Source organism: Medicago sativa, chromosome 4 (genome assembly GCF_051527215.1).
Source record: "Medicago sativa cultivar Bolivia chromosome 4, Bolivia_mono, whole genome shotgun sequence".
In the NCBI taxonomy this organism is placed as follows: Eukaryota; Viridiplantae; Streptophyta; class Magnoliopsida; order Fabales; family Fabaceae; genus Medicago; species Medicago sativa.
Window position 1 is genome coordinate 91299115 of NC_140752.1, and position 72089 is coordinate 91371203.

At 30.5% G+C, this 72089-nt stretch overlaps 1 protein-coding gene and 6 long non-coding RNA genes across 19 annotated transcripts; 3 read left to right on the plus strand and 4 right to left on the minus strand.

Annotated features, from left to right (window-relative positions):
* Positions 1 to 2228: 2228 nt before the first annotated feature.
* LOC146933702 (uncharacterized) lies at positions 2229 to 2699 on the minus strand. The gene is made up of 2 exons (XR_015008434.1): positions 2646 to 2699; positions 2229 to 2568 (listed from the first exon to the last, which is right to left on the minus strand). It is a non-coding gene; the product is annotated as an uncharacterized LOC146933702 (long non-coding RNA).
* An 11018-nt stretch (positions 2700 to 13717) lies between these two features.
* Positions 13718 to 16163, minus strand: LOC146933703 (uncharacterized). The gene is made up of 3 exons (XR_015008433.1): positions 16099 to 16163; positions 14097 to 14171; positions 13718 to 14016 (listed from the first exon to the last, which is right to left on the minus strand). It is a non-coding gene; the product is annotated as an uncharacterized LOC146933703 (long non-coding RNA).
* Positions 16164 to 32383: 16220 nt separating this feature from the next.
* LOC146933704 (uncharacterized) lies at positions 32384 to 38134 on the plus strand. Of its 13 annotated transcripts, none has more exons than XR_015007541.1 (17): positions 32384 to 32587; positions 32716 to 32770; positions 32975 to 33030; positions 33135 to 33165; positions 33247 to 33334; positions 33417 to 33562; positions 33695 to 33779; positions 33921 to 34043; positions 34473 to 34553; positions 34772 to 34920; positions 35239 to 35431; positions 35709 to 35776; positions 35875 to 35942; positions 36154 to 36670; positions 36796 to 36857; positions 37184 to 37307; positions 37849 to 38134. It is a non-coding gene; the product is annotated as an uncharacterized LOC146933704 (long non-coding RNA). The 13 variants fall into 13 exon arrangements; XR_015007542.1 differs by having other exon boundaries at positions 37187 to 37307; XR_015007538.1 differs by having other exon boundaries at positions 32386 to 32587; positions 35239 to 35300; positions 35371 to 35431; positions 36154 to 36857.
* LOC146933705 (floral homeotic protein APETALA 2-like) lies at positions 32767 to 34877 on the plus strand. Its single transcript, XM_085707851.1, has 6 exons — positions 32767 to 32770; positions 33135 to 33165; positions 33247 to 33334; positions 33417 to 33562; positions 34473 to 34553; positions 34772 to 34877. The coding sequence occupies exons 1-6, from the start codon at positions 32767 to 32769 to the stop codon at positions 34875 to 34877; spliced, it is 456 nt and encodes a 151-aa protein (XP_085563977.1).
* Positions 38135 to 46153: 8019 nt separating the features above from the next.
* LOC146933706 (uncharacterized) lies at positions 46154 to 46845 on the minus strand. Its single transcript, XR_015008435.1, has 2 exons — positions 46571 to 46845; positions 46154 to 46493 (listed from the first exon to the last, which is right to left on the minus strand). It is a non-coding gene; the product is annotated as an uncharacterized LOC146933706 (long non-coding RNA).
* A 3657-nt stretch (positions 46846 to 50502) lies between these two features.
* On the plus strand, positions 50503 to 53368 carry LOC146933707 (uncharacterized). The gene is made up of 3 exons (XR_015007543.1): positions 50503 to 51387; positions 51488 to 51597; positions 52916 to 53368. It is a non-coding gene; the product is annotated as an uncharacterized LOC146933707 (long non-coding RNA).
* An 8660-nt stretch (positions 53369 to 62028) lies between these two features.
* LOC146933708 (uncharacterized) lies at positions 62029 to 64484 on the minus strand. The gene is made up of 3 exons (XR_015008436.1): positions 64420 to 64484; positions 62408 to 62482; positions 62029 to 62327 (listed from the first exon to the last, which is right to left on the minus strand). It is a non-coding gene; the product is annotated as an uncharacterized LOC146933708 (long non-coding RNA).
* Between the last annotated feature and the right edge of the window lie 7605 nt (positions 64485 to 72089).

The following is a 72089-nucleotide window of genomic DNA, read 5'->3' on the forward strand; positions in this document are numbered from 1 at the left end:
AAGTGTTGAATTAAACTCAACAACTAATATATGTATTATACTTAAAAAAAAACTAATATATGTATTAATTTGATATACTGATAGCATTAGAATTAGAAAGCAATTGGGGTGTAGAAAGGTTAAATTGTTTTTGTTGAACTAGGTGTTAATGGGCTGGACTTATGCAGGACTTATTAGAATTAAGCTTTCACTTGGGGTGTAGAAATCAATTATGTTGGGTGTAGAAAGCAATTATGCACGGTGCATAAGGATCTCCTTATGCACCATAACCACACCCCACAAGAGGTGGTTTTAGTCACTCTTTTTCTTCTTTTCTTTTCTTTTTTGGATTCGGTCTTTATATATTCAAAATCTATCAAATGGTTAAATAATCAACTCTATCAAAAGACGGATTGTTTAGATATGTTAAAATTTATTTAACTCTCAATCGAACTCTGTATTATTAGACATCCCTTCCCCTAGAAATTGGAATGTTAACACAAAAAAAAAACTTTATATATCAAATAATTGATGGTATAATATTATTTCAGGTTCTAAATGATCTGGAAAAAAGACAACATTCAAAGCAACTTTTAATTTTTGAATTATTTCCTAAACGACATAAATTTTCACACCAACACAGCAACATAATAATTAGGGATGGCAATGGGTACCCAATGGGTAGGGTACTATAGTACCCATCACCATACCCGCGTTTGTAAAAAATACCCATACCCGAGCCCATACCCTCGTGGGCAACAACGTTAGTGCCCTTCCCCATACCCTATGGGTACTTAAGTCCCCATACCCGCACCCGTTACCCGCACTTTAACCATGAAAAGACAATAGAAAACACCACAATTGAAATAAAATTATGATCCAAAAAATTTCAAATCAAATAATAAAATACTATGAATCGTAGAATTTAGCCAAATAAAAAAAACATCCAAAATATCCTTAGAAAGAAAGAGAAAATAGATACCTCACATCAGTTATACGTTAAAAAGTTGCAGTTGCATGTTAAAGTCATAATAAATTGTTACTAAAGTTTTTATTAAGTTGCATTAAGCTGTTTTAGGGTTAGGCTTAAATAGTTAAATAAATTAATTACTTGTACACGAAAATTAAATAAATTATTTTTCATATTATATAAATACATATATGCGGGTTGCGGGGCTGGGTAGTACATTGCCCATACCCGTGCCCATACCCATGCAAATTTGCGGGTAATTACCCATACCCAAGCCCAGACCCATGAAAGCGGGGTTTTACCCTACCCATAGCGGGTATTTTTTGCGGGTGCCCATGGGGTCTGGGTCTAATTGCCATCCCTAATAATAATCCTTTACTAGATTTCAACTAACCCATCTAATTCAACATCTATAATTAAAGAATTTAGTATAATTATGCAACAAATAAAATTACTAGAGTAAAACTTTATATGCAGTATTCTAGTCCAATTCAAGTGGTTCCCTAAATTGTTTCGTCCATTTCTAAAAATACAGTCCTCTTATTTTAACCGCAAATTCATCTCGTCAAGGTAAGAAAATGGAGAGTCTTAAAAAGTTAAAATCACAAAGATGAAACAAATGTAAACATCCAAGGATATTAAACAATGGTATTAGTAATGATCAATGATGTTGTGTAAAAATTCAAGCCTGTCCAAGGTCAAGTAGGATAACCTTAAGCATTTTTAGTTCTATATAGGACCAATTAGTTTCTAACATAATTCTGGAGTTTTGATTCACATCTCAATGTCATTAATTTCTAACATCATGTTTAATCATACAAAACTAGAATAGTCTCCACATATGCTTAATCCAACTGATTCTTAATGCTAATTATATCCTAATCCTAATAATCATAAAAACATGAGTGGAGACTATTTATGCAACTACACAAGGAAATCTACCTATCTTAAGTCTGCCAAAGATGCCAAAACTAAACAAAATAGCTTTAAAACCAAAACAGCCCAATACAAACTATAATTACTACAAAGCACCAAAGCTGCAGATCAGAAACACACAACTATGCATCTGGACATCAAACAGGACAACACCTAAACATAAAACTATCCTTGAAAACCAGGGGAGAATTATCCTAATCTCCCTTTAAACCACGACTCTTTAAACCAGCTCTATGCTAGAATTATCCTAATCTCCCTTTTAAGAACAAGTTCAAACAAATTACAAGCAATAATCTCTCTTCAACATAAAAAAACTTCCAAGTAGGATTATAGATCACACAAATTAACACAACTTATATAGCATATATAGAATTGAACATACACAAGACATATAAAGTACTTTTTAGTGGTAACATAAAAGATAATAAGTATGTATGAGTATGAGTATCACATCACTCATGTAACTCATCCTCTTAATGCAAGCAATATATAAATTGTCAATGCTAGAATAAAAGAGAAAATGCAAATAAAGCATACAATTATCTCAAATTCAAAAGCAGAATTTCACAGACAGCACATCACCAACAAAGCACTTCTTCCTACTACTGGTGTCCGCAGGTACAATTGTTCTCGACACCGCCACCGGCACCGCCACTGCCTCCACCTTTGAAGAAGAACTTCATCTAATAAACAAAATAAAACGATATAATAGTTAGTAACTGAAGAAGAGAGAAAGGAAGAGAGAAAGTGAGTGACAAACCATTAACCCATTGATGAGAATTTCAAGACCATCCTCTTGCAACCTACGCAACAAAGAACGGTGTTGAACTGGTTGTGGCTCATTAAAGTGAAGATGCATTGCGTGATGATGATGATGATGGTGATGATAGAGCACCTGAACATTGCCATTTTCATTGTTGTTGTTACCGTTTTCATTTTCTTCATTCATCATTTTTGCAACTTTGCTAGTGTGAAAGGGTTGTAGTGATGCTAGCGTATAAATAGAAGGGTTGGTATACCCTAACCCGGCCCAATAGACATCTCACTTTTCATATATAAGATAAGATTTAGAACTATGAATTAAATAACGTTCATTTATTTGCAAATTTAATATAATAATAATAATAAAGTGCCTAGCGAAATAAATGTGTACTTTGAATTAAATAATATTAACTTATTATATTCAATTTTGTACTTTTAATTGAATAATAAATTTGTTAACCTTTTAAATAATTTAAGTTTATAAGTCTACATTATTATTTTTTGTATATTTAAATGTATTATTATAAGTTAGAATTGACATATGATATCATATATAGTCAAATTCTATAAAAAGTCGTGTTATATATCGAAAGAGAGTTATTAGTTCTCTTGTCTGATTAAAAGTAGACCAAGATATTTATTTAAATAGGTTCATACGAAATAAGTTTTTAAATAGGCTAACAAGTCAAAGTGCGCTTTCAAAAGTCCGAGTTCAAACCTTAAAAATAAGCCTACGACGGGTCATAGACCAGACTTAGGCCTTAAAAAATTTGATTGATCAGACTTAGATTTTATAAAGTTTAGCTCGACCTAATCTATTCTCAGGGGGCGGAGATACGTTCCAGTCAGGGGCGGCAAGCGCATCCCCCTTAAGTCTTGAAATGCATACCAACTATAATAAGACAAGCAGACTCGTCTTGAAGAATTACCGAGTAAGAATTACCAATTATTATTATTATTATTATTATTATTATTATTATTATTATTATTATTATTATTATTATTATTATTATTATTAAAAGAAGTAAAACAAAATAAGACATGAACAAAATAAAATGATTCGACCCCAAATATTTTGGACAAGAACTACGTGTTTTTTTATTTCCCTTTTGCATCCAGGGATAAGATAAGTAGGAGCAAGGTCTTCCCCTTATCAAACCAAATAACAATAATAGAAACTCTTTTATCTTCGTTATTTAGTATAAAGTACTTTTTTGTTTGTTTCTACTATATATTTTGTGTAAAATAAGGTATTGTAGAAATATCATCATAATTTATATACAATTAACTAATGGGTTATGCTAATAAAGTGTCAACTTGTTAAAGGTTTTAAAAAATAAAACAGTTGATATTTTTTTTTTTTGGTAATAAACAGTTGATAAATTTGATATAGAAATGATTGTTTTTTAATATTTCAACGTGCTGAATACACAAAGTTCAAGTTAATATGTCTACTTCGAACTTCTTAACAAGTGTCCCTCCGCCATTTCTTGATTGGAAGGAAATCATTTCTAGTGAAATTGTATGTTGCTAACACCTTTCCCATTCGTAACCAAGTAATGATTAAATAATCAAGTTAACATTTCCCTTTTAATAAATGATGAGTTGACTTTACCTACACACAAATATAAAATAATTGACTAATTACGGTAGATTAATTAAGGATGTAAAAATAAAAACCAAATAATTACATTTAAATGGTTAATGAGCTCTATCAAAAAGCAAATCGTTTGAGAGAACTCGTGTTCGACAATATTTTTTAATCTGGTTTTACTTACTTCATGGCGAAACTCTGAATTACTATGACACTTTCCTCTAAAAACGGAGGATTAACACACAAAAAAAAATTAAAGAAAAAAAATAATAGACTTAAAAACTAGAGATATTTATGATAAATAAAAAAAATCAAGATAATCTTTATATTTAAAAACGCAACTTAGTGATAGTAATATTTAATGAAAAATAATGATAGACTAACTATCCTTTTTATAGTTCCTTAAAAAAACACTATCCTTTTTATAGTTTATGGGGGACTTTCGTTTATGATGATGTTACTCTTCTAGAATAAACATGTAATTTAATGTACATTCTAGAATAAACATATCTTTCTATGAAGAAGTCAAATTGGTACAGGGAGAAATACCTACTTTTTTTTTTTTTTTTACAGAAATAAACTTAATTCATTTCATTATTAATAACATTTGTAATATAAGATGACATATAATCATGAACTTGAGAATTAGCATAAGATAATGACGCCCTAGCTAACAAGAGAGCAACAATATTTGCTTTGCTCCTAATAAAACTTATCTTAAAGTTTTGATGATTCATAAGTGAAGTTTTGCAAGTGTTCAGAATAACGCCGAACGTGGAATCGGTGTTACTCACTTAATATTATTACTTTTTTTTTCGGTACCTCACTTAATATTATTTTTTTGACAGATTGTTGTTCATTAATATTATTCTTAATTGCTATTATTATTATTATTATTATTATTATTATTATTATTATTATTATTATTATTATTATTATTGTTATTATTAATATTATTATTGTTATTAAAAGAAGTAAAACAAAATAAGACAAGAACAAAATAAAATGATTCGACCCCAAATATTTTGGACAAGAACTACGTGTTTTCTTATTTCCCTTTTGCATCTAGGGACAAGTAGGAGAAAGGTCTTCCCCTTATCAAACCAAATAATATTAATAAAAACTCTTTTATCTTCGTTATTTAATATAAAGTACTTTTTTGTTTGTTTCTACTATAAATATTTTGTGTAAAATAAAATATTGTAGAAATATCATCATAATTTATATACAATTAATTAATGGGTTATGCTAATAAAGTGTCAACTTGTTAAAGATTTTAAAAAATAAAAGATTTGATAAATTCGATAGAGAAATGGTTGTTTTTTTAATGTTTCAACGTCCTGAATACACAAATTTTAAGTTAATATGTCTACTTTGAGCTTCTTAACAAGTGTCCTTCCGCCACTTCTTAATTAGAAGGCAATCGTTTCTAGTGAAATTGTATGTTGCTAACACCTTTCCCATTCGTAACCGAGTAAATGAATTTAATTTATGGTTAAATATCAATATTTTTATTGGATCTTTTCAAAAAACCGAGGGACAAGACACAAAAAATAATAAAGAAAAACATTAATAGACTTAAAAACTAATGATCGTTATAAAAAGAGATAAATATAACTTAGTCATAATTTTTAATGAAAATTAATGATAGACTAGCTATCCTTTTTTTAGTTCCCTTAAAAAAACACTATCCTTTTTATGGTAGTTTATGTTGGACATGTTACTATTCTAGAATAAACATTACATGTAAGTGTACATTCTTTTTACCGACTTCATTTATGATGGATTACGTGTTCTAATTAATACGAAGCCTTGTTTCGGTTAATTATTTATCCGTAAGATTACACAAAGAATGAATACTTTTTTAAAATAAGTATTTTTGCGTATTTGTCATTGTTCATTAGCCCTCTTGTGTTGTGTAATAATTGGATTTAGACTACTCTTTTACAAATCATACTTAATATGTCTCACAAGAGGTGGTTTTAGTCACTCTTTTTCTTCTTTTCTTTTCTTTTTTGGATTTGGTCTTTATATATACAAAATATATCAAATGGTTAAATAATCAACTCTATCAAAAGACGGACTGTTTAGATATGTTAAAATTTATTTACCTCTCAATCGAACTCTATATTATTAGACATCCCTTCCCCTAGAAATTGGAATGTTAACACACAAAAAAAATTTTTTGTTGTAATATTAATTTTTTTTTCAAAAGTTCAAGTTTAGGCTTGTTAATTAGATGTTGGTCTGTTATTTTTTTTTTTTTTTGTTTTGAAGAAAGATGTTGGTCTGTTATTGTTTCATACCACGTCGATATTGGTTATCACTTCATTTTACTCCATACATCTAAATTTATTGGTATGAAATTTGAGTTCGAATTCACGACAAAAATAATCTTTAACAATTTGGTTAATATTTCTAAGTTGTACAAAACTTAACGACCACAAACCTAGATTTTATTACAATAATTATTACCTACGAAAATATATTATATAAATGGAATCCTTGGTCGAAATTTGCATTCAAGATGTTTTCATTTGTTTTGTGATTGGTCAAAACCATTAAATAAAGAAGGTTTGTTAATATCGATCTGTTTAAGATCAATCAAAGCTAACAAATGCTAAAACCTGATACATACATATTCAATATATTTCAATTGATTTACATGAAAAGGAAAAAAGAGTAAGGGAAACACATAATGAAAACCTGCTAAATTAATCCTATTCATTTTTTTTGGTAGTGTAAATTTATCTTATTCGAATCACTTGGTCAAAATATGAGGAAAACATAAAATAAATTGTTTTTAAAATGCTTAGGTGATAAAGAGGATTTGCCTATCCTCGCATAGGGGCGAGTATGCCGATTTTTATAAAAAAATAACATCAAATTCACAAGGACCGCTTTATAGTTTTACAACAACAACAAAACTTTATCCCACTAGGTAGGGTTGGCTATACGGATAAAATTAACTGCATTTAGTAAAAATATTAACATATCTAAAATGAAATTAACTTTTTTATAGATTTTCAGACTCCATAAATCCATATTCGTTATTAAATTAATAAAATTATACAATTGTTGTGTCCTCGTGAGCTTAACTCAGTTGGTTAGGACAATGCATAAATAAAATATGCAAGGTCCAGAGTTCAAACCCCGGCCACTACCAAAAAAAAAAAATACAATTGTTGCGTTAGTGTTACATGAAATAATATATAACTGGATCTCCTAATTAATGATTTTTGTTTGATTAGTAATTTGTGAATACCTGGTTTGGAGTTATTGATCTCCTAATTAATGAGATGATTCCATTTTTGTTTGATTAGTAATTTGTGAATACCTGATTTGAAGTTATTGATCTCCTAATACAATTGTTGTGTTAGTGTTACATGAAATAATATATAACTGGATCTCCTAATTAATGATTTTTGTTTAATTAGTAATTTGTGAATACCTGGTTTGGAGTTATTGATCTCCTAATTAATGAGATGATTCCATTTTTGTTTGATTAGTAATTTGTGAATACCTGATTTGAAGTTATTGATCTCCTAATTAATGAGATGATTCCTACATGGATGGATACATACATACACATATTATTTTATAGCCTATATATAGACATCATTCAAAACAAAAATACCAAGTCCAAGACCTAGAGACGATAACACATTTACAAAGTAACCGTTTTTTATGATTTTAGTCGAGAAGTTTACTAGTCCTATTTGCCAAATATTCCCCCTGAAACAAAGCCACATTTTACATTAAACTTGAAATACTTTTGACTTATTGGAATAATGATTGAGTATTATCCAAGTTGCGAATGCAAATCACGATATATCGATATCACAGTTAATCAATAAAGATTACGTTTCTTTTGTGATCAGTTGTGTGGAAAATAAAAAGTATTCGAAGACACATACATTTTGTGTGGAGGATTTTACATGAAAAACTACCACTCAAAAATGATCTTTTTAAAAAAGAAATCAGTTGTGATCCATTGTGTGTTTTTTGTGGGCAGCATAATGAAACAATTTCACATCTATTTATGGATTGTCATTGGTCAAAGCATATATGGTTTGCTTCCGCCTTGGGTGTGGTGTTCAATTCACATGCTTCTAGGTACGTGCCCTTTCAAGAGTGGTTGAAAATAATTATTATTGATGAAAATGAGGATGTTATAGTTAATGTGTTGGCCTTGTGTTTATGAAATTTGGTGCACTAGAAATAAAAAATGTTTTGAGGGGACTGAAATTGATGTGGCTACCACTGTACATAAGGCACGAAGATCTATTGCTAATTTTAATAGTGCTAATACGATGTTGTTGGAGACGTTAAGTGGAGGTCCAAACTTACCTATATCTGATGTTCACTGGACACCCCCCGATAATGGTTGTTATAAGCTAAATGTTGATGCAGTCGGTCCAATAGAGGGAGGTAAGTGGGGTATGGGTGTTGTTGTGAGAGATTATGAAGGTATTGTGGTTGCTGCTAGTCGTTGTCAAGTCTTTTCATTACCAGATTCAGAGGTAGCAGAAGCTTTGGCTATGCGAAAGGGGTTGGAAATTTGCAAAAGACGTGTTTTTTCTGAATCTTATAGCAGAATCAGATGCTTCTAATGTGGTTCAGGCGCTGAACACTCACCAACAACATCCCAACTATGTTGGATCTATTATCGGAGATTGCATTAATTTTAATGTCTTTTTTCGTAGTTTAAAATTCTTGCATGTTAGACGTGAGGCTAATCAAGCTGCTCATTATCTAGCTCAATACTCTCTTCATAATCTCGATTGTATATGGATTGAAGAGATCCCACCTTGTATTTCTACAGTCTTAGCTTTTGATTTATTGCCAGACTTTTGTTAATGAAATTTTATTTATCGTCAAAAAAAATAAAGATTACGTTTCTTACTCTAAAAAAAAAAAATTACGTTTCTTCTTCAATATGAACAAGGTGTTCTTTATTAAATAAGAAATTTAATATTTAACATCAAGATTAAGATTCTTTCTTCAAAAAAAAAAAATCAAGATTAAGATTCTAGACGATATACACATTCCCCCGTTATAAATCATTTAGTACTAGTCATATTAACCAACAACTACATATATGTTGTCAAACTTTCTTTGATGGAGCATAATCCCTAACATAATGAATCACATATTCATCATAAGATTGAAATCTCTATAAAATAGGAGAAGCTGTCAAGTTGCAGTGATGTCAAAGATTGTTGGAATTGCGTTGTGCATGAAAAGCCAAAGGAAATGTTGAATCTTACCTGGAATCGACATTTTCCAAATTCAATCTCAACTTTCATTATCGTTTCAATCTCTACAATGCGATAGAAGCCAACTATTTGTTGTAGAGCAAGAATACATGTATCACAAATATTATCATCAAAGGTCAAAGGGAGAGGGGACAATAGCTCAAACTCTAGTATTGACTCGTAAACTCGCATGAGTATACATTTTTAGGTCTAATTTAATGTTAACTTGATGGTAAACTCATTTTTATTGAAATTGGAGCTTGAACCTAATTTGAGCAATTTAACTTGCAGTAAAATCGATATATGAAAATAGATAAACCTTTCCGAGTTTAACCTAGTTGTCTATTTTACTTTAAAAAAAAACCTTTTTTTCTGTCCCAAATTTCTTTTTCTTTCCGCCCATAAATCCATTTTTTTTCCGTCTTCCACTTTTTACACTTAAATAACTAAACCAAACATAGTATTATGAGATGTGACTGTTTGGTCTATCAAGAAAACTCAGAATGATTTCTTTTGGTGAATTTCTTATATAAAAAGATTACAATTTTTTAAGTAGAGGGAGCCATTGGCATCTATGGGCTCCTTAAGAGATCCGTCACTGACAATAAAATATGATAAGTTAATCCTGAAACATATTATATCATGTCTATGTGTTATACTCTTTTATCCCCCATATATTAGTCCCCTTTGCCTTAGTTGTTAGCGCAATTAATGTGTTTATTTTGTGTGCTAATATTATCAAATTGACTTTGTTTTTGTATGTGTATTAGATCTGACTTTTCATATTCCAAGACAAGTTAGTAATATTAATTAGGTATATATTTAAGAAAATAATAATAATTATTGCATTGAAAAAAAAAGCTTATATTTAGGGACAACTTTTTAATCAAATGGGTGCTTATATATAAGGACGGAGTGAGTATATAATTGTATGATTAGGGTAATCTTGTCATTTGAATATGATTTATTTTATCATGTCCTAGTTAAAAAAAATGTAACATATTTAAACTTAGAGCAAATTGCACTTACCTCCTCTGAGGTTTTATTAAAACACACTCACCTCCCCTCTAGTTTAAAAAAAACATTAACCTCCCTTAATTATTTCATGATTGGAGCACTTTGCCTCTTGGACACTAACATCTGTTAATTTTAACGGTGTGCACCAAAAAAATTCCCCTTCATCTTCATTCACAGTCCTTCATCTTAATTGGATTTTTGTGATTCTCCTGCACACTGGTTCAATAGACGTTGTCGTTTAAATGTTTTCTCCAATTTTCACCATATTTTCATCACTTTCAACCCTCTTCATTTTTTATACGCTTTCTCCAATTTTCATTATTTCTTCACCTCTTCATTCGTTTGAATAAGATTTTACCTATTATATAGCATGCCTTTTCAATTTGTTTTGCACATGTGTTAATGGAAGCAAATTTGGTTAAAAACTCACTGGTCTGCATGTTTGGTGCAGACAGATTTGGCACAAATTCAATAAATAATAATGAGTTCCTTACAAAGCAATAATATAACAGGAATATCATAGCAAAGACAATGTTACTATCTGCAGAGCAAAAAATTGTAGTCCATATTCAAACATATCCAAAAGGCTGGTTGTTGATGAGGAAGATTAAACGTTGTTTGATGGTATGCGATTAAGCAAGATGCAAGAGACAAGTAATCGTGTGAAGCTAGTTGTGTTTTGGTGGAAAAGTGATGAAAGGTCGGTGACAACGTTCCATGTTCCTAGTTTTTGGGAGAAAAAGCAAATTAGGGTTTAACTTTTGATGTTAGAGATAAATAGTGGATGTAGAAAGTGTTAGTTAACGGTGTTAACATAAGAAAGGTTAATGTTTTTTATAAACTAGAGAGGAGGTGAGTGTCTTTTAATAAAACCTCAGGGGAGGTGAGTGCAATTTGCTCTTAAACTTAAAAAAGTAATAGATAATGTCATCCAATTTCTTATCATGTATACATCAAACGGACACCACTTGTGTACCATTGAAATACCAATGTTATATAACATTGACTAATAAAGATGTGCCACATAGCACTTCACATGAATATATTTTTTCTCTGGACACATGACAAAATAAATGTTTATCTTATCGCTAACCAATCTTATCCTGCTTCTATTCTATTATGTCTCTATCCTATCATATCCATCAAACAAACCCTAAAGATGTAATATTTGAATCCTAACAAGAGAGAAAATAATAAAAAAAACAAATATACAAGAGAGAAAATACAAATATACATGAAAATAAAGAGTATATTGCGCAGAATAATGAAGGGCAACAACAAATTAGCTTTCAAGCTTAAACATATTAAAAGTTCTTTTAGTCAACATGTAACACAAAATTAGATAATAAGTGTGTATCACATACCTTACTCCATATTCAATATATCAATCATTACCATAAAAGAAAAAATTTGCAAATAAAGCATAGAATTAAAGTGGAGTATTTAAATTTAAAAGAATAATTTTGCAAATCACAAACAGTTTAAACATATTGTCCTACTACCTCCTTTAAAAAAAAAAAAAAAAGACATAATGTCCTACTTAACACCAGAAACTAACTCTAGGTCCATTTCATCGTAGAGCAAAAATAAGACACGGTTGTTGAGCAAGTCTAAAAAACATAACAGATAATGCTTATAACAGATAACGCTTTCAATTTGCTCAGGGGAGGTGAGCGTCTTTTAATAAAACCTCAGGGGAGGTGAGTGCAATTTGCTCTTAAACTTAAAAAAGTAATAGATTATGTCATCCAATTTCTTATCATGTATACATCAAACGGACACCATTTGTGTACCATTGAAATACCAATGTTATATAACATTGACTAATAAAGATGTGCCACATAGCACTTCACATGCATATTTTTTCTCTTTCCTCTTTAGACCTTCCTATATGACACACCTTCATTGGCCAATGTTATATAACATTGGTATTACACAAGTGGTGTCCACATCAAACGGACACATGACAAAATAAATGTTTATCTTATCTCTAACCAATCTTATCCTGCTTCTATTCTATTATGTCTCTATCCTATCATGTCCATCAAACAAACCCTAAAGATGTAATATTTGAATCCTAACAAGAGAGAAAATAATTAAAAAAAAACAAATATACAAGAGAGAAAATACAAATATACATGAAAATAAAGAGTATATTGCGCAGAATAATGAAGGGCAACAACAAATTTGCTTTCAAGCTTAAACATATTAAAAGTTCTTTTAGTCAACATGTAACACAAAATTAGATAATAAGTGTGTATCACATACCTTACTCCATATTCAATATATCAATCATTACCATAAAAGAAAAAAATTGCAAATAAAGCATAGAATTAAAGTGGAGTATTTAAATTTAAAAGAATAATTTTGCGCATCACACACAGTTTAAACATATTGTCCTACTACCTCCTTTAAAAAAAAAAAAGACATAATGTCCTACCTTAACACCAGAAAACTAACTCTAGGTCCATTTCATCGTAGAGCAAAAATATGACACGGTTGTTGAGCAATTGTCTAAAAAACATAACAGACAATGCTTATAACAGATAACGCTTTCAATGAACAAAAGATTCACAATAGTACTATATTTATTCCTAAACAATGACCAACATTCAAATTTGTAACTACTAGTAATTAGGAATAAATATTATGACACGGTAAAGAACACAAGTTTACCCGTTCCAGCACCCCCACCTAGCCTCATATTATGTGTCAAGAGGGATGCATACCACTTAACTATCCTAACATAAGTGAAGGAATTAAATTAACTTCATAGGCTGCTAATGGAAGACAAGTTCAAACTGAGGTAAGGTATATTGGCCTTTTGAGTGTGTTATACAATGCGCTATACTATAAAACTGAGAGTGGGAAGATGCTTATAAACAACACAGAAATGATGACAGGGTTAAACAACGTGCTATACTATAAAATTGAGTGGGAAGATGCTTATAAACAATATGGATATGATTTATGAACATTTAAAGCTACAACGGACAACATATACGGTGTAAGTATGTTGTACAAATATGGTTGTTCAAATATCATGTCTCTAAACAATAATACACTACACAAATAACAAAACAATTGTGCGTGAAAACAAAAGAAAAAAAGAAAATCAAAAGTGGCAGATTGTAACAAGAACTGAAGAAATTGAAAGAAAAAAAATCTCAGCAAAACATGCATAAAAGTGGCGTGTGCGGGAAGCGGAAAACGGATTTTGATTTTCAACTATGAGAATCATCAACAAAATCGACCAATTAAGATGAGTTGATCACAATAATATCAAAGTAACCAAAATAGTAACAGAATCCAATAGTTTGATTTCTATAAATAGACAAATCCAATAGTTCTTCTAAGAACTTCTCCATGAAGTCCGATTCTTTGGGAAGAGACAGCGCACCAACTCCGCTGCAAACAGCGGAGTCCAGTCATAGTTTCTTCCATAGTACAACAAGATTGCTAAGGCAGGCACTACAATGACCTTTCTAGGCTTCAGCTCCCTAAGCAAAAGCAAATACAATCTATGAGATTAATCGGTTTCTGATTTTTAAAGAACACATAAAAATAAATAAAAACTCACCCCAATATTATGCGAATAGCAAAAATGATTGGAAACATTAAAAGAAAATTTACAAAGGTAACATCCATTTTCCTTCTGCAAGCAAGAGATAATAGATAGTAAGAGAGACAAAATAAACACATACAGAAACAAGAACTTAGTATGAACAGGGACTACATGATATTTGTTTACTACACCTTAGAGACAGCGGCAAAGCTAACAATAATTTCATAAGGTGACCACATCAAGAAAAATAAAATATTTTATTAAAACTAAAAGGAAATTTAGCCAATAAGCAAAAAAAATTCACAATAATTATTACTCATAAAATGTACTTCAAAAGATACACATAAACAACCGGAACGGATTATAAAGGGTTATACTTTACTAATTAGTTATTTTTTAGCTATTAAAAAAGCTACATGTTAATAAAGGGGAATAATAAAAAGGTTAATAGAGTGTCGTGAAATCTGTTTGGGTCGATGGTGATATATATTTATTTTTTCGAGAGGAAGAGATTGTTGTTGTCGTCGTCAAATTTTAAATCAAAGAATATAGTTTTGTTCTGTATATTCATCATCTGATTCCTAGAAGACGGGATCAGGTAACCCATTGTTGATTGAAAGCAAGTAAAGTCACACAAAAAAAATGATTCCATCCAAAGTCAAACATGGGGTAGCCATGTATATATTTTTAAAGGTCGTTTAATATAAAAATATACATATATTTTTAAAGGTAGCTTAATATAACGTCCAATTTTTTTTAAACATAGCCTAGAATCTTATTTAAATTCTATTTCTCTAAAGCAACCTAGAACATACCCTCCGAAGTTATTCAGTAATTTAATCTTCATAAATTTTTATTTCTATTCTAGTTAAATCCTCTTGACATATTCACTAATGTATCAGGAGTAATAGTAGAAATCCATTACTTCTCTACTCCATTTACAATAATGTATATAATTTTTTCATAGAAATCGGATATCGGCAAATTTACCATTACCATATATAACATAAAACTTCGCCGCCGATTCTTTCTAATCGAGCCTCTCGATCTGTCATTATACCCCTAGAAGTAGAAAGAATTACAATCCTCATTCCTCCTAAAACTCTCGGAATTTGTTGATAGTTAGAATAGATTCGTAGACCAGGTGTACTGATCCTTTTTAAATTTAAAAAAGTTTTATACGATTCTTTCCTATTTCTTCTATACCGTAGAGTTAAAACTAAAAAGTATTTGTTGCTTTCTCGATGTTTTCTAACGTTTTCAACAAAACCCTCTCGTAAAAGTATTTTCACAATGTTTTCGGTGATATTAGTAAGTGGTATTTGAACCGTTCTTTTTCTATTCATGTCACCATTGCGTATCAAAGTTAGCTTATCAGCGATAGTATCTTTACCCACGATAGATTATTACTCCTTACTTTCGACATAATAAACGTGCTCCTGTTTTTTTATATTGAATTCAGAATTCTATTTGTATTTTTTTATATACTTTATACAAAATACAAAAATATACCCACTCATTCAATAATTTGTTTTTCTTTGGGGTAGCTAACATGATAGGAAGAAGAAAGAAACCCTAAATTTTACTCTATAATGATCACGTGCCGTAAAGCCGTGGATTACGAACAACGGAAAGATCGCCAGACAAAATGCACATTCCAAAAGAAAAAAAACATTGATTTGAATTTCCGTAAAGATTCTGATTCTAATGTGCAGTAAAAAAAGATGGCGCAGCTAGTATACAAATAGGAGGGAAGAAGTAGCGATTAGCAATGAATTTCTGAGAGCATACGCAAGAAGCGATTGAGATTTGGGAAGGAAGAGCATGCAATCAGAGTAGTTCGATTGTATATTGCAGTGGCGGAAGGGAAGGACACAGAAAGATATTGACTCGTGAGTGGGTGAGACCTAGTCTAGAATTGAATTGATTTTCCTCACTGTGACACGATATATAATGGCAAAGATAGAGATCATACCAGTTATATAGAGAGAGAGGATGGCAAAGATGGAGACCATACCTGCGAGAGAGAGTGAGGTCACCTGCGGTGATCAACAGTGTGGTTCGTTTGACAGAGAATGAGGCTGTAAATATTAGGGTTTAGTTGAATAAGAAGATTTTTATTTAAAGGGCAATGAAGAGGGTGGTTATGTAATTACAACCACTTTATTATCACTTTTTACAACTTTCTTTCATACTCATTTTTACTTTCTCTCTTCCTTTTTCTCTCTCTTACATCAAGTGGATTTGTCGGCGTGGGTGCCCAACATAAAATATTGGTGAATTTGAATTTTTGGTTTGCTATCGACATGAATATCACCTCATAAGAGATGGTGTTAAAGACCGTTGGAAAGTAAGTGTTCATAATATTTTTATTTGTTTTAATGTATTAATTTGATAGATGAATGATTAGAATAAAAAAAGCCGACCCTAGTTATTTTAGTGAGAGAAACTCCATCTTCTTTCTCCTACACTCATTGAGGATGTATGATTTTAGATCATTTTTGACCTAGAATCACCCATCTGCATCTTTTTCCACTTTTTTTTTAATCTAAATAAGTGATTTCCACATGTATCAAATTTTTCCTTTGTGTTTTTTTTCCCTAGTGATTTCGTTGTCTAAGTACGACGTTGTGTTGTTCGTCGTCTTGTGAGGTGTTGTTTGATTTTGTGCCTTATTGGAGTGTTCATTTTGGTTTCTATTATATTTGATAAACTACCTAATGGTATAACTTATATTAACATTTTGGGTATAATTAATTACATTTTGTATTATTATTATTTATATACTTACCTATTTTTATTTTATTTTGTAGAATATGAAAAAAATATTTAATAGAAGTGAAAAATCATCAAAGACATACTCTCTTATATCTAGTATTACAATCACAAGAAAAGTTGGATTAATTAAAATCAATACTACAGACCCAAGAGAAATTCAAGAAAGCCAAACAAAATCAACAGTGTTGTACCCAAGAGATTAGGGGCGGTGATTTCAATTAAATGGAAAATCTAGATTTAGAGCCCGTTTGTTATAGCTTTTTTAAGAAAAAATTCACTTTTTTTAAACAAATAATCACTTTTAAGAGTTTTGCATCCGTTTGTTACAGACTTTTAAAAAAATTAGAATCTAAAAATAATCTAAAAACAGCTTCAAATGAGAAGCTGTTAGGAGCAGCTTAAAATAAAATAGATTTTTTTTAGAGGAAAGAGAAAATATAATTTAAAAGATTGAACTAATTTTGTGACAAAAAATCCCTTTTATATAGTTGTATCCAAACAAACTAGATTATTTGTTTAAAAAAAGTGATTTTTATTACACTAAACAATCGCAAAATAGATTCTGGTTTTTCATATAATCTCTAAAATATAATCTCTAAATTATTTTAGATCAAAATCACTTTTATTTTAATCCGTAACAAACGGTTGTCTTCCTCCAAACAAATACAAGTGGCTAGCTGCTGCATAATACAAGAATGAGTTAGGTGAGAACAAAGAAAGAAATAGAGGGCAGCACAATAGACAAAACCAAGAGGAGGTGCACAAAAGACTTAGAGGTGAAGGAAATTGGCTGTGGCGGTGATGATTCTTAGTGATTAAGGGAATGTTTGCCTTTTTGAAACAAACAAGTGGCTGCATAGTAAAAAGAGGGGGCGGTGTACAGAGGAAGAAAAATGTTTTTCTTAGGCTGGATGCATGGCAACTTAAAAGGCGGCACACCAAGTATAATTGAGGTATTCTTCCATGGTCACAGGACCAAATGAAAAGTGTTTAATCACACACACATAAAATGATTCTCATTAAAATATTCAATCACTCTTTTTTATCAATTTCCACCTTATTATTAAAAAATATTTTTTTATGTGTGTGTGACCAAACACTTTTTATTTGATCATGTGACCATATTAGAATTTCTCAGTATAAATATGCATTACAATTCAATTTGGGACAAGAAGTGACATAATACACACGCTGCGCATGAGAGAAGAGAACACGAGAGAGAGAGTTTGAAGATCTTAGAGTAGAGATTGAAGTTGGAGCAAAAATCTGCACTCTTCTTTGCGTTATTCCTTACTCTAGTTTCATGAATCCTATTTCAGTTTTGTTGTTTATTCAAGTATAGCTATATCATTTTCGGGTTTAGGTGGATCTTACAAGTTAAGAGACTCTGTAATGTTCTAGTTTATTAATTTGAATTTCAGTTTTTACTCCAATCAAATTTGTTCTATTGATTTTATCACATATCTAGGAATGATCAAACCTTTGCATGTTAACGATCAGTTAATTGATCAGCGATCGTACTACAATTAGTTGGTGGACCTACAGGACAATTAAGACTAAAGTTATTGCATGATCAAACCTTAATTTTAGTCTTTCAACCATTCAACCTTTTTGTGCTTTATGCTTTTCTTGGTTTCAACTCTTTGAATGACCAAACAAAGTGTTAATTTAGGAGAAAGAATATTAATCACGAATGACCAAACGGATTAATAATTTTAGTAAAGGGATTGGTGATTGAATAAAAATAAAGGAATTTAATTAGAACTAGACATAAGGGAATCGAAACTTGCAAGTGAAACCGCGACCCTAGACCTCTCTCTATTGTTTTACAACTTCGTGTTTTTATCATTCTTTGTCATTGCTTTTTACTTGGTTACCGAAACATTCTACTATTTGTTCGTCTAAATAATAAATATCTTAATTAGTTTGGTACTTGTTAATTAATCCCTGTGGATACGATAATCTTTTATACTACTTATGCGATAGAGTACACTTGCTCTAAGTGTGATTTTAATGCAACAATATTGAAATACCAACTTCAATAAATTACATATTCAATCAATGATTTGGGTGTCAACGTTGCAGATCCAGAAATATGAGTATTTCGGCCACTTAGATTTTATTATATCGTTTGCAGACATTTTACCGTTGTATGCTATTAACATTGTGAGTTTGTTTGTAAATTCACTCTTTAGGTTTTTAGCGATGTTGAACATGTGGTTATATCTCATGTATTATATCGTTTTGAATAAAAGAATATCGTTTTCTTTTTGTCAAAAAAAAATTCTAGACAACAAAAATAATTTTAGTAGTACAATATAAAATAGAGCAGCATAGATACCGAATATATACACAATACAATCACAACTCCAAACTATCCTATATAAATTTTGAAGAAAATTTTCATTTCATTTTAAAGATTCTCATCAAATCAATATTGCCTATGTTTGTATAAAAAGCAAAGCAAACAATTGCACACAATCTGCAGAACCTTATTCTAGAAGCTACTGCAAGCAAGGACAAGAGGTCATGTAATATTCCTCACTCTACATCAATTACATGAATTCAACTTCACAAAGACTACACCAATTTCCTTGCCAGCAGCATGTTGCTTAGTTATTTATCCATAATAAAAAAGGGTAGTGTTAACTTGTGCCCTTAGGGCACATGTTAAGAAACTCAAAAGAAGAAATATTTTTTGAAATTGCGTGCATTCAACTCATTAAAAAGTTAAAAATTAAATATAATGCACATCTTCCAATAAACCATTTCCATATTTGATTCATTAACTTGTGCCTTGAGGGCACAAGTTAACATTTCCCAATAAAAACTATATAATGATATATATATATATATATATATATATATATATATATATATATATATATATGGCATATCAAGGGAGAGGGTTTTTTATTGTGAGAGGTGAGAGGGTTGAATCCTAGCCCTTAGATTAATCTTTACCATAATATTGAATTTTAGTAACCGTATCCAAACTTTTCGTCACCCTCATTTGCCTGTGCGACCTTTCCTTTCTTCTTTGAAAAAAACAAAAATCATTCTGCATTTTCTCTCGTATGTTGCTGGTACAGTCTTCTCTTTCAATTTAAACTTTCCCAATTCTTGGGCGATGCTTGTTTGCTGAATCAACTGTAACTGTTTTGGTTAAAACGAATTTAAAGGTTATTATTTACACACCTAAACTTTCTTCATCTCTGTCACATGTAGCCATTATATTGACCTCACAATCATAGTATCCTTTTCAATATAAAATATAACAATTATTGGATATAAATTCAGAAGCTGGATCAATTTGAATCTTGATCAAAAATAATAATTTAACTTAATTAGGGGCTCATCCTTATTAAACCCCAAAAATTGCAGTTCCTTTTGTCATTTGAAAGAAAACTTACGAGAGTTGTTAATTAATTATCTATGGGATTGAAAAAGCTGTGAAAAAAATGGGAGTTTCATGAAATAAAATTGGAGTGAGTTAGAAATAAAAATTGGAGTTTCATGAGATAGAAACAGAAGCGACCGAGAAAAGGCGTTGGGAAGCTAAAGAAGGAAGAAGATGGTATTGTGCTAGAAATTAAATACGTGCAAAGTTTATTAAACATACTAAATCTGAACCGTTGATGTGAATCCAAGGGTTAGGATTTAATCCTCTCATCTCTCACAATAAGACTCCTCTCACTTGAAATGCCATATATATATATATATATATATATATATATATATATATATATATATATATATATATATATATATAAATGAACAAAAAATGCCAGAAAAGTGTAAATACGTGATGAAATATTTTAAAAATTCACTCACAGTGCAAAATAAAAAAGTTCCAATTTTTTAAGAAGTTATAGGACTAACTAATTAGAGATAGATTGTATAAATAACAAAACTGCATTTGTAAGAAAATTAAATTTGTTTTATAAAAAATAATTTAATATTCATTTTTTATAATTTTGATGATTTTTATTTTATAATGTTCTAATTTCAATATATATATGAGTAAATTACACTCCTCTCCCCTCAAAGATGCTTGAATTACACTCCCCTCCCCTCTTATGTTAAAATATACACTCCCCTCCCCTCTTATTCAAAACATATTAGAAATTTTTTCACTCCCCTCCCCTAAGAGAAGCTTGAATTACATTTCCCTCCACTCTTATGTTAAAATCTACACTTTACTCCCTCAATATTTTTTTTTTAATTTCTAATAATCTTGCTAAATAATAATAATCTAACACATTTCCAAAAAAAATAGTATTGCGGGTCTATTTCAATATAATAAAAAATTGAATACATATTTTTCGTTATTTTTCATTCACAATTCCATTAACACGTAGTTTTAAACTCTATTATAAAATATGAAACAACAAAAAATAAAATTAAAATATGTGAAAAATTACCAAAGACAATAAAGCATGGTTATTTAAATGTTAATTTTATACTCTAAATTATAAAATCAATAGCAAAATATTTAAATTTAATTATCATTGACATTTAAATTATAAAGAAATGAATTAATTTTTCTTAAATGGTGGTTTAAAATTAATATATACATCATAAAAATATTTATTTATGTTAAAATAGATTAAAGTGTAGTGCATATTTAATTATTCAGGGAGGGGGTTGTAATTCAAGCATCTTATAAGGGAAGGAAGTATAAATTTTATTTTTCAAGGGAGGGAAGTGTATATTTTAACATAAGAGGGGAGGGGAGTGTAATTCAAGCATCTTTGAGGGGAGGGGAGTGTAATTTACTCTATATTTTTTTTGACAAGATAATTTACTCTATATATATATATATATATATATATATATATATATATATATAATATAATATAAAATAACAAAAACCGCTGTGATAAAACCATACATATTTTTTGTGGGGAAAACCATACATATTTATTTAAGTTAATTATTATATTTATAAGTTTAACTTGATATCAATTGATATGGAAAATCATATATCTCCAATATGTTTACATTGATTTTGTCATATTATTTGAAAGTATTTTGCCGTTTTATAATATTACTTTGGATGTTATGAGTTTATTCGCAGATTCATCATATATTGATTAACATGTGTCAAAGTTAATATGTGTATATACCCTATTGCCACAGTTGATTTTATACGGTTGGTATATGACACCTTATATCTATACCTATGAAGCCCGGATACTCCAAAATTAATTTTTATTTAAAAATATATTGGATACCTTAAGGATACGTTAAGGATACTCCCGGATACGTATCCCAGAAGTATCCGAATGATTTAATTTAATTTTTATTTAAAATTTTTATTTGTATTTTGATCACAAGTATTAATTTTTGTAAATTGGGATCATTATATTGGCCATTACTTGAAAAGGGTGACTATCTTCATACTACCTTGGTATCATCATAGTGCAGGTTGTTTATATGGTATGTTTTGGTTTAAAGGATATCTTAGTTGGTGAATGGTCCATTGTATTTTGACTTGGTGTAATTAGTTTTAAGATTTCACGCTATTTATTTTTTGTGCGTTTATGTCTAATATATATATATATATATATATATATATATTATAAAAAATTGTAAACGTATCCAAGCCGTATCGTATCCTAAATTTGAAATTTTTGACGTATTCGCGTACCCGTATCGTATCGTACCCGTATCCGTATCCGTATCCGTATCGGGGCTTCATATATCTATACCTATGGTTTTATAATTTCTGTGACTAAAAATTATAATTTGAATGAATGAATATATTTTACTTGTATATGTTCCATTCCCTTCTTACAAGCTTATTGACACCTTGATATGTTATCAAGAATAGAAAAAAAATCAAAAAAGAACCGGTAACAGCACGCAACAAGAAATGTGTCAAACATGTCAAAAAATACATATTGTCATACCATATAATCATATATTCCAATCCAATGCAACTATAACAAAAAATATATCAAAAGAACTTTCAAGAGTTAAAGTTTGACACGAAGTAGTCACTCTTAAGTTAAAGATGCTCACACACACTACATTGTTTTTCTTCTTCATGTGAATAGTTTTTATATATAGTGTATGTTTGTTTATTCGGTGGATATAATTGATTTTAACAATGTGAATTGGACTTTCTTCCTCTCTTTCTTCTCTTCTTCTCAAATAAACCCTAGCCGTCACTCCTTTTTTCTTCTTCATCTCTTCAGAGGGGTGATTTAGGGTCAATTTTGACCCAAAAATCACCCCTCCGAATTGTTTTTCTTTCTATCCTAATTGAATAAGTGATTTCACATATTTTCTGTTTTCTTTTGTTTGTTTTTGTGATTTCGTCGTCTTTAGACGACTCTGCTTGTTTTGATTTCCCATCTTTGTGCGGTGTGTTTTTGATTTCTCATCTTAGTGCGGTGTTTATTTGATTCAGGTTGAAAGATTAGCTTTGAGCAAGTGCAGATCCGATCAATGACAATGACTTTGGCGTCGTCAACGTTGCAGATCTGGGGACATGAGTATTCCGGAGACATGAATATAGTCATATTAGTCATATTTGTAGGCATATGTACTTTGCCGTTTTATGTTATTAACATGGATGATGTGAGTTTGTTCACATATTTATCCTTTTTGTTTTTAGTGAATTTGTATTGTATCGATGTACTTTATCAATTTGAATGAATGAATATCGCTTATTTTTGTCAAAAAACATAATTGATTTTAATTGAATTGATTTTAGGTAAAAGTGTTGATGGAAAAATATATTAATTCATTTCATATTACAACTTACTTTATAAGAAAACTACCAGATCAAGTCCAAATGCATATAAGTCTACCCATTGTCGAAAACACAGAAGTCATCTAAATTCCATTGACAATGTTCAAAACCTTAAATTAAATATCATGGAAAAAGAGAAAGAAAATACCCAACTAAATAATCAAACAAAATGAAAACAATATTACTACTTATAACAAAACATCAATTAAAAAACCAAATTATAAAATGACATAACAATTACCATTAAAAACAGAAGTGTAGAAAGCAATAAGGAAAGACCCATATAATGGGAATTTGAGAGAGAAATAGGGGAAACGTTTATCACAAAAAGAATCAGCATAAACTTAAACAAACAACAACCAATAAACTTGGATAATACGAGTGGAAATTCCAATATTTATTCTTAAACTAAAACACATGATAAAGGACACCATCATAAAACTTCCATAAGTCAATTAACTTATTCTCTTTGACCAAAAGTAGGGGTGGCCCTGAGCATAGGGTGAGGAGGCAACAACCTAGGACACCATATTTTTAGGGGTACCAAAATTTTATATTTTACATACATACATATATATATATATATATATATATATATATATATATATATATATTAAAGGAAAATTTTATATTATTTAAAGGGCCTTGTTAATGAGTGTCCCATGACACTCTTTAAGCAACCCAAATTTAGCAATTATTCTTGTAAATAGTCAACTATTACAATTTCCAATGCATTCAAAACATAACTTTTCATTAAAAACTTCCTGTTTAAATTGTTTAAAGAGTGTCCTGGGAGCACTTGTTAACATTTCCCTTATGTAAAATAGTACTTGCTAACAAAATTATAAGGGTATTGCAAAGTCAAAATTAATAAATACATTTGACTAAATAAAAAATTGATTAAAATTAAGTTATTACCTTTACAATTGGGGCACTAAAAATCTAACTCTTATCCATAAAAAAAAAAAAATCCAACTCTTAAATTTTTCATACTCCATATTATTATCCTAAATATTAGTGCCCCAATTGTAGATGTAATTAATTGATTTTATTCAATATTTTATGAATATAAATATTTATTTTTTATCCATGTGTCCTATTAGTGCCCCAATTGTAGATGTAAAACATGCTCTTTTTAGTTACTAAATTCTCGAGTGTGAGTGTAGATTTTGGAGTATGGATCCTAGCAGTGGCGTTGCCAGGAACCTGAAGCAGGGGGTTCAAACTTTTAAAATTTAATTAATAATTATAATATTATATAATTTGATATACTCCCTCCGTCCCAAAGTATAAGCAAAAATTGGTCAACAAAAATTAATATATTTGGTTAAAAATTCGTACCAAATACATTAACTTTCGTTGACCAATTTTTGCTTATATTTTAGGATGGAGGGAGTAATTCACAAGACAATTATTGGTTTAACGATCACGATGATAATTGAGAGTGATGAAAGTAATATTAATTAGAGTTATAATTGAAAAAAGTAATTAAAATTGTATTGAAAAGTGAAATGAGTCAATTATTTTAAGATAATTTTTTTTTTCAAATGACTCACTTATTATAGAATGGAAGGAGTAATTTATAAACTGTTTTTTAGACAAGATATTTTGTAGATCAAAATATAATTCCACTTCCAATTACTAGATAAAGAAGTGTGTTTTGACTTTGTAGCCTGCACAACTAGCTGATTTTGACTATAGAATGGAGTGTGTGCAGCTTTAATTGTCCAAAAGTCTAATATACAGGTGCAACACACATCTTTCTTTGCACATAGGCGAGATATTGGGTTCAAGCTACAAATTTGAGGGGGTTCAAGCTACAAAATAAAATGAAAAATAGGTGTAAATGTAAAAAGTGAGAGGGTTCATATGAACCCCCCTGAAGTGCACGTAACTCCGCCCATGGATCCTAGTTTAGAACCACTTGGTTCATATTTTAAATATTCATACTCATGTTCTTTTTGCACAACGTCAAATGAAAATGTGCAAAAATCTTTTGATTCATTTCTTTTATCCTTGTATACTTTTTGTTAAATACTCACTTCGGTTCTATTCATAAGAAACATTTGACTTTTTTGATTCAATGTATAAATGATGTATTTGTCTATATTCTAGACAAGATACATTAATTATACAATGAATCTAAAAAGTCAACCTTTTGAAATACGAGTATTACATCACATTTGATTGAAAGTCATAAGTAAATTATAGGTTACAAGATTGATACCATAGGAAAAAGGGACAACATACAAGGAAAGGGTTAGTGTAATTAACTGGGTACACTTATTTATTGCGAGTACCTTTTAGGACTAAGAATTGAATTTTGAGAAAATGGTTTTCAAAGTATGAGTGTGTGGCCCTATCTTTTGCATCCTTATTATCGTATAAGCTGGGGATCACACAGATGTGGTGATACTTTTTACATCAACTCGTTATAATACTAAACTATCTTTTATCAATGTTAACTTTACTGAAATATCCATAATGCAATACATACAGCTGGTATGTGAAGTTCTCTTCAAGCATTACTCCTGATTTTGTTTTTAGAATCAAAATGTTGGAAATTGGAGACATCTATCAAATTGAAGAAGTTCATGAAGTTTAAATAAAATTACTTGATTTAGATTTAAATATGATAATTTGGTTTCCATGTAATTGTGTTATGTGATAGAGGAAGTTTACTAGACTTTTGCGATGTGGATTTCCATTTGGAGGAAATAACGAGTCTCACAACTCTCAATATAAGGGACCAAAAATTTTAGCCTTACTAACAATTTGTTCAACAGAAGTTCTTACACATATAGCACTCTCACAATATTTGGCAATGGCATACAGATACCCTCCAAACCAAAATACACCATAATGAATTTTATTCTTTCAGGTATACAAACCATAAAATGATCAATATTTTGGAACATTGTAGATTTAGCTTCATCTTAAACACTATATTTGCATGACATGAAACTTCACAACCAGACTCTATAATTTGTTCTTGTATTGGGAGAACAACTGTACAAGTATTTTTTTTTTTTTTTGGTACTGTAGGTATTTGAGAAGGGGTTAAGGCTTGACTTTGACTATATTTGTAAAAACAATGCATAAGGGACTCTCTTGGATTGCCGAGTGATTACATATATGCATTTTTGGTAAAAAAAAAAAAAAATACACTCTTTATTTTTGCAATTCAATAAACACACATCTTTGCAATTTTATAAACACACTACTTGTTAGAAGTTAGTAAAACTAAGACATGTAACATCCAAGTTCTCCTCAGATTCATGCTTAATGTAAAGTGAGGTAGGGTATTATCAATATAAAGTTTTAGAAATGATTTGTTATCAAGTTTCACAATGATGAATGCAAAAGGTTTGCATTGTTGGAACATGTTGCAGTGAAATGTCTCTATTATTACTTGTGTAAAGAAAAAAATACTTGCTACTATATAACTTTAGCATTATGTTATGTAAGACAATAATAAATAACTTGTTCAAGCATCCCCAAGTTAACCTGGATGGTGCTACTTGGCAGCTTTTGCACCACACAAACACAATCAAATAACTTATTCTCTTTGACCAAGAGCACAATCAAATACTACGAATTAAGTTCTATAGGACAAGGATCATGCTATTTGGAAACTTTTACACCAAACCAACAACAAGAGCTGAGGTTGCTTTAAAACATGAGTGGAGACTATTTATGCAACTACGTAAGGAAATCTATCTATCTTAAATCTGCCAAATATGCCAAAACTAACCAAAATAGCTTTAAAACCAAAACAGCCCAATACAACCTATGAAGACTATAAAGCACCAAAGCTGCAGATCATAAAAACTGTAAGTTAATGGATACTAAGCTTTTCCTTCAAATTATATGTAAAGAACAACTTCCAAATAGTACTCTGATTTCCTATGGCATCCCATATTAAAGGAATGACATGTAATAGTTAAGAATAGTTAAAATGCTAAAACCCAATGAAAACTTGTTCAACAATTAGGTAATATGGTACAATGCATGACACTAGTTTCAAAATGAAAAACTGAAATGCCACCACACATAACATAAAAGTTACATAGGACTGGAATTCATGAGCATACATGTAAACTTAAGAACAATAGCATGTCACTTAACCTAACAATGTTCAGTTTCATCATCCATAGAAAGGTTGCTAACAACACTGTCGAAAAAGTTACCATAGAGATGATTCTGAGAAAGGTAAGACTCCTCGAAGAAAAACATTTTCCAAAAACCAAACGAAACTCTACAAAAAGTGTATTCTATATATGATAAAAAAAAATCCACTTCTTTATTGCAAAACACAACCTTAATTCAAAAACCAAAGGAAACTCTAAAGAAAACGTATTCTCTATACGAAAAAAAAAATCCACTTATTTATTGCAAAACACTACCGTGTTTCAAACATTCAACATTTGGGACACAAAGGCACACAACATAAGTCAACTAACTTAAAAAACAGCTACCTAAACTGAAAAGCACAATCAAATACTACAAACTAAGTTGTATAAGACAAGGATCATGCTATTTGGAAGCTTTTACACCAAACCAACAACAAGAGCCGAGGTTAAGCTAAAACATGAGTGGAGACTATTTATGCAACTACGTAAGGAAATCTACCTATCTTAAGTCTGCCAAAGATGCCAAAACTAAACAAAATAGCTTTAAAACCAAAACAGCCCAATACAAACTATAATTACTACAAAGCACCAAAGCTGCAGATCAGAAACACACAACTATGCATCTGGACATCAACCTAGCAGCAACAGGACACACCTAAACATAAAACTATCCTTGAAAACCAGGGGAGAATTATCCTAATCTCCCTTTAAACCACGACTCTTTAAACCAGTTCTATGCTAGAATTATCCTAATCTCCCTTTAAATTGGAAACTAATTACGCCACTACGTACATAAGAAAATCTACCTAACTTAAGTTTAGGAGACAGTTTAGTTTCGAACAAAAGACACGAAACAACAAATTGGGAATTGAATACTTTTAAGAACAAGTTCAAACAAATTACAAGCAATAATCTCTCTTCAACATAAAAAACTTCCAAGTAGGATTATAGATCACACAAATTAACACAACTTGTATAGCATATATAGAATTGAACATACACAAGACATATAAAGTACTTTTTAGTGGTAACATAAAAGATAATAAGTATGAATGAGTATGAGTATCACATCACTCATGTAACTGATCCTCGTAATGCAAGCAATATATCAATTGTCAATGCTAGAATAAAAGAGAAAATGCAAATAAAGCATACAATTATCCCAAATTCATAAGCAGAATTTCACAGAGAGCACATCACCAACAAAGCACTTCTTCCTACTACTGTTGTCCGCAGGTACAATTGTTCTCGACACCGCCACCGGCACCGCCACTGCCTCCACCTTTGAAGAAGAACTTCATCTAATAAACAAAATAAAACGATATAATAGTTAGTAACTGAAGAAGAGAGAAAGGAAGAGAGAAAGTGAGTGACAAACCATTAACCCATTGATGAGAATTTCAAGACCATCCTCTTGCAACCTACGCAACAAAAACTTGAGAAAACGTGATAGGATGGAACGGTGTTGAACTGGTTGTGGCTCATTAAAGTGAAGATGCATTGCGTGATGATGATGATGATGGTGATGATAGAGCACCTGAACATTGCCATTTTCATTGTTGTTGTTACCGTTTTCATTTTCTTCATTCATCATTTTTGCAACTTTGCTAGTGTGAAAGGGTTGTAGTGATGCTAGCGTATAAATAGAAGGGTTGGTATACCCTAACCCGGCCCAATAGACATCTCACTTTTCATATATAAGATAAGATTTAGAACTATGAATTAAATAACGTTCATTAATTTGCAAATTTAATATAATAATAAAGTGACTAGCGAAATAAATGTGTACTTTGAATTAAATAATATTAACTTATTATATTCAATTTTGTACTTTTAATTAATTTAAGTTTGTAAGCCTACATTTATTTTATTTTATATTTAAATGTATTATTATAAGTTAGAATTGACATATGATATCATATATAGTCAAATTCTATAAAAAGTCGTGTTATATATCGAAAGAGAGTTATTAGTTCTCTTGTCTGATTAAAAGTAGACCAAGATAGTTATTTAAATAGGTTCATACGAAATAAATTTTTAAATAGGCTAACAAGTCAAAGTGCGCTTTCAAAAGTCCGAGTTCAAACCTTAAAAATAAGCCTACGACGGGTCATAGACTAGACTTAGGCCTTACAAAATTTGATTGATCAGACTTAGATTTTATAAAGTTTAGCCCGACCTAATCTATTCTCGGGGGGCGGAGATACGTTCCAGTCAGGGGCGGCAAGTGCATCCCCCTTAAGTCTTGAAATGCATACCAACTATAATAAGACAAGCAGACTCGTCTTGAAGAATTACCGAGTAAGAATTACCAATTATTATTATTATTATTATTATTATTATTATTATTATTATTATTATTATTATTATTATTATTAAAAGAAGTAAAACAAAATAAGACATGAACAAAATAAAATGATTCGACCCCAAATATTTTGGACAAGAACTACGTGTTTTTTTATTTCCCTTTTGCATCCAGGGATAAGATAAGTAGGAGCAAGGTCTTCCCCTTATCAAACCAAATAACAATAATAGAAACTCTTTTATCTTCGTTATTTAGTATAAAGTACTTTTTTGTTTGTTTCTACTATATATTTTGTGTAAAATAAAGTATTGTAGAAATATCATCATAATTTATATACAATTAATTAATGGGTTATGCTAATAAAGTGTCAACTTGTTAAAGATTTTAAAAAATAAAACAATTGATAAATTTGATTGAGAAATGATTGTTTTTTAATATTTCAATGTTCTGAATACACAAATTTCAAGTTAATATGTCTACTTCGAGCTTCTTAACAAGTGTCCCTCCGCCACTTCTTGATTAGAAGGAAATCGTTTCTAGTGAAATTGTATGTTGCTAACACCTTTCCCATTCGTAACCGAGTAATGATTAAATAATCAATTTTAATAAATGACGAATTGAATTTACCTACACAAAAATATAAAATAATTGACTAATTACGGTAGATTAATTAAGGATGTAAAAATAAAAACCAAATAATTAAATTTAAATGGTTAATGAGCTCTATCAAAAATCAAATCCTTTGAGAGAACTCGAGTTCGACAACATTTTTTAATCTGGTTTTACTTACTTCATGGCGAAACTCTGAATTACTATGACACTTTCCTCTAAAAACGGAGGATTAACACAAAAAAACAAAAAATTAAAGAAAAAAAATAATAGGCTTAAAAACTAGAGATATTTATGATAAATAAAAAAAATCAAGATAATCTTTATATTTAAAAATTAAACTCAACTTAGTGATGGTAATTTTTAATGAAAAATAATGATAGACTAACTATCCTTTTTATAGTTCCTTAAAAAAACACTATCCTTTTTATAGTTTATGCGGGACTTTCATTTATGATGATGTTACTCTTCTAGAATAAACATGTAATTTAATGTACATTCTAGAATAAACATATCTTTCTATGAAGAAGTCAAATTGGTACTCGGAGAAATACTCACTTTTTTTTTACAGAAACAAACTTAATTCATTTCACTATTTAATAACATTTGTAATATAAGATGACATATAATCATGAACTTGGGAACTAACATAAAATAATGACGCCCTAGCTAAAAAGTGAACAACATTATTTACTTGTCTTCTAATGAAACTTATCTTAAAGTTTTGATGATTCATAAGTGAAGTTTTGCAAGTGCTCAGAATAGCGCCGAACATGGAATTGGTGTTACTAAATTATTATTATTATTTTTTTGAAAGATTGTTGTCCATTAATATTATTCTTAATTGCTATTATTATTATTATTATTATTATTATTATTATTATTATTATTATTATTATTATTATTATTATTATTATTATTAAAAGAAGCAAAACAAAATAAGACAAGAACAAAATAAAATGATTCGACCCCAAATATTTTGGACAAGAACTACGTGTTTTCTTATTTGCCTTTTGCATCTAGGGACAAGTAGGAGAAAAGTCCTCCCCTTATCAAACCAAATAATATTAATAAAAACTCTTTTATCTTCGTTATTTAATATAAAGTACTTTTTTGTTTGTTACTACTATATATATTTTGTGTAAAATAAAATATTGTAGAAATATTATCATAATTTATATACAATTAATTAATGGGTTATGCTAATAAAGTGTCAACTTGTTAAAGATTTTAAAAAATAAAACATTTGATTAATTCGATAGAGAAATGGTTGTTTTTTAATGTTTCAACGTCCTGAATACACAAATTTTAAGTTAATATGTCTACTTTGAGCTTCTTAACAAGTGTCCTTCCGCCACTTCTTAATCTTAATTAGAAGGCAATCGTTTCTAGTGAAATTGTATGTTGCTAACACCTTTCCCATTCGTAACCGAGTAATGAATTTAATTTATGGTTAAAAATCAATATTTTTATTGGATCTTTTCAAAAAACCGAGGGATAAGACACAAAAAATTATAAAGAAAAACATTAATAGACTTAAAAACTAAAGATCTTTATAAAAAGAGATAAATATAACTTAGTCATAATCTACTAAACTAGATAGGAAAATGCTTGTCCGTACGTTTGACAATTTTGCCCTTGGAGGGGTATTTTGGTAAATTGGTAAATGGCCATCTCCCTCATATATATATATATGTTGTGGTACAATTTCTTTCTTCCTTCTTCTTCAGTCCGGTTCTCTTCTCCTCACACGGTAAACAAAAAAACGGGTTCTCTTCTTCCTCACACCGCCACCTTGCCGTCTCCTCCGTCGACCTCGCCGTTGAACACACCAATCTCCACCGTTTTCTTCTTTCTCAGTGTGCGACGTCTTCTTCGTTTTGCTCCTTCTTCCATTTGTCTCTATCATCAATCAAAGGTTGGATTTTTAACTTTGATCTGCTTGCATGTCCCATTTTTTGGTGCGATTTTGTTCATCTAATTGATTGAGGCATTTTTTCTTTTTAATCGATTTAGATTTTTTGGTATGTCTTTGGTTGATTGCAGTTCTGAGATGATGACCTTGAATTTGAAAATACCATTTGGCATGGATCAGATATGGGTAAGTTTCAATTTGTGATGTTACTGGTTTTTTTTGTTCCTATCTTTCCAAGTTTTTATTTTTCAGTTCATTTTAGGAAATTATGATTGTATTTGCATAGATTTTTATGAGTTTGTAGTTATATTTGATCAGTCTGTGTGATTGCTTCTCTTCCTTTTGATTTTCTCTATTGCTGATTTGTTTGTGCTTTGTTTGATTTCTCAGCATCAGATGACACACAAAAGTCCTACAGATCATTAGGATCATCTCAGGGGTGGACGGTATAAATACTTGACTATTTTTTTCTTTGATTTTGGAACTAATTAGTATATTATATGATTTACTATTTTAGGCATTGTTTTAGTTTTGTATTTGATTTTTGTAGGTGGATTTAACACAGCTCATGTTGCTGCTAGGTATATCTTTGAACATATTTTCAATTTTTTTGTGTAATTAATTTTTTTATGGTTGAGTTGATTCCAAATTTTGAATATCAGAGCCTATGATCGAGCTGCGATTAAATTCAGGGGAGTTGGTGCTTACATAAATTTCAATTTGAATGATTATGATGATGATCTTAAACAGGTTAGAGAATTTTCAAGTATACTTGATGAATGTGAAACTAGATGGATTATATCATGTAATTTTTCGATATTTTGTTACTTAGACGAAGAATTTATCGAAAGATGAGTCTTTGCAAACACTTCGTCTACAAATCAATGTTTTCTCAAGAGGGAGTTCGAAGTACAGAGGAGTAACACTGCACAAATGTGGCAGTTGGGAAGCTCGAATGGGTCAATTCCTTGGTAAAAAGTGAGAACCTATTTTTAATTTAACTGAAGTTATTTAGGAGTAACTTACCAACAAAATTGTGCACGGTTTAGTTTATATTGGCTTTGTATAATTTTGCTTGATATTGAAACATCATGTATCTGGCTAATGTAGTGTAACATTTTAAATTGTGGCCGCGCCATGGTCCGTGATATAACAGAGAATTGCTGCATTACATGACGCAATCTACAAGATGATGGTTTGTTTTTGCCTCCTTTCTATTCATTTTCTTTCCTGGAGGATGATGGTTACCCTGTTCCAGCTCTGATACATTAACTTTTTCCTGATACAATAACTTTGTTCAATTTATTTAAATGGTTTGGTGGCTCTCTCTTTGTAGGCCAAAACATCAGGAAGTTGTTTAAGGATGGCTTCATTATCAGGAAGCCAACTAAGATTCACTCCCTATCCTGTGCTAGGCGCATGAAGGAGGCCAAGAGGAAGGGACGTCATTCTAGATATGGTACCTTGATAGTTTTAATGAATTGAAGGATATAGATTATGGCAAATCTCTGTTAGTTTGTAAGGTGGTGCTTGTCTGCTTGTGAAGTTATCGTCATTTAGACATTATAGAATAGAATTCATTCTATTTTGTTTGCAAGATTAGTTAATTAGTTGTGCTGAGTATTCTAGGATATGAAAGTTATATACATTCTGAAACCTATTCACCAACAGTAGAATTTTATGGCATTTATTTGAACCAAAATTTTAGAGCAACTTATTATCAACCCTATTTGAAGTGTATGGAGTGCAAGTTCAAAAACAAATAAACCTATCTGATACTTTATTTGGATGAGAGCAAGTTAGAATCATATGATTTCTTAATTTTGTTTTTGAACTGCATGGAGTGTGCAACTTTTGAATATGAAATGTTGTTATTTCTTATTTACAGATGTGTCGTGGTCGAGGACAGCGCTATAGGTCTAGCAGCCGCTAAAGTAGCTGGGATGAAGTGTATAGTAACAAAGAGCTGGTATATTTCTATTTACTGAATGGAAAGCAACTTTATGTTTTTTTATAGGCAGACAATAGTAAGTTATGTTAGTTTCCCGGATCAAATCCGAGATCTCTGACTTTAAACTCCTTCAATGTCCCTTAGCTCACCAACCGAGCTGCCTTCGTAGTGTGGGACTTCTAAACATGTAGTGACTTTTCATTTGACTTCTTCTTAATCTCAAATGCATTATGCAGGTATACGGCAGATGGAGATTTCTTAAATGCAGACGTTGTATTTGACTTCATTGGTGATCCTCCTGAGGAGAGGTTTGATCTGGCATTTTGTGGTAGCCTTCTTTAGAAGCAATATGTCAGCTAGCAAACTATGAAGTGATGAGGATTTTGTATGATTATTCAAGTCTCCTTCACTATTTCTATCAGTGCTAAATTCCTCATTTCTTTTCACTCTTACCCTATTAAGCCAATGATGAAAAGATCAATGTTTATATTGGTTGTGTATAGAAGCTTATTTCTTGATTGTTATAGAAATTTTGTTTGTGCGCTTTTAAAAAATGTTATCAGTCCTGTAATTTGCTCCACGAATGAGTTAGCTTCTCTGATATGAAATGTTGATGCTAATTAATGTTGTTGGATTATTTTGGGTTTGATTATTTTGTGATTTTCTGATTCTGATTCTGGGTTTGATTATTTTGTTTTTTTAGATGGACAATGAATTTGAGGATGGACAAGCAACTTCTGATATGATGGCAAGCAGTCAACAAAGGTTAATTTAACAGTTGCTTATTCTGGGTTTGATTATTCTTTGAATGTGATTTCAGTCCTTTATCTGGAAGGTGTTTACTATGAGAGAGAGAAATGGAAGGACAATAGAAAGTGGTTCAATTGATTCACATGGTGAGTTCTATTTCAAATTCATTGTAGTTTATCTAAATTAGAGGCATATAATTTTCTCACAATCTATACAGTTAGAATAATCTTTTTTATTGTAATAGGTGACAAGCATAGACAATGTTAATCTCCATTTATATGTTAAATAGTTGAATTTTATATAATTTCTAATCTGTCTCAAATTAATTTTCCATTTTATTATAATTCTTCCTGGATCTTCATTTATGGCAACAATCAGATCTTTAAAAGTCGTTTCTAAATGTTGACTTTTGTATTTTATCAGGTGTGACATCAAACACAGATGCCGCACAGCTTGCAGAAACATTTGTTGTTGCAAAATGCCCTACAAAGGTATATAATCGTTCGTTTTCGAACTTGTCATTTGTCCAATGATCGAAAATGGAATATCTTATTATCATAATCTTTGTAATTCTTTATTGCACTTGCAGTTCATATTGGCATGGCAGCAAAGTGCAAAATCAGGCTCTATTATTGGCATTGATTCTTCCCTTAAGAGGTAAGTTCTGAAACAACTCAGTCTTCTTAAATATCTCAATGACTTGATTAATTTTGCAGAAGCCTACTTACTGATGGATCATTGTTTCATAATTTGGACCAGTAACTTTCATAAGCTATCATATATTAATTTCCAAATTGGTTAATTTGGTTATAAATCACTTTGCTAACTCATAGTTCATCTATTTTCCTCTTTTCGTTCCTGCTTTCAGCTATGAGAGGGAGCGAAGATTACGAGTTACTATTGTTTATGGAATGGCTAGGTTGTGCAGCTAACTACGAGGATTATTCAGGGGATAAGAATTATCAGAGGACCCCATTTTTGTCTGTAGAAGCAATCTCAATAGCGACTATTAATAAAGAGAAAAAAAAGTAAGTTAATTAGTTCACTCATATTCGAGTATAAACCAGTTGGTTGGATGTATCAAGAGAGAGCATTGTGCAATATGGGAAGAGAAAAAGGTTTTGATTTGGATTTTGCAACTCAACTTGATCTTTCCCTTTCATTTTCGTATAAATATAGAGCATTGGAAAAATTTGAGGAGAAGCAAATAAAGGAATGAATTATGTAGTTAGATAAGTTTCTAGGATTTAAGCTTTCACCTGATTGTTTAGAGTTGAAGGCTTGGTTGTATATTGCATTAGATGATTATGATAGTGCTATAAGAGATATTAGAGCTTTGTTAACCATGGAGGCTAACTACATAACTTTACATGGGAGGATTAAAGGTAAGTGCTTGGTTCAAATTCTTAATAGTAGAATTCAGAAGAAGAATCAGGTTGACTGTTGGATGCAGTTATAACAACAATGGTATTCAGTTGATGATGTTGGTTCTTTGGCTATTATACATCAGATGCTAGAGAATGAGCCTGGAAAGAGCCTGCTAGAGTTTCGTCTGTCGCTACTACTCTTGAGGTAAGCATCTTCGGAACTAACTCAAAAGTATCACTTTTTCCTAATTTTTCAAATTTGACCTATATATGTAGCATTGATACTTCAGATTGAATGCGTGTTTAGTGTCTGACGTCGATATGATTCTCACACGTGGTTTATTCATATACTTATTTTCTTAAACTATTACAACTGTCTATGTGTGAGTATAATGTCTAGCGTCTGTCTCAATTATTCTTATATTTTGACTAGATGCAAACTCACGCGCTGCACGTGTTAGTAAATACAATTGGTTCAAATTTGATTTATTTACTAAACATGCTCTTATGTTGAACATATTAAACTGTCAGAAGGCTGCAAAGAGATACTTGCCTGATTCTACCGGCAAATACTGCAAGTCTATCACAAAATCAAAGAAGGGTTAGACACATCTACATTACTAAATCTATATTTCATCAAATACTCGAGAGCATGGTATGTAATCTTGGAAGACTTATTTTCAATTTTTCACCTTTGCTTAGTTTCAAGGCATGAAACAAGCACTTTGTGATAGTGCACAAATTTCTGTAGTACTGTTCTAGACCTTATTCATGTAAATAATATCAAATATGAGTTTTTATATATTGCCTTCATATGGTATCAAGAACATCCCATTCTTAGTTTAACAAAATCTAACTGGAGTTTCTTATGAACTTTGATATATTTCAAGACATGGAAATGCATAACAGAAACTGTGGCGCGAATCCTTATAATGGATGCATAAATCTAATTGCAAAGTAATACAGCTCTTTGCCTAAGGCCTTATAAGTAGAATTATGCAGCAGCACTGCATACAGCAGACAAAATATTTCACACACATGATACTCTTATAATCAGAATTGAAAATCCTTATATAGCATGAGCATATAGATCAGTAGTGGTGATATGTAGCATCTGAAATGCATATTATTATTTTGGTCCATAGTTCGATCATGTATCATTTTATCCGCGTTAATTTTTTCATCTTGTTTTGTAGATGATGGTAGGCCTAATATCTGCAACAGTTGGTTGTGTTTGAAAAAACCACGCATGTGTATTGGTGGATGATCTTTGAGCAACGTCAAAACAATCAGAATATGCACCTGTGTTTTTAATGTTGGTATCAGAGTTTCTGATATAGTTTTTGCATAAATGTTTGTTTACTGTTTCAGCAATAATGCCAACAGGATTGGCACAATCATTGTATTGTAAGTTGTAACTGAAATATATTGAACTAATGTTATGTTCAAAGGTATTTAGAAAAGGCTTTTGCCATTGATGTCCTCTATTGTTTAACTAACCTTATTTCACAATACTCACCAATGACTCCTTTCCATTGACTATACTTTGTTTTGAATGTCATATTTTTGTGGGATCAATGTGAGTACAGATTATTGCAATTCTCTTTTTATTTTTCTGTGATGTGAATTCCACATGTCTGATTCTTGTCTGGATAATTTATATTTTATTTGTCTTTAAGATTAATTGATAAATGGGTTTTTCTGTTAAAAAATTAATAATTGATAAATGGTTTTAAAAAATATTCAATGATCCTCTTCCTACATCCAATTTGTGACAGGGTGGAGTTTTAGTATTTGCCAACCAGGAAGTTTAAACTGTTGCTAAACTAAGAATGAGCACCAGCTCTTGACTGCATAAGTTTTCTTGGTGCAAGATAGATTGTGCACTACATTTTATATTGTTACTTCTCACCCTTGTGTTCCTTTGAGTCCATTTTCCTTCTACTTTTTTGCCTACATTCTAAAAATTTGGAAGCAATACAAACAATATCAATGATTTTAACCGTTAAAATCTTATCGTTTTGTTGATTCTAATATTTTTGAATTCATAGCAAACATTTTTTTTAAAGTTTGAATTGAATTTAGAGATTTTGTTACAATAATTATTATCCATTCTTTTACAATTCAAAAGGTTATCAGCTATAGTTCATAGACAAGACTTTTACTGATGTAATTTTTGGTTAGCAGTTTGTTCTTCTACAATTCTCACCAATGACTTTTGTTTTAAATGGCATGTCACTATAGGTTCAATGTGAGTACACATTATAGCAATTCTGTTTTTGTTATTAGCATTGATGTGAATTTCACATGTATAACCTTTGTATGAATAATTTTATTTTACTTTTCTTAAGAATAATTGATGCATGGATTTCAAATACATTCAATTATCTCCTCACTGCCCCGATCGAATTTTATAGACAAAATTACACATTTAGTCCCTTAACTTTATTTTAGGTAACACTTTCGTCCTTTATTTTTTTTTATCACGATTTAGTCCTTTATGTTATAAAATTACAATATCTTATCATTTTTTATGAGATTTTTTTCAAAGAAATTTTATTTTCTAGGCTTGGATGATGAGGATTTGCAATTGTCTATGAGTTTGATGAATTTTTTTTTGGAGTTTTTGATTTTTTTTCCATAAAAAAGGATTATGAAATTTTGAACGGATTATGTATGGATGTTTAAAAGTTGAGGTTTTTGGTAATTAAAAAAGTTTTTATTTGTACCAAAAAATAAATAAATTCAAAACTCCATGGGTACCCATGGATACCTGAATACCCACGAGTACCCGTATAATGGGTACCCATGAGGTTAGATTGACTCTGCATAGTGCAGGGGTGGTGGATCAAATCAAGTACACAGTTCACAATTATTCTACTAAATTAACTTTACGGTTATTGAGTTGTTGAAAACCACTACTTTTCCAATGCATGTTTAGCCTTCTCAATTGTTTTCTTTGCTGCAACTTGCTTTCTATCTCTCTCTACAATAAAGTCCTTGACGTTTTCATTTGTTACTCGTGATAAGCCGTTTTTAACATTTCATTTTCTAACCCGTGATGCAGGAGTACTCTAAATATTGTGTTATGGTTTATAATTATCTGTCATTTCGCAATCTATCCGTCCGATATAATATTTTGTCAAAAAAGTAGCTAACCCCCGTGCGAAGCACGGGTTTGTAACTAGTTTTTAATGAAAATTAATGATAGACTAGCTATCCTTTTTTTAGTTCCCCTAAAAAAACACTATCCTTTTTTATGGTAGTTTATGTTGGACATGTTAGTCTTCTAGAATAACATTACATGTAATTAAGTGTACATTCTTTTTACCGACTTCATTTATGATGGATTACGTGTTTGTGAATGAAAAATTTAATCCTATGTCTATGTGTTAGTTTCTACACATGATTTCATTCATACCCCTCAGATAAAAAAATCAATGTCTCGCACTTTCAAAATCAAAATATCATTTTTGGATTGCACATCTGAAAAAGCAAATAAAAACATAATTACATCAAAGATATAATGAACAATCTCCTATCTCCTATACATACATTTGAGAATCAAGTACAAGTGGCATGTCAAAATGAAATTCAGTTAATTGATTTGTTTTGCCAAATAATATATGGTCATAGTGTAGATATTAGAAAGATTTTTTCAACCTATTAACATTGTTTTATACAAATGAGTATATTTTAGGCACTGCCACTACAAGTGCATATATAAGTGGAGCGATGTTTGAGTCTTCACGAAAGATGCGTTTAAGTCCAGCCTCAGGGGAAATAATTGGTTCATCTACCAAACTGCTAATTAATTCAGTAACACCAAGAAATATTGGATTTTGTGATGTGGAGGGAAGCTCGCAGATTGGTGTTAATAAGGAGCAAGTTGATGATGTTCAAATGGATGCTTCAGGTATAACAAAGCTATGGGCTTATGACTATTAATTGTATTTCATTTTTGTTTTAATAACAATATTAATTAGTTTATAGATTTTTGTACGTTTATATTTATAGATACTGTTGCTGACCATTTACTAGAGGAACCACATCAATTTCTAACTACTCCACCAAGTGAAGTCAAGTATGATCACAAGGTTGATTCAGGTATATTTTTTTTTTTTTTTGGAATTTTACTCGAAGTTTGTAATCTACAATCTATAGCTGCCTTCTAGGTATATTCAGGTAGATTTTTATTTTAAATTTTATCATTGACGGTTTTTATAACAACTTTTGGTGTACGCATCTTTCCTGCAGCACCAAGTGAGGATGAAAATATGGTTGGGAAAGAAGTTGAAGTATTAAGTGAAAAAACCAATGTTCAGGAAGATACAAGTGAAACTAAGAAAGTTGAAGCTGAAAAAATAGATCAGATCAATAATCGTCAAGGACAAACCATGGAGAATGTGAATGATGAAGGTACAAAGGAACAAACAATTCTTGTGAAAAATTAAAATAGTACTTATTTTTATATAATTGTTATTATATTGTCAACATTATTATAGTTTTTAATAATCATCTTGCATTCGGGTATAATAGGAATGAGTTTATAATCTCTCTGTCCTTAATATTTCAGGCACTGCTATTTATGGTCATAGCGTACATATTAGCTAGATTTCTTAACGTTTTCACACTGTTCTATGCAAATGAGCTTATAATCTCTCTAATCTTGATATTTTATGCACTGCTTCTAAAAATGCAGATACTTGCAGTGTAAAGGTTGTTTCAGACGCACTTGCTAATGATAAATTTGATCTTCTTGAAGATGTTTCTGAAACTAACAACGGTAGCAATGAAGCTAGAAAGCAAGTTAGCATCTATGCCCCTCTTGGATCAAACGTAAAGAATGTTGATCTTTTACATGTTTCAGTGGAATCGAGTTCACCTTTTCAAAAATCTGATGATAATGTTATGCACGGTGGAGACTATGATCTCGGAAATTGTGGATTTGCAGTTGATGTCTTTTGCTCCCATGATAAATCCATTGCTTCTGAGGATACTGATGAGAAAACCATCGTGTCTATGGAAAATCATCCATATGAGACTCATACACCAATTGTTAAATTCTCAGATGATGATGATCTTCAACTGGCTGCTTCAGCAGAATTTGGTAAAAAGTTTGTGGAAGTAGAATTTGACCTTCTTGAAGATGTCTGTGAAACTGCAAAGTGTAAAGATAAAGCTTTAAATTCAAGTAGCATCAAAAGCCCTCAACGGTCAATCGTAAATGATTTTAATCTTCTACATGATTCTCTAGGGGATTTCAGTTCATATTTTGATGATGAATTTCAAAAGCCCGATGATAAAATTCTGCATTGTGGATCTGGAAAAAGTGAATCTGGAGTTGACGCCTTTTGTTTCCTTGATGAATCCATTGTTGCTAAGAATACTGATGGGAAGAACAATGAGTCTATGCAAAAAAATTCATATGCAGGTAAATTCATCAAGTGTTCAATATTCAGATGGTACACATGATCTATTTATGACAACTGGTGAATTGATTTCTGAAGGCAATTACAATTGGTCTGATAAAAACTTTTGGTTTTCTAATCTTTCTGCAAGTACAGCTTCGTAATCTCCCTAATACTTTATTTTGTTGTACATTTCTTCGACACATCTACTTGTTGTCTTGTACACCTTGATATAGGAAAGTGCTATAGTTGATTTTGTTGTAATTAGTTTATTAATTTATAATATCTCAAACCTTTATATTATAGGCTCTGCTGATGCCCGTGAAGTGAAGTCAGAGTCTAAGTTGAAATCACCACCTGAAGGAGATGACATTGGATCCGTTAACGTGGAGGAAAGCATGGAAATGAATGTCGATAAGGAGAAAAATGAAGAAAATCATGAATTGGATCCTGCAACACAAACTGAAGATGACAATATGGTGAAGGGAGAAGTTGAGGTACTGAGTGAAAAAACTAAGGTTCATGAATCTTCTAGTAGAACAAAAAAAGTTGAAGATGAAGCTGAAAAAATAGATCAGATCAATATCCATCGAGGATCTGTTATGGTGAATGTGAATTCCTTAAATGTTTCTCCAAAGGAATCCAGTGGCCGTTCAATTGAACAAGTTCAAAATTTGGATGATAATAATTGTGTTATGGATGAATCTGCCGCAATATGCCTTGATGCATCAACAGGTGTGGAAAATACCGATGTGGCTGTTCAAGACACTCTAGATGAGGTTCATTCATCTAGTTTTGAAGATTCAGATGGGACACCAGTTCAAGTTCTGCCTACTGATCCATCTAATGAAGTAGAGACGAGTGATCTCGATGTTCATGAATTGGTTACCACAGGTATATTTATTTGTTTTGCCAAATAATTAATGGTCATAATGTACATAATAGTTATATTTCTTAATCTTTTCAGACCGTTTTACACAAATGAATATATAATCTCTCTAACCTTGATATTTTATGCACTGCTTCTAAAAATGCAGATACAAGTAGAGTAAAGGTTGTGTTAGAAGAACTTGCAAACAATTCGATGCAGGAAGAAGTTGAGGATGTGAATGATAAATTTGATCTTCCTGAAGATGTTTATGAAATTGTAAACGGTTGCAAAGAAGCTATAAACCAAGGTTCCATCGAAAACACTCATGGATCGAATGTAAACAATGTTGATCTTTTACAATCTCTGGTGGAATTGCGTCCACCTTTGGTTGGAGGACAAGTTCAAAAATCTGACAACAATGTTATGCCTGATGGAGACTACGATCTTAGAAGTTGTGGATTTGCAGTTGATGTCTTTTGCTCCCATGATATTTCCATTGCTGCCAAGGATACTGATAACAAAACCATTGTGTCTATGGAAAATGATCCATATAAGCTTCTCGTGTTTCCATTTTATTATTATTTAATTAAGTTAATTTTTTGTTATAATATATATCTTTTAATGAAACAAACAGCACACTATGACTATGATTGTGATCCGATAACAAATAAACTCTATATTGAATTGTTGGTGCAGACATATTCTTCAACTTTTCAATATCAAGCACCTTTGAGATTTTAGGAGAAGCTAGTAAAAATCCTAGCTTGTTGTCTTTCCCCTCCAATTCCAATCAAACCTTCATCTCCTCTTTTTCTTCTTCAATGGTCATTTTCACTTTTCTCTTGAAACTCATTCCTTGCTTTCAGTCTCCTCACGATTTCTCTTTCTCCATAACTTCCTAACCTTTGGAGCCTCCCCCCTCTATATATATTGTTCGCTCATCATTCTTCTTCTTTTTTCCTTCTCTTCGTTCAGCTCTTTTTTTCCCTTTTCTAAGTATTTCCTTTCTTTTTTTTCTTTTTTTTTTATTTCCTCCTTTTCTCAATGAGGGTAAAGCATACTGAGACTATATATGTGGTGTATTTGGGGTGGGGGTGATGTCTTTTTACTGAAAAATCCCAAGTAAAATGTACCAATTCCACACAAATCGTATTCTTAAGTTTGGGTTACTTATCAAATAGGCTTTTGTCAAATACTACTCTAATTCCTAATTTAAGTCTCACTTGGATACCGATAATCACCTATGATTAATTCAGTTCCAACGTTCAACATGAATATCTAAACGTCGGCAAATGAGAAATATAACGATAGAATTATTTACACTAGTAATAAATAGATTATCATATCCTGGGTTGTTACATTCTCCCCTCTTTTAGGAATTTTGTCCACAAAATTTGGGTATCAACCTCTGATTTCTCTTATAGGCAATACTCCTAATCAACATACTCTCTCCACATCTAAAGGTTACTTCAGATTTTTTGATTGACTTTAATTATATCTATACATGAAACAAAATAAGAGTAAAAATGCTAGTTCAGTATTTCAGATGCATGACAATATATGGAGTATAACTTTCTTTAAATGCTTATACTTTGAGGGATTTGCTCTGAAATCAATGGAAATAATCATAAAGCTCGGTCACTAGAGCCTGGGAAAAATTGTAGTCATCATATGAATACTGAATTTCCACCAAAACTAGAGGTAAGATGAAAGGATAGCATTCAAGAAAGCATGTGTTCACATAGTCATACATCACATGAGCGTTTATGCCTTTGCTAATCATGAACATGTAACGGTTTTGTCTCACACAACATTGAACTTTAGGTCCGACAATTAATTTGTTGGACATTTAAGAAAACAAATCAGTGTATAGAAACATTGTAAGGAAGAAAAAGATAAATAAATAAAGTAATTCCAACAGTTGTATTGAGTAAAGTATGAATGCTCTATCACAAAGAGAGAAACAGTGAAGCCCTGTATACAGGCATAAGACTAAGACTAATAAACCAGTAAATTTATCTAATCTTTAAGAAAACCAACTCTGTTATATATAATAACAGAAGCTAATAACAAGGGTTAGACTTCATAACCATAACATTGTAATCCACACAATCATGTTTATATCAAATATAAGTAAGTATAGACCCTGTATGAATTTCAAAGTACATAATGAGCAAAACAATAATTGATGGTATAATATTATTTCAGGTTCTAAATGATCTGGAAAAAAGACAACATTCAAAGCAACTTTTAATTTTTGAATTATTTCCTAAACGACATAAATTTTCACACCAACACAGCAACATAATAATCCTTTACTAGATTTCAACTAACCCATCTAATTCAACATCTATAATTAAAGAATTTAGTATAATTATGCAACAAATAAAATTACTAGAGTAAAACTTTATATACAGTATTCTAGTCCAATTCAAGTGGTTCCCTAAATTGTTTCGTCCATTTCTAAAAATACAGTCCTCTTATTTTAACCGCAAATTCATCTCGTCAAGGTAAGAAAATGGAGAGTCTTAAAAAGTTAAAATCACAAAGATGAAACAAATGTAAACATCCAAGGATATTAAACAATGGTATTAGTAATGATCAATGATGTTGTGTAAAAATTCAAGCCTGTCCAAGGTCAAGTAGGATAACCTTAAGCATTTTTAGTTCTATATAGGACCAATTAGTTTCTAACATAATTCTGGAGTTTTGATTCACATCTCAATGTCATTAATTTCTAACATCATGTTTAATCATACAAAACTAGAATAGTCTCCACATATGCTTAATCCAACTGATTCTTAATGCTAATTATATCCTAATCCTAATAATCATAAAAACATGAGTGGAGACTATTTATGCAACTACACAAGGAAATCTACCTATCTTAAGTCTGCCAAAGATGCCAAAACTAAACAAAATAGCTTTAAAACCAAAACAGCCCAATACAAACTATAATTACTACAAAGCACCAAAGCTGCAGATCAGAAACACACAACTATGCATCTGGACATCAAACAGGACAACACCTAAACATAAAACTATCCTTGAAAACCAGGGGAGAATTATCCTAATCTCCCTTTAAACCACGACTCTTTAAACCAGCTCTATGCTAGAATTATCCTAATCTCCCTTTTAAGAACAAGTTCAAACAAATTACAAGCAATAATCTCTCTTCAACATAAAAAAACTTCCAAGTAGGATTATAGATCACACAAATTAACACAACTTATATAGCATATATAGAATTGAACATACACAAGACATATAAAGTACTTTTTAGTGGTAACATAAAAGATAATAAGTATGTATGAGTATGAGTATCACATCACTCATGTAACTCATCCTCTTAATGCAAGCAATATATAAATTGTCAATGCTAGAATAAAAGAGAAAATGCAAATAAAGCATACAATTATCTCAAATTCAAAAGCAGAATTTCACAGACAGCACATCACCAACAAAGCACTTCTTCCTACTACTGGTGTCCGCAGGTACAATTGTTCTCGACACCGCCACCGGCACCGCCACTGCCTCCACCTTTGAAGAAGAACTTCATCTAATAAACAAAATAAAACGATATAATAGTTAGTAACTGAAGAAGAGAGAAAGGAAGAGAGAAAGTGAGTGACAAACCATTAACCCATTGATGAGAATTTCAAGACCATCCTCTTGCAACCTACGCAACAAAAACTTGAGAAAACGTGATAGGATGGAACGGTGTTGAACTGGTTGTGGCTCATTAAAGTGAAGATGCATTGCGTGATGATGATGATGATGGTGATGATAGAGCACCTGAACATTGCCATTTTCATTGTTGTTGTTACCGTTTTCATTTTCTTCATTCATCATTTTTGCAACTTTGCTAGTGTGAAAGGGTTGTAGTGATGCTAGCGTATAAATAGAAGGGTTGGTATACCCTAACCCGGCCCAATAGACATCTCACTTTTCATATATAAGATAAGATTTAGAACTATGAATTAAATAACGTTCATTTATTTGCAAATTTAATATAATAATAATAATAATAAAGTGCCTAGCGAAATAAATGTGTACTTTGAATTAAATAATATTAACTTATTATATTCAATTTTGTACTTTTAATTGAATAATAAATTTGTTAACCTTTTAAATAATTTAAGTTTATAAGTCTACATTATTATTTTTTGTATATTTAAATGTATTATTATAAGTTAGAATTGACATATGATATCATATATAGTAAAATTCTATAAAAAAAAAGTCGTGTTATATATCAAAAGAGAGTTATTTGTTCTCTTGTCTTATTAAAAGTAGACCAAGATAGTTATTTAAATAGGTTCATACGAAATAAGTTTTTAAATAGGCTAACAAGTCAAAGTGCGCTTTCAAAAGTCCGAGTTTAAACCTTAAAAATAAGTCTACGACGAGTCATAGACCAGACTTAGGCCTTGCAAAATTTGATTGATCAGACTTAGATTTTATAAAGTTTAGCTCGACCTAATCTATTCTCGGGGGGCGGAGATACGTTCCAGTCAGGGGCGGCAAGCGCATCCCCCTTAAGTCTTGAAATGCATACCAACTATAATAAGACAAGCAGACTCGTCTTGAAGAATTACCAATTATTATTATTATTATTATTATTATTATTATTATTATTATTATTATTATTATTATTATTATTATTATTAAAAGAAGTAAAACAAAATAAGACATGAACAAAATAAAATGATTCGACCCCAAATATTTTGGACAAGAACTACGTGTTTTTTTATTTCCCTTTTGCATCCAGGGATAAGATAAGTAGGAGCAAGGTCTTCCCCTTATCAAACCAAATAACAATAATAGACACTCTTTTATCTTCGTTATTTAGTATAAAGTACTTCGTTATATACAATTAACTAATGGGTTATGCTAATAAAGTGTCAACATGTTAAAGGTTTTAAAAAATAAAACAGTTGATAAATTTGATATAGAAATGATTGTTTTTTAATATTTCAACGTGCTGAATACACAAAGTTCAAGTTAATATGTCTACTTCGAACTTCTTAACAAGTGTCCCTCCGCCATTTCTTGATTAGAAGGAAATCATTTCTAGTGAAATTGTATGTTGCTAACACCTTTCCCATTCGTAACCAAGTAATGATTAAATAATCAAGTTAACATTTCCCTTTTAATAAATGATGAATTGACTTTACCTACACACAAATATAAAATAATTGACTAATTACGGTAGATTAATTAAGGATGTAAAAATAAAAACCAAATAATTACATTTAAATGGTTAATGAGCTCTATCAAAAAGCAAATCGTTTGAGAGAACTCGTGTTCAACAATATTTTTTAATTTGGTTTTACTTACTTCATGGCGAAACTCTGAATTACTATGACACTTTCCTCTAAAAACGGAGGATTAACACACAAAAAAAAATTAAAGAAAAAAATAATAGACTTAAAAACTAGAGATATTTATGATAAATAAAAAAATCAAGATAATCTTTATATTTAAAAACGCAACTTAGTGATAGTAAGTTTTAATGAAAAATAATGATAGACTAACTATCCTTTTTATAGTTCCTTAAAAAAACACTATCCTTTTTATAGTTTATGGGGGACTTTCGTTTATGATGATGTTTCTCTTCTAGAATAAACATGTAATTTAATGTACATTCTAGAATAAACATATCTTTCAATGAAGAAGTCAGATTGGTACAGGGAGAAATACTCACTTTTTTTTTTTACAGAAATAAACTTAATTCATTTCATTATTAATAACATTTGTAATATAAGATGACATATAATCATGAACTTGGGAATTAGCATAAGATAATGTCGCCCTAGCTAACAAGTGAGCAACAATATTTGCTTGGCTCCTAATAAAACTTATCTTAAAGTTTTGATGATTCATAAGTGAAGTTTTGCAAGTGTTCAGAATAACACCGAACGTGGAATCGGTGTTACTCACTTAATATTATTACTTTTTTTTTCGGTACCTCACTTAATATTATTATTTTTTTGACAGATTGTTGTTCATTAATATTATTCTTAATTGCTATTATTATTATTATTATTATTATTATTATTATTATTATTATTGTTATTATTAATATTATTATTGTTATTAAAAGAAGTAAAACAAAATAAGACAAGAACAAAATAAAATGATTCGACCCCAAATATTTTGGACAAGAACTACGTGTTTTCTTATTTCCCTTTTGCATCTAGGGACAAGTAGGAGAAAGGTCTTCCCCTTATCAAACCAAATAATATTAATAAAAACTCTTTTATCTTCGTTATTTAATATAAAGTACTTTTTTGTTTGTTTCTACTATATATATTTTGTGTAAAATAAAATATTGTACAAATATCATCATAATTTATATACAATTAATTAATGGGTTATGCTAATAAAGTGTCAACTTGTTAAATATTTTAAAAAATAAAAGATTTGATAAATTCGATAGAGAAATGGTTGTTTTTTAATGTTTCAACGTCCTGAATACACAAATTTTAAGTTAATATGTCTACTTTGAGCTTCTTAACAAGTGTCCTTCCGCCACTTCTTAATTAGAAGGCAATCGTTTCTAGTGAAATTGTATGTTGCTAACACCTTTCCCATTCGTAACCGAGTAAATGAATTTAATTTATGGTTAAATATCAATATTTTTATTGGATCTTTTCAAAAAACCGAGGGATAAGACACAAAAAATAATAAAGAAAAACATTAATAGACTTAAAAACTAATGATCGTTATAAAAAGAGATAAATATAACTTAGTCATAATTTTTAATGAAAATTAATGATAGACTAGCTATCCTTTTTTTAGTTCCCTTCAAAAAACACTATCCTTTTTATGGTAGTTTATGTTTTTTTTTTTTGTTGACAAAATGGTAGTTTATGTTGGACATGTTACTATTCTAGAATAAACATTACATGTAAGTGTACATTCTTTTTACCGACTTCATTTATGATGGATTACGTGTTCTAATTAATACGAAGCCTTGTTTCGGTTAATTATTTATCCGTAAGATTACACAAAGAATGAATACTTTTTTAAAATAAGTATTTTTGCGTATTTTTCATTGTTCATTAGCCCTCTTGTGTTGTGTAATAATTGGATTTAGACTACTCTTTTACAAATCATACTTAATATGTCTCACAAGAGGTGGTTTTAGTCACTCTTTTTCTTCTTTTCTTTTCTTTTTTGGATTTGGTCTTTATATATACAAAATATATCAAATGGTTAAATAATCAACTCTATCAAAAGACGGACTGTTTAGATATGTTAAAATTTATTTACCTCTCAATCGAACTCTATATTATTAGACATCCCTTCCCCTAGAAATTGGAATGTTAACACACAAAAAAAAATTTGTTGTAATATTAATTTTTTTTCAAAAGTTCAAGTTTAGGCTTGTTAATTAGATGTTGGTCTGTTATTTTTTTTTGTTTTAAAGAAAGATGTTGGTCTGTTATTGTTTCATACAACGTCGATATTGGTTATCACTTCATTTTACTCCATACATCTAAATTTATTGGTATGAAATTTGAGTTCGAATTCACAACAAAAATAATCTTTAACAATTTGGTTAATCAAACTTATTTCTAATACTAATAACAATGTTAAGAAAAGTTGCCAACCCTAATTCTACAACTATTGGCGCCAAGGACTCTTTGGTGTTCCCATATTTAATTTAATGCAAGCACAATTCAAGAAGCTCAATTCATTCAGTTTCAAAACGCATGTAGGCAATCATATGCATTGAATCACAACAGATGATTCAGTTTCAAAACGACTATATTTGAGGAATGCAAGCAATCATATGCATTGATTTCCCACATCTCTTATGTATTTCCGTTACATATTAATTGGCATGCATTGTCATTGTATGTTACAAAACAATTGTCTTTTATTTCATATGTCTCGGTTACACTTTGTAATTGTACAAAGGCCATTCTTGCAAGATCATTTCTATTATCATTCTTTCTTTTTCCTATAAAAGTTGTTATCAAAGATGAAACAGAGCACCTCTTTTCCTATTTTATTTTTTCTGGAGAGCTTTTTAATGTTTTATTGTGTGCTTACTTTGAGTGCCAACTTTTCAAGATTCTTCTCAATCTTTCAATTCCACAATGATAAAAAAAATGGTTGTGTGACTTATTACATAGATGTAGTATGTACAATTCCTTATGTAAATGAGCGTGTGAAATTTCATTTTAGGAGGATTGTATGTGTAACAGAAAAACAATGGTAAATTTTTTAAACTTTTATGATTCATTGTGTATATTGGTATTCCAAAGTTGTATTCAATGATTTGCCGTTTTCCAATATTTGGCTGCAAAAGATCAAGAGTTGTGAGCCTTCTATATATTCAAGCATTCATCCTTCAATCTGCTCCATCGTCCATTACTATTGATCATTCATGGCTCACCACCATAAAATTCAAGCAATGCTTTCATATCATATGTTAATTGGTAACTCTTCAAAGTTCATCACAAATATTTTCATCATGTCATTTTCAATAAATTTTATATTCCTGTCTTCTAATCTTCTTAACTTGCGTGATATTTGCAGCACCTTTGTACCCCAATCAAGCTACTGATATGGAGAGGAAGATAAGCGACCTTCGTTTGAAATACCACACTAGCTTTAGTTATTGTTGTTAATCAAGTTCGTGGTAACTGGTAAGTCATTCATATTGTCTGAAACCATGAAGATCAAACTGCAATTTAAATTGCTTCTCATCAAGTCTAATTTTTGGTTAGAAAAATTACTTCTCATCAAGTCTAATTTTTGGTTAGAGCAAGCTTGACTTTGGTGTTCTAAAGTACAATTTTAATGTTCTTACGTTTGAGTATAGTAATATCAATTACTTTGATTGCATGAGTAAATAACTCGCTAGAAATCCATTAGTCAAAGCATTTGTGAACTGAGTTAAGAGTTGAAACAATGAGTTAACATAATAACTGGTGTATATCTATTAATGATAGAGCAAGATGTGTTCAAACTGATGCCTATTTAATGTACATAATGGACATATATTTGCATCTTAATTATTGACAGCTAAATTGTGATAGTTGGACTTTATATTGTGGTGCAGGTCATTATATTAGTGTATATGAATCATCTATATTAGTTCCTTAGGTGCTAATAAAAGTTATTGATTAAAGTACTTGATATCATTTTTGTAATTTGATTAGCTTAGGTGTGAAGTATTGACATTGGATTCAAAGGTCAAACTGATATTTGATCGAAGGCCTGTTAGCTAATGATTGAAATGCATGCTCAAAGAAAACTGGTGAATATAAAGTGTATTTTCTGAAGATGATCCTCTACTTTCTTATTGGTTTTATCATCAATTTGTGCATCACCATCATATTTAAGTGGAACTTCAATTTTTTTTAGAGATGATAACAAATTGCATTGAACTTATTATTTGATTTGCAGTCTGAGCATGTTGCATATTAAAAGTTGGTGTTTGTTGAGTTTACCTTTCATTAACTCATGTAGCTTAATAGGTGTATCAAATATGATCTTGATAACTTTTTGTTGACTATAGTATAGCAGCTTAAACTGAATTTGATTTTTTTACATTGAGATTTTCTTATGCAGAGGACAGTGAATTTATTGCACATGCACATCAGAAAATTCTTAGTTTTATTTTGATACATTCAAGACTTAAGCTGTTGTTTTTGACCAAGTCTATGTGCAAGATAAAACTTGATATAAAACTTGATATGTTTTTCTGAAGTGTGACTTTTATTTCAGGATCCTTTAATGACACATCTCAACTTCTAACTTTTTTTAAGGATATGAAATGTTACCTACAAAGAATTTAAATGATGATATAGGAAAGCATGGGTTTGTGCACTGTAGTTTAGTTCATATCATATTGGCATGACAAATGTGGCTGAACTGATATTATATCAAAAAAGTATCTTACGCTTTGATTAACATATATAAAAGCAATATCTTAATTTTTATTCTATTAATGGCTTTCAGTAGGTGGTTTTTATTGCTTGAGTTCAGCGATTCAAATTGTTCGTTCGATGTGGTCTGATCTTGGAGGTATTTGTGATTGAGAAAGGCTTGGAGGGATTCATGACTATCACTGCTTTGAACAATTTTGCCCATATATTGACCTATTTATCTTGAATAGCTTTGGATGCTGGATATATATCTTTCTGGATTAACTTTCGAGGAGAAGCATTATTTTTTGGACCAGCATTTGTTGAAGCACACCGATGAAAAATTCATCACTATGTTCCAATTTGGATACAAAGAGGGTTTGATGGGATAATTCTAAACAAGCATCTTCTCTGGAATTATATGTGAATGAAAGTTACCTCACACTGCAAACCTGACATGCCAGTCTCAAATTCATGAATATGGTTAAGATTAAATGTATAAAGGCTATTATTCATTTGATCTAATGACAAAATGTTTTTCCTATAATAGTGTAATTTTAGGAGATGCCCCTCAAACCCCTCTATATTTAATTTAATTTAATTTTTCTTTCTCACTTAATAAAGTTTCATCAACGAAGGAATTCTATAAGACACACTTAGCTCATTAGTCTTTGTAGGATGTAGTTTATCTATCACTACTGAAACATTTGCTTAGTTAATTTTAATTCCTATTATTTCCTTTCATCAAAATGGAGTGAACGATCTTTACCTTAGAACCTCATTTGTTGATTAAACATTGTTTGGTGTTTTGAAACAAGGAATGAGTGGTTGGAGTTCTCATTTTGATTTTAAGTTTCCCTTCCATATCCTTTTTTTCAACCTATTAATTATTTAGAGTTAATCATTCCCTGGTCTATAAATTCATTCTTTTATGCACTTTATAGTCAAAACTTTACGGTATTTGTAAGAACTTTTGGATAGCACAACACTTCAAAGCTCTCTTATTTTCATATATTATTTTTCAATGTAAATGACCCGTGCGGTAGCACGGGTAAACGGTCTAGTATTTCTAAGTTGTACAAAACTTAACGACCACAAACCTAGATTTTATTACAATAATTATTACCTACGAAAATATATTATATAAATGGAATCCTTGGTCGAAATTTGCATTAAAGATGTTTTCATTTGTTTTGTGATTGGTCAAAACCATTAAATAAAGAAGGTTTGTTAATATCGATCTGTTTAAGATCAATCAAAGCTAACAAATGCTAAAACCTAATACATACATATTCAATATATTTCAATTGATTTACATGAAAAGGAAAAAAGAGTAAGGGAAACACATAATGAAAACCTGCTAAATTAATCCTATTCATTTTTTTTGGCAGTGTAAATTTATCCTATTCGAATCACTTGGTCAAAATATGAGGAAAACATAAAATAAATCGTTTTTAAAATGCTTAGGTGATAAAGAGGATTTGCCTATCCTCGCATATATAGGGGCGAGTATGCCGATTTTTATAAAAAAAATAACATCAAATTCACAAGGACCGCTTTATAGTTTTACAACAACAACAACAAAACTTTATCCCACTAGGTAGGGTTGGCTATACGGATCAAATTACGTCATAGTGTTCTATCATAAATCATATTTAGATCCAATTTATCGACATCTTAATCACTTCTAATGTTTTTTTTTTTATAGTTTTCTTAAATCTTTCTCTACCTCTTTTGACCTGACTATCATCCATCTGTTCTACTCTTATTACAACGGCATCTATTGGTCTTCTCTCTACATGCTCAAACTATCTAAGCCTATAGACTTCTAAAAAATCCCAGGCCTTCTCTATTTAAGAAAAAAGCTTGACCTGGCCTGGCCTATCGTAGGCTAGGCCGTAGGCCCTGTAGGCCGGCCTGACCTATTCTCATCCCTACTCACGTGTTTGTCTTTCCGCTCTTTTTATTGCGCTAACGTTTGAAAATTATTAATGATATTTTTTTATGAAATTTTGATTTGGATTAAAACTAAAAATATAAATGTTTGTTGCGTTCAAGTTATAACAAACCAAACTAATCATGATTATTTATTTCAATAAAACCAACAATATAACAAAAAAACAATTAATCTAAATTCTTTTTTTTAATGACACCAACAACGATCTTTATTATAGAAAAAATTGTTTAAGAGTATAATTGGGATAGTGAAAAAGTAAGTACAAATATACCTATCTAGTTTGTTACACTTTTTAAATGATAAAGGAAAAATAAAACCATATATATATATATATATATATATATATATTCATATCGTGTTTGTTACATTTTTTTTTAATATTTAAATTTATCCTTGTCTATTTGTTACATGTATTATTTGTATTTAAAATTAAAGGTATTTTTGGAAAGAGAAAAAATCAGCCCAAAAAAGCTGAAACAGGTTGTTTTCTTTATATATATATATATATATATATATATATATATATATATATATATATATATATATATATATATATATATATATATATATATATTTGCTAGAACACACCCACTAGTTTTAATATATATATATATATACACACACACACACACACACACACACACACACACACACACACACACACACACACACACACACACACTAGTGTATTTACCCGGCGTTGCCCGAGTTAGACATATTCAAGATGATAAAAAAATTATATGTATGATATCCGCAAATAAAATTTATCACGGATTGGTATAGGATGAATATCTTAATAAATACACACAAATATAATAAAATAAACCATATTATAAATACTCGTAAATTTATAGATGCACATACAGATAAAATTAACTGCATTTAGTAAAAATATTAACATATCTAAAATAAAATTAACTTTTTTTAAATTTTCAGACTCGTGAGCTTAGCTCAGTTGGTTAGGACAATGCATAAAATATGCAAAGTCCAGAGTTCAAACCCCGGCCACTACCAAAAAAAAAATACAATTGTTGTGTTAGTGTTACATGAAATAATATATAACTGGATCTCCTAATTTTAGTAATTTGTGAATACCTGGTTTGGAGTTATTGATCTCCTAATTAATGAGATGATTCCATTTTTGTTTGATTAATAATATATAACTGGATCTCCTAATTTTAGTAATTTGTGAATACCTGGTTTGGAGTTATTGATCTCCTAATTAATGAGATGATTCCATTTTTGTTTGATTAGTAATTTGTGAACACCTGATTTGGAGTTATTGATCTCCTAATTAATGAGATGATTCCTACATGGATGGATACATACATACACATATTATTTTATAGCCTATATTATAGACATCATTCAAAACAAAAATACTAAGTCCAAGACCTAGAGACGATAACACATTTACAAAGTCACCGTTTTTTATGATTTTAGTCGAGAAGTTTACTAGTCCTATTTGCCAAATATTCCCCCTGAAACAAAGCCACATTTTACATTAAACTTGAAATACTTTTGACTTATTGGAATAATGATTGAGTATTATCCAAGTTGCGAATGCAAATCACACGATATATCGATATCAAAGTTAATCAATAAAGATTACGTTTCTTTTGTGATCAGTTGTGTGGAAAATAAAAAGTATTCGAAGACACATACATTTTGCGTGGAGGATTTTACATGAAAAACTACCACTCAAAAATGATCTTTTTAAAAAAGAAATCAGTTGTGATCCATTGTGTGTTTTTTGTGAGCAGCATAATGAAACAATTTCACATCTATTTATGGATTGTCATTGGTCAAAGCATATATGGTTGCTTCTGCCTTGGGTGTGGTGTTCAATTCACATGCTTCTAGGTACGTGCCCTTTCAAGAGTGGTTGAAAATAATTATTATTGATGAAAATGAGGATGTTATAGTTAATGTGTTGGCCTTGTGTTTATGAAATTTGGTGCACTAGAAATAAAAAATGTTTTGAGGGGACTGAAATTGATGTGGCTACCACTGTACATAAGACACAAAGATCTATTGCTAATTTTAATAGTGCTAATACGATGTTGTTGGAGACGTTAAGTGGAGGTCCAAACTTACCTATATCTGATGTTCACTGGACACCCCCCGATAATGGTTGTTATAAGCTAAATGTTGATACAGCTGGTCCAATAGAGGGAGGTAAGTGGGGTATGGGTGTTGTTGTGAGAGATTATGAAGGTATTGTGGTTGCTACTAGTCGTTGTCAAGTCTTTTCATTACCAGATTCAGAGGTAGCAGAAGCTTTGGCTATGCGAAAGGGGTTGGAAATTTGCAAAAGACATGTTTTTTCTGAATCTTATAGCGGAATCAGATGCTTCTAATGTGGTTCAGGCGCTGAACACTCATCAACAACATCCCAACTATGTTGGATCTATTATCGGAGATTGCATTAATTTTAATGTCTTTTTTCGTAGTTTAAAATTCTTGCATGTTAGACGTGAGGCTAATCAAGCTGCTCATTATCTAGCTCAATACTCTCTTCATAATCCCGATTGTATATGGATTGAAGAGACTCCACCTTGTATTTCTACAGTCTTAGCTTTTGATTTATTGCCAGACTTTTGTTAATGAAATTTTATTTATCGTCAAAAAAAATAAAGATTACGTTTCTTACTCTAAAAAAAAAAATTACGTTTCTTCTTCAATATGAACAAGGTGTTCTTTATTAAATAAGAAATTTAATATTTAACATCAAGATTAAGATTCTTTCTTAAAAAAAAAAAAATCAAGATTAAGATTCTAGACGATATACACATTCCCCCGTTATAAATCATTTAGTACTAGTCATATTAACCAACAACTACTTGTCAAAAAATATTAACCAACAACTACATATATGTTGTCAAACTTTCTTTGATGGAGCATAATCCCTAACATAATGAATCACATCTTCATCATAAGATTGAAATCTCTATAAGATAGGAGAAGCTGTCAAGTTGCAGTGATGTCAAAGATTGTTGGAATTGCGTTGTGCATGAAAAGCCAAAGGAAATGTTGAATCTTACCTGGAATCGACATTTTCCAAATTCAATCTCAACTTTCATTATCGTTTCAATCTCTACAATGCGATAGAAGCCAACTATTTGTTGTAGAGCAAGAATACATGTATCACAAATATTATCATCAAAGGTCAAAGGGAGAGGGGACAATAGCTCAAACTCTAGTATTGACTCGTAAACTCGCATGAGTATACATTTTTAGGTCTAATTTAATGTTAACTTGATGGTAAACTCATTTTTATTGAAATTGGAGCTTGAACCTAATTTGAGCAATTTAACTTGCAGTAAAATCGATATATGAAAATAGATAAACCTTTCCGAGTTTAACCTAGTTGTCTATTTTACTTTAAAAAAAAAACCTTTTTTTCTGTCCCAAATTTCTTTTTCTTTCCGCCCATAAATCCATTTTTTTTCCGTCTTCCACTTTTTACACTTAAATAACTAAACCAAACATAGTATTATGAGATGTGACTGTTTGGTCTATCAAGAAAACTCAGAATGATTTCTTTTGGTGAATTTCTTATATAAAAAGATTACAATTTTTTAAGTAGAGGGAGCCATTGGCATCTATGGGCTCCTTAAGAGATCCGTCACTGACAATAAAATATGATAAGTTAATCCTGAAACATATTATATCATGTCTATGTGTTATACTCTTTTATCCCCCATATATTAGTCCCCTTTGCCTTAGTTGTTAGCGCAATTAATGTGTTTATTTTGTGTGCTAATATTATCAAATTGACTTTGTTTTTGTATGTGTATTAGATCTGACTTTTCATATTCCAAGACAAGTTAGTAATATTAATTAGGTATATATTTAAGAAAATAATAATAATTATTGCATTGAAAAAAAAAGCTTATATTTAGGGACAACTTTTTAATCAAATGGGTGCTTATATATAAGGACGGAGTGAGTATATAATTGTATGATTAGGGTAATCTTGTCATTTGAATATGATTTATTTTATCATGTCCTAGTTAAAAAAAATGTAACATATTTAAACTTAGAGCAAATTGCACTTACCTCCTCTGAGGTTTTATTAAAACACACTCACCTCCCCTCTAGTTTAAAAAAAACATTAACCTCCCTTAATTATTTCATGATTGGAGCACTTTGCCTCTTGGACACTAACATCTGTTAATTTTAACGGTGTGCACCAAAAAAATTCCCCTTCATCTTCATTCACAGTCCTTCATCTTAATTGGATTTTTGTGATTCTCCTGCACACTGGTTCAATAGACGTTGTCGTTTAAATGTTTTCTCCAATTTTCACCATATTTTCATCACTTTCAACCCTCTTCATTTTTTATACGCTTTCTCCAATTTTCATTATTTCTTCACCTCTTCATTCGTTTGAATAAGATTTTACCTATTATATAGCATGCCTTTTCAATTTGTTTTGCACATGTGTTAATGGAAGCAAATTTGGTTAAAAACTCACTGGTCTGCATGTTTGGTGCAGACAGATTTGGCACAAATTCAATAAATAATAATGAGTTCCTTACAAAGCAATAATATAACAGGAATATCATAGCAAAGACAATGTTACTATCTGCAGAGCAAAAAATTGTAGTCCATATTCAAACATATCCAAAAGGCTGGTTGTTGATGAGGAAGATTAAACGTTGTTTGATGGTATGCGATTAAGCAAGATGCAAGAGACAAGTAATCGTGTGAAGCTAGTTGTGTTTTGGTGGAAAAGTGATGAAAGGTCGGTGACAACGTTCCATGTTCCTAGTTTTTGGGAGAAAAAGCAAATTAGGGTTTAACTTTTGATGTTAGAGATAAATAGTGGATGTAGAAAGTGTTAGTTAACGGTGTTAACATAAGAAAGGTTAATGTTTTTTATAAACTAGAGAGGAGGTGAGTGTCTTTTAATAAAACCTCAGGGGAGGTGAGTGCAATTTGCTCTTAAACTTAAAAAAGTAATAGATAATGTCATCCAATTTCTTATCATGTATACATCAAACGGACACCACTTGTGTACCATTGAAATACCAATGTTATATAACATTGACTAATAAAGATGTGCCACATAGCACTTCACATGAATATATTTTTTCTCTGGACACATGACAAAATAAATGTTTATCTTATCGCTAACCAATCTTATCCTGCTTCTATTCTATTATGTCTCTATCCTATCATATCCATCAAACAAACCCTAAAGATGTAATATTTGAATCCTAACAAGAGAGAAAATAATAAAAAAAACAAATATACAAGAGAGAAAATACAAATATACATGAAAATAAAGAGTATATTGCGCAGAATAATGAAGGGCAACAACAAATTAGCTTTCAAGCTTAAACATATTAAAAGTTCTTTTAGTCAACATGTAACACAAAATTAGATAATAAGTGTGTATCACATACCTTACTCCATATTCAATATATCAATCATTACCATAAAAGAAAAAAATTGCAAATAAAGCATAGAATTAAAGTGGAGTATTTAAATTTAAAAGAATAATTTTGCAAATCACAAACAGTTTAAACATATTGTCCTACTACCTCCTTTAAAAAAAAAAAAAAAGACATAATGTCCTACTTAACACCAGAAACTAACTCTAGGTCCATTTCATCGTAGAGCAAAAATAAGACACGGTTGTTGAGCAAGTCTAAAAAACATAACAGATAATGCTTATAACAGATAACGCTTTCAATTTGCTCAGGGGAGGTGAGCGTCTTTTAATAAAACCTCAGGGGAGGTGAGTGCAATTTGCTCTTAAACTTAAAAAAGTAATAGATAATGTCATCCAATTTCTTATCATGTATACATCAAACGGACACCATTTGTGTACCATTGAAATACCAATGTTATATAACATTGACTAATAAAGATGTGCCACATAGCACTTCACATGCATATTTTTTCTCTTTCCTCTTTAGACCTTCCTATATGACACACCTTCATTGGCCAATGTTATATAACATTGGTATTACACAAGTGGTGTCCACATCAAACGGACACATGACAAAATAAATGTTTATCTTATCTCTAACCAATCTTATCCTGCTTCTATTCTATTATGTCTCTATCCTATCATGTCCATCAAACAAACCCTAAAGATGTAATATTTGAATCCTAACAAGAGAGAAAATAATTAAAAAAAAACAAATATACAAGAGAGAAAATACAAATATACATGAAAATAAAGAGTATATTGCGCAGAATAATGAAGGGCAACAACAAATTTGCTTTCAAGCTTAAACATATTAAAAGTTCTTTTAGTCAACATGTAACACAAAATTAGATAATAAGTGTGTATCACATACCTTACTCCATATTCAATATATCAATCATTACCATAAAAGAAAAAAATTGCAAATAAAGCATAGAATTAAAGTGGAGTATTTAAATTTAAAAGAATAATTTTGCGCATCACACACAGTTTAAACATATTGTCCTACTACCTCCTTTAAAAAAAAAAAAGACATAATGTCCTACCTTAACACCAGAAAACTAACTCTAGGTCCATTTCATCGTAGAGCAAAAATATGACACGGTTGTTGAGCAATTGTCTAAAAAACATAACAGACAATGCTTATAACAGATAACGCTTTCAATGAACAAAAGATTCACAATAGTACTATATTTATTCCTAAACAATGACCAACATTCAAATTTGTAACTACTAGTAATTAGGAATAAATATTATGACACGGTAAAGAACACAAGTTTACCCGTTCCAGCACCCCCACCTAGCCTCATATTATGTGTCAAGAGGGATGCATACCACTTAACTATCCTAACATAAGTGAAGGAATTAAATTAACTTCATAGGCTGCTAATGGAAGACAAGTTCAAACTGAGGTAAGGTATATTGGCCTTTTGAGTGTGTTATACAATGCGCTATACTATAAAACTGAGAGTGGGAAGATGCTTATAAACAACACAGAAATGATGACAGGGTTAAACAACGTGCTATACTATAAAATTGAGTGGGAAGATGCTTATAAACAATATGGATATGATTTATGAACATTTAAAGCTACAACGGACAACATATACGGTGTAAGTATGTTGTACAAATATGGTTGTTCAAATATCATGTCTCTAAACAATAATACACTACACAAATAACAAAACAATTGTGCGTGAAAACAAAAGAAAAAAAGAAAATCAAAAGTGGCAGATTGTAACAAGAACTGAAGAAATTGAAAGAAAAAAAATCTCAGCAAAACATGCATAAAAGTGGCGTGTGCGGGAAGCGGAAAACGGATTTTGATTTTCAACTATGAGAATCATCAACAAAATCGACCAATTAAGATGAGTTGATCACAATAATATCAAAGTAACCAAAATAGTAACAGAATCCAATAGTTTGATTTCTATAAATAGACAAATCCAATAGTTCTTCTAAGAACTTCTCCATGAAGTCCGATTCTTTGGGAAGAGACAGCGCACCAACTCCGCTGCAAACAGCGGAGTCCAGTCATAGTTTCTTCCATAGTACAACAAGATTGCTAAGGCAGGCACTACAATGACCTTTCTAGGCTTCAGCTCCCTAAGCAAAAGCAAATACAATCTATGAGATTAATCGGTTTCTGATTTTTAAAGAACACATAAAAATAAATAAAAACTCACCCCAATATTATGCGAATAGCAAAAATGATTGGAAACATTAAAAGAAAATTTACAAAGGTAACATCCATTTTCCTTCTGCAAGCAAGAGATAATAGATAGTAAGAGAGACAAAATAAACACATACAGAAACAAGAACTTAGTATGAACAGGGACTACATGATATTTGTTTACTACACCTTAGAGACAGCGGCAAAGCTAACAATAATTTCATAAGGTGACCACATCAAGAAAAATAAAATATTTTATTAAAACTAAAAGGAAATTTAGCCAATAAGCAAAAAAAATTCACAATAATTATTACTCATAAAATGTACTTCAAAAGATACACATAAACAACCGGAACGGATTATAAAGGGTTATACTTTACTAATTAGTTATTTTTTAGCTATTAAAAAAGCTACATGTTAATAAAGGGGAAGTTTTGACAATAATAAAAAGGTTAATAGAGTGTTGTGAAATCTGTTTGGGTCGATGGTGATATATATTTATTTTTTTGAGAGGAAGAGATTGTTGTTGTCGTCGTCAAATTTTAAATCAAAGAATATAGTTTTGTTCTGTATATTCATCATCTGATTCCTAGAAGACGGGATCAGGTAACCCATTGTTGATTGAAAGCAAGTAAAGTCACACAAAAAAAATGATTCCATCCAAAGTCAAACATGGGGTAGCCATGTATATATTTTTAAAGGTCGTTTAATATAAAAATATACATATATTTTTAAAGGTAGCTTAATATAACGTCCAATTTTTTTTAAACATAGCCTAGAATCTTATTTAAATTCTATTTCTCTAAAGCAACCTAGAACATACCCTCCGAAGTTATTCAGTAATTTAATCTTCATGAATTTTTATTTCTATTCTAGTTAAATCCTCTTGACATATTCACTAATGTATCAGGAGTAATAGTAGAAATCCATTACTTCTCTACTCCATTTACAATAATGTATATAATTTTTTCATAGAAATCGGATATCGGCAAATTTACCATTACCATATATAACATAAAACTTCGCCGCCGATTCTTTCTAATCGAGCCTCTCGATCTGTCATTATACCCCTAGAAGTAGAAAGAATTACAATCCTCATTCCTCCTAAAACTCTCGGAATTTGTTGATAGTTAGAATAGATTCGTAGACCAGGTGTACTGATCCTTTTTAAATTTAAAAAAGTTTTATACGATTCTTTCCTATTTCTTCTATACCGTAGAGTTAAAACTAAAAAGTATTTGTTGCTTTCTCGATGTTTTCTAACGTTTTCAACAAAACCCTCTCGTAAAAGTATTTTCACAATGTTTTCGGTGATATTAGTAAGTGGTATTTGAACCGTTCTTTTTCTATTCATGTCACCATTGCGTATCAAAGTTAGCTTATCAGCGATAGTATCTTTACCCACGATAGATTATTGCTCCTTACTTTCGACATAATAAACGTGCTCCTGTTTTTTTATATTGAATTCAGAATTCTATTTGTATTTTTTTATATACTTTATACAAAATACAAAAATATACCCACTCATTCAATAATTTGTTTTTCTTTGGGGTAGCTAACATGATAGGAAGAAGAAAGAAACCCTAAATTTTACTCTATAATGATCACGTGCCGTAAAGCCGTGGATTACGAACAACGGAAAGATCGCCAGACAAAATGCACATTCCAAAAGAAAAAAAACATTGATTTGAATTTCCGTAAAGATTCTGATTCTAATGTGCAGTAAAAAAAGATGGCGCAGCTAGTATACAAATAGGAGGGAAGAAGTAGCGATTAGCAATGAATTTCTGAGAGCATACGCAAGAAGCGATTGAGATTTGGGAAGGAAGAGCATGCAATCAGAGTAGTTCGATTGTATATTGCAGTGGCGGAAGGGAAGGACACAGAAAGATATTGACTCGTGAGTGGGTGAGACCTAGTCTAGAATTGAATTGATTTTCCTCACTGTGACACGATATATAATGGCAAAGATAGAGATCATACCAGTTATATAGAGAGAGAGGATGGCAAAGATGGAGACCATACCTGCGAGAGAGAGTGAGGTCACCTGCGGTGATCAACAGTGTGGTTCGTTTGACAGAGAATGAGGCTGTAAATATTAGGGTTTAGTTGAATAAGAAGATTTTTATTTAAAGGGCAACGAAGAGGGTGGTTATGTAATTACAACCACTTTATTATCACTTTTTACAACTCTCTTTCATACTCATTTTTACTTTCTCTCTTCCTTTTTCTCTCTCTTACATCAAGTGGATTTGTCGGCGTGGGTGCCCAACATAAAATATTGGTGAATTTGAATTTTTGGTTTGCTATCGACATGAATATCACCTCATAAGAGATGGTGTTAAAGACCGTTGGAAAGTAAGTGTTCATAATATTTTTATTTGTTTTAATGTATTAATTTGATAGATGAATGATTAGAATAAAAAAAGCCGACCCTAGTTATTTTAGTGAGAGAAACTCCATCTTCTTTCTCCTACACTCATTGAGGATGTATGATTTTAGATCATTTTTGACCTAGAATCACCAATCTGCATCTTTTTCCACTTTTTTTTAATCTAAATAAGTGATTTCCACATGTATCAAATTTTTCCTTTGTGTTTTTTTTCCCTAGTGATTTCGTTGTCTAAGTACGACGTTGTGTTGTTCGTCGTCTTGTGAGGTGTTGTTTGATTTTGTGCCTTATTGGAGTGTTCATTTTGGTTTCTATTATATTTGATAAACTACCTAATGGTATAACTTATATTAACATTTTGGGTATAATTAATTACATTTTGTATTATTATTATTTATATACTTACCTATTTTTATTTTATTTTGTAGAATATGAAAAAAATATTTAATAGAAGTGAAAAATCATCAAAGACATACTCTCTTATATCTAGTATTACAATCACAAGAAAAGTTGGATTAATTAAAATCAATACTACAGACCCAAGAGAAATTCAAGAAAGCCAAACAAAATCAACAGTGTTGTACCCAAGAGATTAGGGGCGGTGATTTCAATTAAATGGAAAATCTAGACTTAGAGCCCGTTTGTTATAGCTTTTTTAAGAAAAAATTCACTTTTTTTAAACAAATAATCACTTTTAAGAGTTTTGCATCCGTTTGTTACAGACTTTTAAAAAAATTAGAATCTAAAAATAATCTAAAAACAGCTTCAAATGAGAAGCTGTTAGGAGCAGCTTAAAATAAAATAGATTTTTTTTAGAGGAGAGAGAAAATATAATTTAAAAGATTGAACTAATTTTGTGACAAAAAATCCCTTTTATATAGTTGTATCCAAACAAACTAGATTATTTGTTTAAAAAAAGTGATTTTTATTACAGTAAACAATCGCAAAATAGATTCTGGTTTTTCATATAATCTCTAAAATATAATCTCTAAATTATTTTATATCAAAATCACTTTTATTTTAATCCGTAACAAACGGTTGTCTTCCTCCAAACAAATACAAGTGGCTAGCTGCTGCATAATACAAGAATGAGTTAGGTGAGAACAAAGAAAGAAATAGAGGGCAGCACAATAGACAAAACCAAGAGGAGGTGCACAAAAGACTTAGAGGTGAAGGAAATTGGCTGTGGCGGTGATGATTCTTAGTGATTAAGGGAATGTTTGCCTTTTTGAAACAAACAAGTGGCTGCATAGTAAAAAGAGGGGGCGGTGTACAGAGGAAGAAAAATGTTTTTCTTAGGCTGGATGCATGGCAACTTAAAAGGCGGCACACCAAGTATAGTTGAGGTATTCTTCCATGGTCACAGGACCAAATGAAAAGTGTTTAATCACACACACATAAAATGATTCTCATTAAAATATTCAATCACTTTTTTTTATCAATTTCCACCTTATTATTAAAAAATATTTTTTTATGTGTGTGTGACCAAACACTTTTTATTTGATCATGGGACCATATTAGAATTTCTCAGTATAAATAGGCATTACAATTCAGTTTGGGACAAGAAGTGACATAATACACACGCTGCGCATGAGAGAAGAGAACACGAGAGAGAGAGTTTGAAGATCTTAGAGTAGAGATTGAAGTTGTAGCAAAAATCTGCACTCTTCTTTGCGTTATTCCTTACTCTAGTTTCATGAATCCTATTTCAGTTTTGTTGTTTATTCAAGTATAGCTAAATCATTTGCGGGTTTAGGTGGATCTTACAAGCTAAGAGACTCTGTAATGTTCTAGTTTATTAATTTGAATTTCAGTTTTTACTCCAATCAAATTTGTTCTATTGATTTTATCACATATCTAGGAATGATCAAACATTTGCATGTTAACAATCAGTTAATTGATCAGTGATCGTACTACAATTAGTTGGTGGACCTACATGACAATTAAGACTAAAGTTATTGCATGATCAAACCTTAATTTTAGTCTTTCAACCATTCAACCTTTTTGTGCTTTATGCTTTTCTTGGTTTCAACTTTTTGAATGACCAAACAAAGTGTTAATTATTTAGGAGTAAGAATATTAATTAATCATGAATGACCAAACGGATTAATAGTTTTAGCAAAGGATTGGTGATTGAATAAAAATAAAGGAATTTAATTAGAACTAGACATAAGGGAATCGAAACTTGCAAGTGAAACCACGACCCTAGACCTCTCTCTCTATTGTTTTACAACTTCGTGTTTTTATCATTCTTCGTCATTGCTTTTTACTTGGTTACCGAAACATTCTACTATTTGTTCGTCTAAATATTAAATATCTTAATTAGTTCGATACTTGTTAATTAATCCCTGTGGATACGATAATCTTTTATACTACTTCTGCGATAGAGTACACTTGCTCTAAGTGTGATTTTAGCGCAACAATATTGAAATACCAACTTCAATAAATTACATATTCAATCAATGATTTGGGCGTCAACATTGCAGATCCAGAAACATGAGTATTTCGGCCACTTAGATTTTATTATATTGTTTGTAGACATTTTACCATTGTATGCTATTAACATTGTGAGTTTGTTTGTAAATTCACTCTTTAGGTTTTTAGCAATGTTGAACATGTGGTTATATCTCATGTATTATATCGATTTGAATAAAAGAATATCGTTTTCTTTTTGTCAAAATTTTTTTTGATGAGAGACAAGAAAAAATTGGTTAGGCTCTTATAAAAATACAATAATAATTTCTCTTTGCTTTAACGTATTAATTTGATAGACGAATGATTAAAATAAAAAAGCCGACCCTAATTTTTGTAGTGAGAGAAATTACATCTTCTCTCTAAATTATCTTTCTCCTCCACTTATTGAGGAGGGATGTTTTAGATTTCCACGTAAATCATCAAGTTTTTTCTTCCGTGATTTCATTGTCTGGATGCAACGTTGCGTTGTTTGTCGTTTTGTCCGGTTAACACATAAAGAGTATATTGTCATAGTATAATTTTCTAGACAACAAAAATAATTTTAGTAGTACAATATAAAATAGAGCAGCGTAGATACCAAATATATACACAATACAATCACAACTCCAAACTATCCTATATAAATTTTGCAGAAAATTTTCATTTCATTTTAAAGATTATCATCAAATCAATATTGCCCATGTTTGTATAAAAAGCAAAGCAAACAATTGCACACAATCTGCAGAACCTTATTCTGGAAGCTACTGCAAGCAAGGACAAGAGGTCATGTAATATTCCTCAATCTACATCAATTACATTAATTCAACTTCACAAGACTACACCAATTTCCTTGCCAGCAGCATGTGGCTTAGTTATTTATCCATAAGACATAATCAAACATCACTAAAACAGGGAGGCAATACCAGCAGCATGTTTGATGTGCCTGATAACATTATCGCATATCAATTTTTTTACAGTACGTTTGTAGTGATATGGCAAATATTTTTTTTTTGGTTCAAAAAAATAAAAAATATATAAAGATATATACATACATACATATATATATATATATATATATATATATATATATATATATATATATATATAAATGAACAATTTGTCAAAAAAATATATATAAATGAACAAAAAATGCCAGAAAAGTGTAAATACGTGATGAAATATTTTAAAAATTCACTCACAGTGCAAAATAAAAAAGTTCCAATTATTTGAGAAGTTATAGGGCTAACTAATTAAAGATAGATTGTATAAATAACAAAACTGCATTTGTAAGAAAATTAAATTTGTTTTATAAAAAATAATTTTATATTCATTTTTTATAATTTTGATAATTTTTATTTTATAATGTTCTAATTTCAATATATATATTATATAAAATAACAAAAAACGCTGTGATAAAACCATACATATTTTTTGTGGGGAAAAGCATGCATACATATTTATTTAAGTTAATTATTATATTTGTAAGTTTAACTTGATATCAATTGATATGGAAAATCATATATCTCCAATATGTTTACATTGATTTTGTCATATTATTTGAAAGTATTTTGCCGTTTTATAATATTACTTTGGATGTTATGAGTTTATTCGCAAATTCATCATATATTGATTAACATGTGTCAAAGTTAATATGTGTATATACCCTATTGCCACAGTTGATTTTATACGGTTGGTATATGACACCTATATCTATACCTATGGTTTTATAATTTCTGTGACTAAAAATTATAATTTGAATGAATGAATATATTTTACTTGTATATGTTCCATTCCCTTCTTACAAACTTATTGACACCTTGATATGTTATCAAGAATAGAAAAAAATCAAAAAAGAACCGGTAACTGCACGCAACAAGAAATGTGTCAAACATGTCAAAAATACATGTTGTCATACCATATAATCATATATTCCAATCCAATCCAATGCAACTATAACAAAAAATATATCAAAAGAACTTTCAAGAGCTAAAGTTTGACACGAAGTAGTCACTCTTAAGTTAAAGATGCTCACACACTACATTGTTTTTCTTCTTCATGTGAATAGTTTTTATATATAGTGTATGTTTGTTTATTCGGTGGATATAATTGATTTTAACAATGTCAATTGGACTTTCTAATTCCTCTTTTTCTTCTCTCCTTCTCAAACAAACCCTAGCCGTCACCCCTTTTTTCTTCTTCATCTCTCCAGAGGGGTGATTTAGGGTCAATTTTGACCCAAAAATCACCCCTCCGAATTGTTTTTCTTTCTATCCTAATTGAATAAGTGATTTCACATATTTTCTGTTTTCTTTCGTTTGTTTTTGTGATTTCGTCGTCTTTAAACGACTCTGCTTGTTTTGATTTCCCGTCTTTGTGCGGTGTGTTTTTTGATTTCTCATCTTAGTGTGGTGTTTATTTGTTTCAGGTTGAAAGATTAGCTTTGAGCAAGTGCAGATCCGATCAATGACAATGACTTTGGCATCATCAACGTTGCAGATCCGGGGACATGAGTATTCCAGAGACATGAATATAGTCATATTAGTCATATTTGTAGGCATATGTACTTTGCCGTTTTATGCTATTAACATGGATGTTGTGAGTTTGTTCACATATTTATCCTTTTTGTTTTTAGTGAATTTGTATTGTATCGATGTACTCTATCAATTTGAATGAATGAATATCGTTTATTTTTGTAAAAAAAACATAATTGATTTTAATTGAATTGATTTTAGGTAAAAGTGTTGATGGAAAAATATATTAATTCATTTCATATTACAACTTACTTTATTCAACAACGATGGTTGTTTATGGCCTAAGAAAACTACCAGATCAAGTCCAAATGCATATAAGTCTACCCATTGTCGAAAACACAGAAGTCATCTAAATTCCATTGACAATGTTCAAAACCTTAAATTAAATATCATGGAAAAAGAGAAAGAAAATACCCAACTAAATAATCAAACAAAATGAAAATTAACAATATTACTACTTATAACAAAACATCAATTAAAAAACCAAATTATAAAATGACATAACAATTACCATTAAAAACAGAAGTGTGGAAAGCAATAAGGAAAGACCCATATAATGGGAATTTGAGAGAGAAATAGGGGAAACGTTTATCACAAAAAGAATCAGCATAAACTCAAACAAACAACAACCAATAAACTTGGATAATACGACTGGAAATTCCAATATTTATTCTTAAACTAAAACACATGATAAAGGACACCATTATAAAACTTCCATAAGTCAATTAACTTATTCTCTTTGACCATATAAAGTGTTTAAAGAGTGCCCCGGGAGCACTTGTTAACATTTCCCTTATGTAAAATACTTGCTAACAAAATTATAGGGGTATTACAAAGTCAAAATTAATAAATACATTTGATTAAATAAAAAATTGATTAAAATCAATTTATTACCTTTACAAATGGGGCACTAAAAATCTAACTCTTATCCTTAAAAAAAAAAAAATCTAACTCTTAAATTTTTCATACTCCATATTATTATTCTAAATATTAGTGTCCCAATTGTAGATGTAATTAATTGATTTTATTCAATATTTTATGAATATAAACATTTATTTTTTATCCATGTGTCCTATTGTGTAAAACATGCTCTTTTTAGTTACTAAATTCTCGAGTGTGAGTGTAGATTTTGGAGTATGGATCCTAGTTTAGAACCACTTGGTTCATATTTTAAATATTCATACTCATGTTCTTTTTGCACAACGTCAAATGAAAATGTGCAATAATCTTTTGATTCATTTCTTTTATCCTTGTATACTTTTTGTTAAATACTCACTTCGGTTCTATTCATAAGAAACATTTGACTTTTTTGATTCATTGTATAAATGATGTATTTGTCTATATTCTAGACAAGATACATTAATTATACAATGAATCTAAAAAGTCAACCTTTTCTATGAAATATTACATCACATTTGATTGAAAGTCATAAGTAAATTATAGGTTACAAGATTGATACCATAGGCCAAAGGGACAACATACAATTACAGACGGGAAAGGGTTAGTGTAATTAACTGGGAACACTTATTTATTGCGAGTACCTTTTAGGACTATAGAATTGAATTTTGAGAAAATGGTTTTCAAAGTATGAGTGTGTGGCCCTATCTTTTGCATCCTTATTATCTTATAAGCTGGATGGTATTACTTGGCAGCTTTTGCACCACACAAACACAATCAAATAACTTATTCTCTTTGACCAAAAGCACAATCAAATACTACAAATTAAGTTCTATAGGACAAGGATCATGCTATTTGGAAACTTTTACACCAAACCAACAACAAGAGCTGAGGTTGCTTTAAAACATGAGTGGAGACTATTTATGCAACTACGTAAGGAAATCTATCTATCTTAAATCTGCCAAATCTGCCAAAACTAACCAAAATAGCTTTAAAACCAAAACAGCCCAATACAACCTATGAAGACTATAAAGCACCAAAGCTGCAGATCATAAAAACTGTAAGTTAATGGATACTAAGCTTTTCCTTCAAATTATATGTAAAGAACAACTTCCAAATAGTACTCTGATTTCCTATGGCATCCCATATTAAAGGAATGACATGTAATAGTTAAGAATAGTTAAAATGCTAAAACCCAATGAAAACTTGTTCAACAATTAGGTAATATGGTACAATGCATGACACTAGTTTCAAAATGAAAAACTGAAATGCCACCACACATAAAAAGTTACATAGGACTGGAATTCATGAGCATACATGTAAACTTAGGAACAATAGCATGTCACTTAACCTAACAATGTTCAGTTTCATCATCCATAGAAAGGTTGCTAACAACACTGTCGAAAAAGTTACCATAGAGA

Coding starts and splice junctions, on each gene's coding strand:
- LOC146933705 (XM_085707851.1), top strand. Junction 33,335..33,416: donor ATGATGATGATCTTAAACAG/GTTAGAGAATTT, acceptor TTTGTTACTTAG/ACGAAGAATTTATCGAAAGA. Junction 34,554..34,771: donor TGTATAGTAACAAAGAGCTG/GTATATTTCTAT, acceptor TGCATTATGCAG/GTATACGGCAGATGGAGATT.